This window comes from Leopardus geoffroyi, chromosome C2 (genome assembly GCF_018350155.1).
Source record: "Leopardus geoffroyi isolate Oge1 chromosome C2, O.geoffroyi_Oge1_pat1.0, whole genome shotgun sequence".
NCBI lineage: Eukaryota > Metazoa > Chordata > Mammalia > Carnivora > Felidae > Leopardus > Leopardus geoffroyi.
Genome location: NC_059333.1, coordinates 19,366,704 through 19,438,792, shown reverse-complemented (window position 1 = coordinate 19,438,792; position 72,089 = coordinate 19,366,704). Strand labels below are relative to the sequence as shown.

Here is a 72,089-nt window from a genome sequence, read left to right as displayed (position 1 = left end):
ACTGACTTACTCTGCTCAGCATAATATTCTCTAGCTCCATCCATGTTGTTGCAAATGACAAGATTTCATTCTTTTTCGTGGCTGAGTAATATTCCATTCTAGAGAGGCATAGATATAGATGATACAGATTACATAGATATAGATATAGATATACCCTCTCTTCTTTATCCATTCATCAGTTAACACAGATTTAGATTCAAGGACAACATATTTATAATTGGGTTTTGGGGTTTCCTCCTCCAACACATACTTACATGTATATCATGCAGAACTTGGAAAGTTGTGTGAAACTCAGGAAAGTTCTTCACTCCTCAGATTTTTAAAGATATCTAGTTTGCCTTACCCACCCCCTCTTAATTAATCTAGTAACCCAATACCTCAAACACTGTAACTAAGAATGCAGAACCTCCAGAATATTCCGTAGGGAGATAACCCATCACTGATTTAGGAATAAAAATAAATAGAAAAATAGAGATTTCTAGGGAAACTGGAAACAAATTTTTAGAGAGATAGGAGGAAAAGAATCCCGAAATTCAGTAAACCATCTCTTATCTTATTTGACCTTTAAGGAGCATTTGAAACTAAATTTGACAGCATCAGGACATGGAGAATTCTTGAGAACTGCATGAGAGGAGCTTCTATGGGTGTACAGGACTGATTCCTGAGTGTTGAAGAATGATGATGTACACAGAAAAGATCTGCCTGGTCCAGAAATGTATTTATTAATTCAAATTTTATATTTATATAAAAAATTTTATATTTTATATTAAATTTGTATTTATTAATTCAAATTTTATATGTTAATTCAAATTACATTTACATTTATGTTTTTATATAATTCAAATTTATAAATTCAAAATTTATATTTATATATATAAATTTTATATATTACTCATTTTGTTTCATTCCTTTGATGAAAAAGGCTTCAACACCTATAAATGCTTAAATGAAGGAAGGTGTCCCTGAGCAGGTGAAGGGTAATTTTTTTCTTTTACCTCAAATGTGGCAAATGATAGATGGAGGAATCCAGAGCCCAGGGGAAGGGATTCACTTTGCACAGCCCGAGGGGACGGCTGGATTACATACAGCTGCAAGTGAGGTCCCAAGTTTGTTGCCAGGAGGCTGAGAGGCTCTCTTCCAATGACTGGTACTTTCTCAGTGAAGTGAGGGAGGCTGGAATCCAAGAGAACAAGACAGGAAGTGGCAGGATCTTAAATGTGAGAAGGGGGAATATTTGACGTGGCTGCTGTGGATAATGGGAAAAGGGGCACAGGGAAATGCATTTTGGAAATGGGGGGAAGCCATCTAAAACGATATTTCGTATTTCTTACACTATTTTTCTGCATGTTTAGTGCTGAAGAAAGTGTCTTGAAAACAGATGGTTCCAGTGAAGTAACATAAAAAGATGTTCCTTGACAACTCTGAGGAAAAGAGTATTTAATTCCCCAGGAATGCAGTGAATGACAAAGGAGAATGTAGGATACAATAGGGTGCCATTTCCTCTGTGGGAAACTTACAAACTGAGCCCATACTTTCAAAGTACAAAGTATGAGGTCAGAATCTGCTTTAAACCTACACCCAGTATATTCAGTCAGGTAATATTTCACTTATAGAAGCTTTGGGTTTTGTATCTATTTATGTCTATCACTGCAGGATGCTTTGAATGCTCACAAAGGGGAAAGCAAATATTTACTCAAAACCACTTTTAAAAATGTCAAGTTTTAGGGGTGCCTGGGTGACTCAGTCACTTAAGCATCCAACTTCAATTCAGGTCACGCTCTTGTGATTCGTGAGTTTGAGCCCCGTGTAGAGCTCTGTGTTGACAGCTCAGTCTGGAGCCTGCTTCAGATTCTGTGTCTCCCTCTCTGCCTTCCCCACTCCCATTCTATCTCTCTTTCTCAAAAATAAACATTTAAATTTTTTTACAAAAATAAAGATGTCAAGTTTTAGACAAATCTGACAACTTCTGCACAAGAATTCACCAATGGACTGCATGATGTTTGCTGGCTTTCCAATATGAATACAATTTAACACCATTCACCTTCCTCCTAAGTAAACATTCCCACTGGAAAAGCATCAGAAACAGAGAGTCTACCTCTCTGCTCTGATGCGTAAATGGGGGAAGGAATCAGATGAGGAAAGGAATTACACCTCAGTGACCCAGAAGGACTATTACTTCAAGACCTCTGAAATAACTCAATAAGTTATGGCCTCTTATTGGAAAGCTAAGCAGCTGAATTTTAAGCCTTCACTCTCTCCTTGATGGAACTGAGGAAGCTGGCACTGTGGCGAATTGGATTCAACAAATTTTTAGACACCTGCTTGGTGCTGGAGAACACCGAGATACCAAGCCACAAGGCAGCTCACCAGTTGACTCTGCAGAAAGACCTGTTTGGATGTAGCTGGGACACCAAACGGGGATCGTAGCCTCATGGTAACAGGCATCAACTCCTGAGTCAGAGCTAAGATTCATCTCTGCTCTCACGACTCACTGTGTACTGTTGCAGAAGTTGCTCATCTAGACTTCAGTCCTCTTTTCTGTGCACATGGGAAACTACACAGGGCATGTGCCTGTCATAAGTGACCCAAGAAACAAATAGAAGAGAGAGGCTCTGGTTAAGTCACTGGAAGGTGAATACGGACTGAGAGAAATGGTCAAGTATAGAGGGAAAACCGCTTGCATTGCCTAACTCCAAAATTCAAAGTCATCGTCAAACCAAAAACTTCCAGAAAAATCTGTTTATAACTCATTTAAGTTGTTGTCGGCATTGAAAAGTTTTCCTTGACAAAGGTCATCCTCTACAGAGAGGCTTTACATTTTGGGAGCCATGTATATTAGATTTTGCTATCAGAAATCCCCCCACCTCCAGACATCTAAATTACATCAGCTGTAATCTGATTACCCTGAATTCACTTCGACAGCAACAAAACTCATGTTCCATCTTTGGGGCTTATATCACTACCATGACAAATACCATTGAACATAATAATAAAGTTCCTGCGGATTTACCAACCCTCTTACAACAGATTTTTCTGGTGGGGAGGGAAGGTGGTTAATGACCCAGCATGAAACTAGGTCAGTCTAAATACACCCATAAAATACACTGACCATGTCAGCAAACTTTTCAGATGAACTGGCCCAGATTAGAAAAACCAACATGGAGAGGAAAGTTTAGTTTCATGAAACCTCTTCCTAAACAAGCCTGAGTGTATAATGAGTAAGTCTTGAACGGCATCTAATTTTATTGCTACTTATGTAAAACCTAAGCCGGGTATAACAAATTCTCTCAAAGTCAGGAAAAATCGGGAACCACCAGTACCAACACGTCTTTGATGGAATTTAAAGGTTTAGATCACTATGAAAAGCAGGAAGCCTCAGAATATAAAACTCACTTCAATCTCAACTTGCCCCCGTTCGATGCCTTCTCATCTAACATTTGCATGTGGCCATCGCCAGAATGAGAGAACAAAGTAGTGTCTTTGCAACTATTAACAGCAACCAAAACCATCATTGTTTACATATGTGGAAGCAGAAAATGTACTTGTAATAAATTTAGCGGATTGCAGAAGGACGTGTACTGTAAGATCTCAATTTTAAAAAGAAAAATGTACGTGTAGAATGTGTCCACCCATGTGGCCCAGAATCTAAAATATCTTTACCTATAGCATCCACAGAGGGATAAAATTTGGAATTGAGGGAGATCTTTTTTTTTTACTTTATACAATTTAAACGTACATAGTTTTACAAGGAATATATATCGCTTTTAGAATAGTAGAAAATTAATTGAAAGAAGTAATAATGTGAAAGTCAAGACGGTGGCTGTTCCTGGGGAGGATGTTTGAGAAAGGTCACAAAGAGAGCAGGTGTGGATGATGCTAATATTCTAATTTTCGATCTGAGTAATGCTTACCTGACTCTTCATTTTATAATACACCTTTCATTTTCATACTTTTCTTTTGTACCATTTAGGGGTATATTTACTTTCACAATAAAACTGCTTTAAAAGGAGTCCTCAAAACCAATGACCAACATGACCATGTAAGTTATAATTTCTGTTCTTCCCCTGCCCCCTAATAATTATTAATAACTCTGACTTTCATGCTCAAAAGTATCCCACCTTAGGCAATACATTACATTGTCCTCCACAAATAACCTGCTACAATGTGGTATTTTTAAAATGAAAGAAAACTTTGGAAGTAAACTTGGGTCCAGTGGTTCCCCAAATGCCACCCAGTGGTGGTCATTAAGTGTGTGGTAAAGTTTTTCATTGTCCCAATGCCTAGGAGAGCTTCTGATATTTAGCAGACTATAGCCAATGGTGCTGATCTCTCTACAATGTGTGTGATAGAACTGCACAATGAATCTCACTTTTGTGTTGAAGACAAAAAAACCGAGCTCCTAAATGTTAAGTGAACAGTCTAAGAGCCTGCTCTTAGTAAATAGCTGAGCCCATGACTAAAACCTAGGGCTCTTGCCTCACTTACCAGCTTCTTATGTACCCAACAACAAAAGAAATCTGCTTCTGACTTACCTTCCTTCCATCCTTCCTTTTACTTTTCGTTCTTTTCCTTCTTTCTCACTTGACTTTCTATTTTCTTTACCTGCAAAACTTGGCAATGCCATTCAACTTCTACTTTTAAATAGTGGAAAATCCAGTGTGATATCAGAAACTAGGGAATAGTTTATTAGCCAACTGCATTCAGTGATCTGGAGGATAAGTCACTCTGAAATACAGATTAAAGACATAAAATGTCACCTGTTCTACTCTTACCCTTTCCCCCTTCAAGTTTTCCTCCCCTACCACCCTGCCAAGTCCGGTTGCTTATTGCCCAGAAAGCATGATACAACATCTGTAGTGGCTTCTATGGAGATTTATTTATCCAGATTTTCATTAAAATAGCAACTGAATGGACTCAATAAAATGTTGCTTATCCTAATAAAGCTCTTTAGAGCTTTGCAAATTTGCATTTAATACTCTTTAGTGTCATTGTGACATTAATAATCGGTGCCTAGAGAGCAATAAAAAACTTTACACTTTCTATTTAATGGAGGTAGCTTCGTAACCCTCTGTTTTCATGCAACTCAGCTCTTAATGTATCTTAAATGGAATCACTGACTTAGGCTGAATTAATTTGAGACGTCTTAAAATCTACTGGCCTTCCCTGTTTACCCCATCATGGAAACTAATGCAGGTATGTTGGTCCAGGCCTATAGCACGAGTCTTCAGCATTTCCTTAAGAATAAATGACCTCTTGGGGCGCCTGGGTGACTCAGTCGGTTAGGCGTCTGACTTCAGCTCAGGTCATGATCTCACGGTTCATGAGTTCAAGCCCCGCGTCGGGCTCTGTGCTGACAGCTCAGAGCCCGGAGCTTGCTTCGGATTCTGTGTCTCCCTCTCTCTCTGCCCCTCTCCTTCTCATGCTCTGTCTCTCTCTGTCTCAAAAATAAAAACATTAAAAAAAATAAAAAAAATAAAAAAAGAATAAATGACCTCTGGGGCACCTGGGTGGCTCAGTTGTTTAACCATCTGACTTTGGCCCAGGTGATGGTCTCACGGTTTGTGGGTTCAAGCCCCAGGTTAGAGCCAGAAGCCTCCTTCAGATTCTCAGCCTCCCTCTCTCTCTCTCTGCCCCCCCACCCACTTGTGCTCTCTCTCTCTCAAAAGTAAATAAACATTTTTTTTAAAAAAAGAGTAAATGACTTCTGGTTTGCTCAAAGTGTTCTCACTACTAGCGGGACTGAAAAGGAAAGAGAAGAGAGAGAAGTGTGTGCATAAAGGCAATAAGTTAAAGCACAAGGCAGACAGCACGAGCCACCCGTGGGCAGATCCTGCAGCTGAGACTTAGGTCCACAGGAAATCCAGATGCACTGATGAAGAGCCATTGCCTATAAATCATGTGCCTGGGGGCGCCTGGGTGGCACAGTCGGTTAAGCGTCCGACTTCAGCCAGGTCACGATCTCGCGGTCCGTGAGTTCGAGCCCCGCGTCGGGCTCTGGGCTGATGGCTCAGAGCCTGGAGCCTGTTTCCGATTCTGTGTCTCCCTCTCTCTCTGCCCCTCCCCCGTTCATGCTCTGTCTCTCTCTGTCCCAAAAATAAATAAACGTTGAAAAAAAAAAATTAAATCATGTGTCTAGATGAGTTCTTGAAAGAACCCCATCAAGATACATCGCAAAGGCTTTCTGGTCCCCTTCTTCTCTCTCCTTCTTTATTTTCTCTCTTATTCTCTCATTCTCTCTGTCTCTGTCTGTCTTTTTCTTCTACTTAAATAGGAGCAAGTGAAAAGGAAAGAGAAATTAGAAGTTGTGTCGAAGCCCATTTCAAATAACACTAAAGACAACGGTACTGAACACCTTGTACAGTCAGCCAGAATGTTTGAGAATATGCTACTAATAAAGAGGCGACCAGGAGTTGGGATCCAGGGAGCCTACATGTGATGGTTTTTGTGGCTTCCACTATTGTTAGCTTGCTTGCTTGTTTATTTTTTTTAACTCAAGGAATAGCCGAAAATCAAATTCATGAGCAACCTGTGTTGTCAAAAGACAATTGTCAAAAGACAATTTGATGGGAAAGCCTTTTTTTTCTGTCCAGTTGAAGATCCATCTAGAATGAAACCAATGGGGGAAAGGAGGAAGACTGTGAGGTACAAAAGGGGGCTGGGCACCCACATTTTCCAAGAATGTGTCTGCTGTGCTACAACTGTAGTTCTTTTGAACTCTGTCTAGGCTACATTTTAGTTTTTAGAGTCTTAGATTTGCTCTGAGCTAGAGCCAATTACAATAACTTTTAATACCTAGTGAAAACAGACACAAGGCTATAAGGTACCATGCCACCACATCAGGCAAAAGAATTTTGTCATGACAATAGACCCAGAATCATCTATTATTTTTGAAAAAGACAAATTAAAGGAAACTAAAATAAAGAAGACGAATGTATCAAAATCAGAATGACAGTAAAATAGTAATAAAGGCTAGAGGGCAAAAATTCCAGAAGAAAAAAGAAGGAGATGGGCAGTGGAGTTAGACACTGAAAAAAAATCTCTCTGATAAAAAAGAAAGAAAATATTGGGATTAAGCAAAAATGCAAGGGAATACTGCACATAAGAACTGAGTACAAAAGAGCTTAAAATTCTGACAGGTGTAAGGTGATATCTCACTGCAGTTTTGATTTGCATTTTCCTGATGATTAGTGATGTTGAGGTTCTTTTCATGTGTCTGTTAGCCATCTGTATACCTTTGGGAAAATGTTTAGTCAGGTCCTTTGCCCAGCTTTAAATCAGATTGTTTGGGTTTTTCCAATGTTGATTCATATAAATTCTTAAAAATTTTTTAATGTTTTTATTTACTTTTGAGACAGAGAGAGAAAGAGCATGAGCAGGGGAGGGGCAGAGAGAGAGGGAGACACAGAATCCAAAGCAGGCTCCAGGCTCTGAGCTGTCAGCACAGAGCCCAACATGGGGCCAAACTCACGGACTGTGAGATCAAGACCTGAGCCAAAGTCAGACGCCCAACCGACTGAGGCACCCAGGTGCCCCTGATTCATATAAATTCTTTATATATTTTTGATATTAATCCCTTATCAGCTTTATCATTTCAAATATCTTCTCCCATTCAGTAGATTGCCTTTTTGTTTTGTTGATGGCTTCTTACACTGTACTGAAGCTTTTTTATTTTTATGTGGTTCCAATAGTTTATTTTTGCTTTTGCTTCACTTGCCTTGCAAGAAAAAATGCTGCTGTGGCTAACGTCAAAGAAATTACTGCCTTATGTTGTCTTCTAGGAGCTTTATGGTTTCAGGTTTCACATTTAGGTTGTTAATACATTTTGAGTTGATTTTTGTGTATAGTGTAAGGAAGTTTGTGTATAATGTAAGGAAGTTTCATCATTTTGCAGGGAGCTGTCTAGTTTTCCCAGCACCACCTATTGAAGAGACTATCTTTTCTCCATTGTATAGTCTTTTCCTCTTTTGTCATAGATTAACTGACCGTATGATTGTGGGTTTATTTCTGGAGTCTCTATTCAGTTCCATCGATCTATGTGCCTATTTTTCTGCCAGTAGCATACTGTTTTGATTATTACAGCTTTGTAATATATCTAGAAATCTAAAATTGTGTTCCCTCCAACTTTGCTTTTCTTTCTCAAGATTGCTTTGGCTATTCAGAGTCTTTTGTGGTTCCATACAAATTGTAGTATTATTTGTTCCAGTTCTGTGAAAACTGCTGTTGGTGTTTTGATAAGGATTGCGCTGAATCTGTAGATCACTTTGGGTAGTATGGACATTTGAACAATACTGATTTTTCCAATCCATAAGCCTAGAATATCTTCCCACTTTTTGTGTTGTCTTCAGTTTCTTTCATCATTGTTTTATAGTTTTCAGAGTACAGTTCTTTCCCCTCCTTGGTTCAGTTTATTCCCAACTATTGTATTCTTTTTGGTACAATTGTAAGTGAAATTGTTGTCTTAATTGCTCTTTCTGCTACTTTGTCATTAGTGAATAGAAATCAATTTCAGAGTAATAATTTCGTATCCTACAACTTGATTGAATTCATTGATTACTTCTAATAGTTTTTTGGAAAAGTCTTTAAGCTTTTCTATACATAGTATCATATCACCTGCAAATAGTGACAGTTTAACTCCTTTTTTTCCAATATGGGTGCCTTTTATTCCTCTTTTTTGCCTAAATGACTAAATTTTTTAAAAAAGAAAGAATAACAAGTGTTGGTGAGGATGTGGAGAGAAAGAAATTCTTGTTGGTGGGAATGTAAATTGGTACAGCCATTGTGGAAAGCAGTATGGAGGTTTCTCAAAAATATTAAAAACAGAAATGCCACATGATCCAATAATTCCATTACTGAGTACTTTCCCAAAGAAAACAGAATCACTAATTCAAAAAGATATGTGCACCCCTGTGTTTATTGCAGCATTGTTTACAATAGCCAAGATATGGAACCAAGCCCGTGTCCACCAACAGATGAATGGAAAAGATGTGGGGTGGTATGGGTGTGTTTGTGTGTGTGTGTGTGTGTGTGTGTGTGTGTGTGAAACATACAAAATGGAATATTACACAGCCATCAAAAAATGAGTCCTCACCATTTGTGACAACATGGATGAACTTAGAGGATATTATGCTAAGTGAAACAAGTCAGACAGAGAAAGACAAATACCATATGATTTTACTGATATGTGGACTCTAAAAAACAAAATAGAACAAATGAATAAAAAACAATTAACAAGCAAAATCAGGTCTATGAAAACAGAGAACAAACTGATGGTTGCCCGAGGGAAGGGAGGTGGGGGTGATGGAAAAACATGGGCGAAGGGGGGTGAGAAGTACAACCTTCCAGTTATGGAATGAATAAGTCATGAGAATAAAAGGTACATCACAGAAAAAGCAATCAATAGTATTGTAAAGCATTTTTTGGTGACAAAGGTAGCTACACTTGTGGTGAGCATGGCAAAATGTGTAGAGTTGTTGAGTCAATATGGTATATGACTGAAACAATGTAACACTGCATGTGAACGATACTTAAAATTTTTAAAAAGAGCTTAGAATTCCATGTTTCCACTCAGGAAAAAAAGATCTTTGACATAAGGAAGGTAGGGTCATTGGCATATAAGTGGGGTGGAAGGGAATTGAGGCAAAGGAAGGGATTGAGGCAAAAAGCAGAAGCCAGTTTGACAATGGAAGTACAATAAATGTGGAATTTAAAAAAGAAATTTGAAAATGGAGGCATTGGTTTGTCTTCAAAAAAAGGTAGATACGAACAAAATTGCACAATGGCAGAGGAGACTTGAACTCTATGACGATTTAAAAATATAGAATCACTAAACCAATCATTTCTATGTCAAAATACGCAAGCTGAATTACAAATAGTCTTAACCAACTCATGGAATTTTATACGTAGGATAAGTAGAATACCCTCCAACTCATTCTCTAGAGCTGTTGTAAATTTGGTATCTAACCTAGACAGGTGCAGTAGAAGAAAAGGAATCAGAGAGCAACCTCATGTGGATTAGACAAAGGTAAAGAGGTTTTATATACCAGTAAGAAAATAATGGAGTATAATTCAGTAATGTTTCTGGCTCTTTATATAAATGAAGATAAAATTAAATACTTTAATACCACATGTAGAAACACAGGCTCTGAGTGACTTTTAGAATATTTTCTTTGGAGATTTACAAACGCTGATTTTTTTTTTCACCTAATAAACTTTCCTTGTGTATCTTTTTCTTACATTTTTAAATATCAAGAAAGGACAGAGAAAATTATAATTTAAAGTAGCAAACATAAGTCTGTGGGATTTATTTTTATTTATTTTAATTAATTAATTTTTTTAGAGTACATAATTTAATTCAAGTTAGTTAACATACAATGTAGTATTGTTTCAGGAGTAGAACCCATTATTCATCATTTATATACACCCAGTGCTCATCCCAACAAGTGCCTTTATTAATGTCCATCAACTCATTTAGCTCATCCTCCCATCTATCTCCCCTCCAGCAACCCTCAGTTTGTTCTCTGTATTTAAGAGTCTTTTATGTTTTGCTTCCTCTCTGTTTTTATCTTATTTTTCTCTCCCTTTCCCTATGTTCATCTGTTTCTTGAATTCTATATATGAGTGAAATCATATGGTATTTTTTTCTCTGCCTGACTTATTTCCCTTAGCATAATACAATCTAGTTCCATCCATGTTGTTGCAAATGGCAAGATTTCATTCTTTTTGATCACTGAGCAATATCCCATTGTGTGTACGTAGGGGCACCTGGTTGGCTCAGTAGGTTGAATGTCTGACTTCAGCTCAGGTCATGATCTCACAGTTTGTGAGTTCGAGCCCCACGTCAGGCTCTGTGCTTATAGCCTGGAGTCCGCTTTGAGTTCTGTGCCTCCCTCTCTCTGCCCCTTTCTTGCTCATACTCTGTCCCTGTCTCTATCTCTGTCTCTCTGTCTCTCTCTCTCTCTCAAAAATAAATAATAAACTTAAAAAGAATATTCCATTGTGTGTGTATATACATTCATACATACACACACCACACACTGCATCTTCTTTATCCATTCATCAGTTGATGGACATTTGGGCTCTTTCCATAATTTGGCTACTGTTGATAGCTCCACTATAAGCATTGGGGTGCATGTAACCCTTTGAGTCAGCATTTTTCTATCCTTTGGATAAATACTTATGGATTGGAAGAACAAATATTGTTAAAATGTCTATACTACCCAAAACAATCTACACATTCAATGCAATCCCCATCAAAACCCCAACAGAATTTTTCACAGTGCTAGAACAAATAATTCTAAAATTTGTATGGAACCAGAAAAGAGCCCAAATAGCCAAAGCAATCTTGAAAAAGAAAACCAAAGCTGGAGGCATCACAATTCCAGACTTCAAGCTCTATACAGAGCTGTAATCATCAAGAGAGTATTGTATTGGCACAAAAATAGACATATAGATCAATAGAACAGAAGAGAGAACCCAGAAATAGACCCACAAATGCATGGCCAACTAATCTTCTACAAAGCAGGAAAGAGTATCCAATGGAAGAACGACCATCTCTTCAGCAAATGGTGGTGGGAAAACTGGAGAGTGACATGCAGAAGAATGAACCTGGACCACTTTCTTACACTATACACAAAAATAAATTCAAATGGATGAAAGGCTTAACTGTGAGACAGGAAGCCATCAAAATCCTAGAGGGGAAAACAGGCAAAAACCTCTTTGACCTCAACTGCAGCAACTTGTTACTAGACATGTCACTGGAGGCAAGGGAAACAAAAGTAAAAATGAACTATTGGGACGTCAGCAAGATAAAAAGCTTCTGCACAGCAAAGCAAACTAAAAGGCAGACAGAATGGAAGAAGATATTTGCAAATAGCATATCGGATAAAGGGTTAGTATCCAAATCTACAAAGAACTTATCAAACTCAACATTGCCACAAAAAAGAAAGGAAGGAAGGAAGGAAGGAAGGAAGGTCGGAAGGAAGGAAGGACCCAGTAAATAAATGGGGAAAAGACATGAACACTTTTCCAAAGATATCCAAATGGCTAACAGACACATGAAAAGATTCTCACCCAACATCACTCATCATCAGGGAAATGCAAATCAAAACTACAATGAGATACCACCTCACACCTGTCAGAATGGCTAAAATGAATGACTTGGGAAACAACAGATGTTGGCAAGGTTGCAGAGAAAAGGAACACTTTTGCACTGTGAGTGGGAATGCAAATTGGTGCAGCCACTCTGGAAAACAGTATGGGGGTTCCTCAAAAAAATTAAAAATAGAACTATCCTATGACCAAGGAATGATTTATTTTATTTTTAAAGCGACTATAAGAAAATTTGTGGTATCTAATGCACCAATATACCAGTTGTTGAACCTTTTTTTGCCCTCTTATAATTTATTTAAAGAAGTAATCAGTTTTAGAATGAATTTATTTTAAAGAAATGCTTTCAAGTCAGGTTTATAATTGCCTACTAATTAAAGAATAATCTTTACTTCTTGTAAAGTTGAAAGCAGTAAACATTCATTGAGATGAACATCATCACCTAGGGTTCTTAATTCATTTTCACACCAGATACTAGGAATATGCATCAAAGCAGGGGGAAAAAATATTTTCCAGCAAAGCCATCTCAACTCAAATAAATGTTTTGCTGCAGAGCAAGACAACTGCAGTTCCCTAATTAGCTACAAAATGAAGATCAAAGTCAGAAAAAAGAAGAGGAAGATACTAGAAGAGGGGGGAGGAGGAGGAAGAGGAGGAAGGCCATGGCAGAAGTTTGGTTTTTCATATCTGCTTCTGCACTAGGTCTGTTGTTGTGAAACGGCAGAACTTATTTCTATATGTATTTTATTAAAATGGGAATAATACCAACCTACCTTACAAAACATGGGAAGACTATGATAATAGCATATTTGAATACAGTAGTACACAAAACATGTGAAAACATGAAAATAGCTAAATGTGTATCTGATTACATATAAACATGAGAAAAGCTGAATATGTATAAATGGCCCTCATGTACAGCAAATTACCTCACCTGTGATGGAAACAAGATGAACATAAATGTTCATACAAAAGCCAAACCAAGGTCTGAATTTTGAATTTTGCCAAGAGTTACAAATTTTACTGACCAAAGTAGTGTGTGTGTGTGTGTGTGTGTACCCAAAAAAACATCTCAGCAGAGACAAACTTTGGATAAGAATAGCTTCTCTGTGGCTCTCAAAGACGGTAAGGAGCCAAGAGTACTCATTTCCAATGGGCATGTCTGAGAGGGATGGGCAGAGAAGTAACAGAAATCGTGTACATAAAACAAATCAGAGCATTTCAAATAATACAGAGACTTTCTTATTTCACTCATGCAGGATGCATTTATAATTTCTTCTCAGCTCTTTCAGGGATAATCCAGACATATGACTTCTAGAGATAAGGTAAATATTGATATGTAAAACAAGTTAAATTGTTATCATTGTCTTTGGTAGATTATACGTTTATGTCAAATTCATGCACAGCTGTATAGGAAATATTCCTTGATGTTTAAAATTTAAAGAAAAGAAAATCTAGGGAGAAAATGTGTAAATAGTGTGTCAATATAGAACACCATTTTTGTTAATAGTTGCTTATACTTTTACTCTGGAATTTCTCATTTGCTTAATTCTGTCCTTATAGATGGAATTGTTACTACTTCTCCCTTGCCACCAGGAAATCTAAGAGTCATCATTTTCATGTTATTTTCTAAGTTAATTAAGCCCTTTTTACAGACTTGAAAATTGCATCCTGGTTACTCAATATTTTCTATGTGACTAAAAAGTTGCTTTGCCAAAAAGTCCACAAAGTATCTATAAAATAATTTACATGGCCAACTTAATGACAAATTTCTAAAATTACTTTTGTGACTGATAATGGCTTGTATTATATTTCCATTTGGTTTCTTTTTCCTTCCATGCTAACCTCAAACTTCTTTAAGACTGGGAACTGTTTAGTCATTTTAATGCACGTTCTAAATTCTAATAGGAATCTAGACACACAGATGTGATCAAACAATGTTTATTCTATTACTGAACCAAGTAAAAGGCAAATAAAGGGCAACAGCTATGCTTTCTGATAATTTTCATTTTCCACATAATTCAGCAATATTGTAACTGCAATACAAATATAGTAATAAATATTGCTTGAATGAATAATTAAATGCCATCTGATTACATCAAGTCAATGAATGAACATGCAAGCAGGTAAGAACTGTGCAAACCAGCACAATAGTAAATAAAACCCTCTCTAGGAGAAGGCAGCCAAGGCTTCCAATCTCCTCCACTTGGATCTTTACCTCCTTCTCATGTCCCTTCTGATCTTTAGAATAAGCATTAAGATCCTTGGGTTTATTTCCAAGTCTTGAATCTGTTCTCTTAAACTCAGTATTTTTAGTTAATATCCCTTTCAGCTCAATCAACTCCTGACTACTTCAGAAGGACAGCATGTAATAGTTTGGTTATCTTGCAACTCACCTCTCAACAATGATTCTCTAAGTCAGACTATCCCAGTAAGACTATCACAACCAAGATTGTGAGTGACTCTTAAATTAATTTTCCTGCCATAGATTTGATTATCTTTGTCTCTGAGTGCCAAGGGAACTTCCAAGTTCAGTAAATTCTAATCCTCACATGTTGATCTCATCCATGCAACTCAATTTCTGCTTGTTTTCTGCTTAGAATTCCAGGGTTGTCCCTGTGTGGTTGGCTCTCTGCCAAGATTAGCATTTTTCCCTGGACTGTAGCCTGCTTGGCTGGGTCAGGAATGACTCTTTCAGTCACTTCCCCACGGGAGATGAAACATGACCTTTCCTGTGTGTAACCACCAGCACTCCTCCTATAGTGGACACACTGAAGACATCGAATTGAAGCAATGAATTCCGCATCCCTTTTCTAGAACTGCCAAATGTTGTGACCCATCCATGCAACTGACTTTCTGCATGTAAAAATGTCTGCAGGAATCAATGTTTAATCACTAAACATTAGACAATGTGCTACCCTGTGAAAGGCTCATTCCAGAGTTAGATTTTCACAGGCCCCACAATTTCCTTCCCCAGCAGCCTGATGGTCAAGGTCACAACCTTTATTGTAGCCAGACCCATCTTGCCTCTGACAATCTGAAATTTGACCTTTCATATCATTGTTGTCTAAATTAAAGTTTAATGAAAAATTCTGAATGGAGGACAAATAGAATTCTGATTTGAATGAGATTATCTGTCCTTGGACTCTCATTCCATCCTCATATTTTGGCCTTCAGTTTAGCTGTCATGCTTCTCTTTGTACTTATTACTGAACTGATGAGTTCACAGATTCAGAAAACCAAAATAAAGAAAAAATTCTCCAGAAAATATCCAAAGACTTAACATTGTTTTCCCTCCAACTTCCTTTAAAAAAAAAAAAGTTCCCAAAAGTACATACAATCAGATTCTTTGGTTCAACACTTAAATAAATGAAACCCTTTTCATTTCCTGAGGTCTGCTCCAACATTTTACTAAAACAACAGGTAAGCAAAAGATTTTGCCAATGTTAGTGAAAGATTTCCTGCCGAATCAAAAAGAGCTATACAATGCAGCATTGTAGTGATTGTGGAGATCACTGAAACTTCAGGTATTTTCAGCATTCTCCTTTCAAGTCTGTAGGTAGAAATCAGCTCTGGGACCAGTTGTATGAGTTCAACACCCTAGGGTAGTGATGCCTTTTCCAGTGGACTTTATTTCCCCAACAAACTCAGAGAAAGAAGGCAAGAATGACAGACTACAGGGGTTTTTTTCTTTTAAAGATTTTACTTTTAAGTAATCTCTACACCAAACATGGGACTCAAAATGACAACCCCAAGATTAAGAGTTGTACCCTCTACCAGGGCACCTGGGTGGCTCAGTCGGTTAAGCATCCAACTTCGGCTCAGGTCATGATCACATGGTTTGTGGGTTTGAGTCCCACATCAGGCTCTGTGCTGACAGCTTGGAGCCTGGAGCCTGCTTCGGATTCTATGTCTCTCTTTCTGCCTCTCCCCCTGCACACACCACCTTTCCCTCTTTCCCAAAGATAAATAAACATTAAAAAAATTTTTTAAAGAAAATTTCTCATAAACCTCTTTGATTTTCTAGTTTGTCTATCGGAATAGAATATTAATTTGTGTAATTGAATATGACATTGTTAATTTTGGTAAAACTCTTTTCTTGGTGGAATTGTTTCCAAATCCAAATGGTCAACACTAAATAATCCTATGGCACTCAAAGAACCAATTTGTTTACAAAACTTGCAACTAAGTTTGGCAGGCCCATTTCAAGGCACCATTAGCCATGGTCAATGTGTTAAGTAAGCCAAACATCGTGCTTGCCAAAATTATAGCAGCTTGTCCTTAACCACAATTTCCACAAAGGATTACTCCTGGCTTTTCTTTTAGCATCGTTGACCATGGATTTTCCCTGTCCTACCCAGTCAGGAAACGAGCCACTGAAGAGCACCTGGGCTAAGGACATACAAGGTAATAGTTGGATCAAAGGTGGGCCCTCCCCCAAAAGATATGTCCTAACTACTGGAATCTGTGAATGTGACCTTACTTGGAAAAAGGGTATTTACAGGTATAATTAAATTAAGGATCCTAAGAAGGCTTCATCCAGGATTTTCTGGGTGGGCTTTAAATCCTATGACAAGGGTCCTTATATGAGACAAAACAGAAGAAGACACAGACACAGAGGAGAAGTCGAAGTGAAGACAGAGACAAAGACTGGAGTTATGTATCTATAAGCCAAGGAAAGCCTGGAGCCATCAGAAGCTGGAAGAAGCAAGGAAAGATTCCCCTCTAGCCTTTGGAGAGACTGTGGCTCTGATTTCCAAAACTGTGAGAGAAAAAAATTGCTGTTTTAAGTCACCAATTCTGTAATAATTTGTTACAAGAACCTTAGGACACTAACAAATACACACAGATCTTCCTTAATTTACAATGGGGCAATGGCCTGATAAACCCATTAAAAGTTAAAAATATCATTCAACTGAAAATGCATGAAATACACCTAACCTACCAAACATCATAGCTTAGCCTAGCCTACCTTAAACGTGCTCAGAACACTTACATGAACCTACAGCTGGGCAAAATCATCTAACACAAGGCCTATTTTATAATAAAATGTTGAATATCTCATGTAATGCATGTAATGTATTGAATGCTGCACTGAAAGTGACAGACAGAATGGTCGTATGGGTACAGAGTGGTTTTCAGTGTATCCACTGTTCACCCTTGCAGTGGTGTGCCTGACTGGGAGCTGCGGCCACCACCATTGCCCAGCATCACAGAGGAAGATTGTACAGCATATTGCTAGCCCAGGAATAGATCAAAATTAAAAATTCACAGTGCAAGTTCTCCTGAATGAGTATAGTTTTCAAATCACTGTAAGTCAAACCATTGTAAATCAGGGACTGGCTATAATTGAAATGGCTAAAACGGTAGCCCTAGATAAACACTTAGCCCAATAGGGACACTGGTGCTTAGATTATTCCAACAGGTTTTTCTCTGAACATTTGGAAACAAAACAGAAAAGAATCAAAGTGTTCATAAATGAAGGAATACAAAGAGCGCAATGTAGTGTAAGCTTACTAGTAGATACTGTGTATGTTTTCATATCCATGAACTTGAGCTACTCCTGTGCAGTTTTGTGTATGAGAATGGAGTAGTGTTTGTGATTTGTATCTACATCATCATATGGTTGTATATTTATTGATAGAGCCATCACTTTCAAGCCAAAAAAAAAAGAAGAAGAAGAAAAAATACAAAGAGAAGAAAAGACAGAGAGAGAAGGAGAGTCATATTTATGGAAAAACATAAAAGGAAGGTTGGCATGGCGTGAAAACAAATGAGCCCAGCCAGGGACCCTTACTCCTCACCAGTACCATGAGGGACACTTTGTTTTGCAATTCTCATTTCTAAATGTAACCTCCCATGGCCAAAGTAACATTTGATCTTTATAACCAAACAATTCTTATTAACACCATCATTCTAAAAAAGCAATATGGGGTTTTGCTGAGGTCAAAGTTTATGAGTGGCGCTAAATAAACTTTAACAGATCCAATCATAATCAGCCCTGCTTTGTTCTCTAGAGCAGGGCTATCATGTCGCAGACTAGCGTTTGCCAGGTTCAAGAACAAATGCAAAGCTGCTCTTTGGAGAAACCCTTAAGAGTTTCCTATGAATACATGTGTGCAAAGGTGGGATTAGCTGTCATCCTAGTGAGAACACAGGTGAGTTTATCTCAGCTCCACGAAAGCCCATTAACAGAACCTCCTGCAGGTTAAAGGGTTCAAAGAGTATCTACTAATCAAAAAGGATCCCTCGAAAAACCCAAAACTAAATTTTATCAGCTTTGCCCATGAAATTATATTTTAGGAGATAATTACTATTCATCCAATCACTTTGGTTTTTCAAGGTCAATTTTAATTCCAATTTAATGACCAGAAAACTGCACTCATTAACAAAACATCATTGTACTGGATGACATTTTATGTTGTGCTTGTTTTCAGGAGAAGAAAGGTAAGAAAATGGAAAAGAAAAAGCCATATGAAGAATTCTTTAAGATAAGTTAAATTTGTTCAATATCATGTCCCCCATAAAGTCTTAGGTAATTAATATCTTACAGAGTTTAGTAGCAAAATAAATTGTTCCTTTCTTGAAGAATGGTCATGTTTTCTTTTAATTATGAAATCATGTTTTTGTCTGGTTTGCTCATCTTATCTTGGTCATCAAGAAGCCTTGATCTCGATATAATGCTTAATTATACTCCCTATTTTGGTAAACTTCATGAGCACAATGTGTACTAGATAGAAACACAGACTTTAGAATCTGCCATAGCTATGTTTAAATGCTGAGTCTTATATTTGACAGCTGTGTATCCTTGAGCATCTCATAATGAGCCTCAGTTTTCCCATCTGTGAAGTGGAGATAAAAACAGTACTTACTTCATAGGGTTCTTGTGAAGATTTAATGAGATAATACACAGAAAATACTTAAAAATGTATCCATAGCATGTTTTTGTCTCTATTTTTTCCTTTAATTCATTTATTCCAGACAACTTTGTAAACAGGTAAATATGAATATAAATGCTAAATATGGGAAGAGAATACCCAATTAAAAAAGGACCTGAATGGTTTAGAGGAATAGGTTAATAAATGTAACTATAGAGGGGCACCTGGGTGGCTCAGTCAGTCAAGCATCTGACTTTGGCTCAGGTCATGATCTCACAGTTTGTGACTTCAAGCCCCACATCGGGCTCTCTGCTGACAGCTTTGAGTCTGGATGGAGCCTGCTTCAGATTCTGTGTCTCCCTCTCTCTCTACCCCTCACCCACTCACACTCTGTCTCTCTCTCTTTCTCAAAAATAAACGTTAAAAATTAAAAAATAAAAATAAATAAATGTAACTATAGAGTTAAAGTGTCTATGCACTGAATCTCTGGGCTTCCGTTAAATTCTTCCTTTATTCTCCCTTTAAAATACATCTATTAATGGTTAGGTAAGTTAGAACAAAAGCAGACAAAATGTGGCATTTGGGACACCATAAAGTGCTGCCTGGTCAAAAAGGTGAGAACTTTGGCCATTTCCCTTTATTGATAGAAGTGGGAATTAATCTTGCTGGTTGGTCACAGGGTGCTACTTTCACTGTGCCCTGAAGTACTGATCCATTTCCTTCTGCTCCAGCATAAATTTCATTCTTAGAAAAAATAATAGCATGGTTATTCCAAATACAGGAAGCACTGATGCAAAAGATAAAGCAAAATTAGAGTGGTCTAGAGACGAGTTGCTACAGAAGTGGTCATGCGTCAAGCCTTAGCAAATCTAAATGATGATGCATTTTGACTCAAAGATGAGCAGACATCCAGCACGTATGAATATTTGTAAGTAACTGAAGAAAAATCCTAGTGGAAAAAAGAAAATCAAGAGGCAATCAATAAAAATTGTTATGTTGTGAAAACGGTCTTCTATTGTAAAATGCAAACCTACACCAAATTGTGTTGAAACTAAGAAAAAGTTTGGGACATTGTAAAGCGTGATTTTTAGCTCTGTTGTTAATTTCTCTAATTCAACATATGGTCGAGACCCAAAGACCAGGCACTGGCACTGTTATATCAACACTTCTTCTAAGAAGTCTTCCAGTTCAAGAAAAAATACAGTTGAAGATTTTAGAAATGCATCATGTCAAAGTCTTTAAATGCAGAGGCTATAGGCATATGCAAATCTCTGCATACCAAGCAATTATTTCAGTATTAGCTATGTTGTCAATCAACTATACCTGTCAAGCACTCTGCTCCGTTGTCCTATTAAAATCTTTACTTGGGCTTTGAAGCATGGATTGATGCAGAGAGGTTATTAATAGTACTTATAAGTTTACAAAAAAAAAGTTATTTTAACCCACAAAATTATGCCTGTATCCCTAAGTCTCTTAAGAAAGAGCCACAGATTCTGAATTCTATCTTCATTTAATTCTGGAAGGAAAGATTTTCAGCCATGTCTGGTGTCTAAGAGATTAAGATAAAATGGCATAGATTCTATACAGTTGCATTGGTTGCTGCCTTTTTCCATCTGTTAGTCACCTTAACTGAGGTCACAGAGATAAAGAATCTTGCTGGAGGGGTTGTGGGAGGGGGGGATGAGCTAAATGGGGAAGGGGCATCAAGGAACCTACTCCTGAAATCATTGTTTCCCTAGATGCTAACTAATTTGGATGTAAATTTTTAAAAATAAAAAAATTAAATTAAAAAACAAAAAGCTTTTGTTCTCCTTAATGCTACTGCACACCCCCAGCTAGTGCTTTCTCTGGGTGGAACTAAGGTGCGGCACTTAAAAACCAAAAAAAAAAGAATCTTGCCTTGATTTTCTTACTTTTGATTTGAAGTAAAAATCAAAAATTCAACTGAAAACACTCAATTATTAATGCACTGTGTATTTATTAAATGTCTTAGATGTATTAAGTCCTTATGAATTGTATCTCCTAAACAGTGCCTCCTCCATCAACCCCCACATGGGTGGGAATTGGTGTAATAGAACAACAAATTGGGGTGACAAGAGTTTTACTGGTTTTTGTAGCCATCAAGAGTTTCTCTAATTGTAGAAAACATCCTTGAATGCAGGAGGCCGAAAAATCCCCCCCAAGGTATGTTAATCCCCAGAATCCCCGATTCTGTCACCTTACATGGCCAAAAGGACTTTGCAGATGTGGCTAAATCGGATCTTGAGATCAGAGATTGTCTTGGGTTATCTAGATAGGCCAGATATAATCACGAGACGCCATATAATAGGAAGAAAGTAGATGTAGATTCAAAACACATAATGTGATGACAGAAGTAGAGAGAAATTGGAAGATGTTAAATGTCTGACTTTGAAGAGGGAGAGTAAGGCCACAAGCCAAGGAATGCAGGTGGTCTGTAAACTAGAAAAGGAAGGGAAACGAATTCCCACCCCACCCCCCAGAGCTTCCGGAAGGAATGCCGCTTTGACAAATACTTGATTTCAGCCCAGTAAGATCCATTTTAAATGTTTGCCTTCTGGAATCATAAGAGAATATTTTTGTGTTGTTTTATCCACTAATTTTATGGTAATTGGTCACAGCAGACATAGGAATTTAATGTACTGAGTTATTTCCTGTTTACCATGTTTTTACTTGTATTTATGTATGTGGTTCCTGCAGGTGTAGCAAAAGTGATACACAAATAGAAGCCAATCCTAACAGCCCCTTTGGAGTATGATCTGCTCTTTATCTGTTCTTCCCAACCCAAGTAACAAAATCTTGGTTAGCCATCTCTTGCTGGCCCAGCTCTGTAGTTGGCTTATAGTAGTTGGCTCTGTAGTATCTTCAAGTACCTTAAAAATTATTTTATAGAGACTTTATGAAGCAATTAGTTGAGAATTATTGAAACCGTGATATAGAAATGTGTATTAAATAAGTGAGTTATTAAAATAAAATTATAGGTAAGTTGATTATATTTTATTCTACAATTTCTATGCCTTTCTCACTAGGAAATTTGTGAAATCGTTAGTCAAATAATATAAGGGAAGTGTGTAGGTGCTCCCTGAGTGAATCGACTTCATTTTTGTCACTTGATTCAGTATTAGCCCCAGTCATCTTGAATTTTCAGTTTTCTTGTACTAGAATTGAATGTCAATCCAGGGATGATCCTGTCTGGGTTTTGTTCAAGATTCAGAATCTTAAAACTAGGATTTCTTTTATTAGCAGCTAAGTTTCTTCTGATTTTCTATTAACTACTATTTCATCCAACAAGTATTTGCTGAGTGCCTCTGAGTGCCATCTTTTGTTCAGAGTACAAAAATGACAAAAATTCCTGTTTTATGGAGTTTACATCTAGTGGGTTTGGGAAAATATGTAAAGAAATAAATGTTCCTTCAATGTCAGACTAGTAAATATACCTACTGGAATCACCTCCAAACATCAGACAATGGCTTCTTCTCTTTCACTGATGAAGAGAGAAGAAATATGGGTGGTGCAAGGGGAGAGAAGTGAGATCAAAACAGGCCTTAGAAAAGTGATATTTAGTGGGCTACTGATAAGGAACACACACACACACACACACATTCCATGTGAGGTACTTTTTCACAAAGTTTTCACCTACAAGTACAAATTTTCATGATGATTTTTTTTTTGGTGCCCAGGTAAGCATTGCCTCTGGTCCAGAGTTCTGGTTTTGCTCTTGGGCAATACCGTGCCTATATAGGCACCGTTCCCTTTGTCTTCACCATGGATGAGGAAAATGAACCAGTAAGGGCAGTCATGGCTTAGACCTTGGGCACTGCAACCTGCAGGTTCTTGGATCAGAAACCAACTTAGTGCCATAATATGGGAAGCCTTAGCTCTAGATAGGAAGCAGTCAGGTGCAACTGCAAGAAGATAACCTGGGCTCCCCAAATACCTTCAGAGAAGACATTCCACCTCTGGGTTTCTCTTTCAATCTATATTTATTCAGAAATTTTAATTAGATGATCTTTAAACTCCCTTAGCTCTAGCATTCTATGATTCTACTGAAAGTAGATATTAAGAACACAGAAAACAAACGTGGTTACCAGAGGGGAGGTGGGGGAGGGGATGAGTAAAATAGGTGAAGGGGATTAAGAGCATACTTATCATGATGAGCACTGAGTGGTGTGTAGAATGTTGAATCACTATATTGGACACCTGAAACGAATATAACACTGTATGCTAATTACACTGGAATTAAAGAAAAAAGACATTAGATATTAAGATATGTAAGTTCAGAATCTTTAACCCTATCCCTATGTGTAACATATGTGATACTGTGTGAATTGTTGCACCAATTCAGGCTCTTACTTCTTATGCACGTGAGCATAAAAACTTTCGAAAACTATTGTTCTCAAGTATTGTTAGCATAAACACATAGACATGACCAACTGTATTTACACTCTGAAATCATATGTCTGTATACACTCCACATGGCTCAACATCTTAAGAAATAGGATTTTTATGTCACATTTGTGAAAGAACAATATAAGAATTTCTTCATTTGACATAGTATGATATTTACATATTTTTGCTTTATAAGTTATAAAGGATTCTTTTTATTTTTGTAGAATAAACCCTCAAATAACTAAAAATCCTCAATGAACCATATCATTTCACTCTATTTATGAGATTTCTCTTTCATACACACACACCACACACACACACACACACACACACACACATGCATACACACACGAATATACCTATCAAAAACTAATTAAAAACTAAGCAAAACACTTCCAGAAAATTCCAGAATCCAACTCACATTTAGCTTTAACTCATTATCCCCATAAAATTAGCAGTGCTTAAACCCATGAAGTCCATAGAAGATCCTCAACCATAAAATTTTAAAAAATCAAATATACAGTTTATGTATTATACCTACTAGTTTAGGAAAATAAACTGAAATTCTTTATAGTTTTTTCAGATGAAGTCAAAACCCCAATAGAGTGTTTTATGACTCATATTTAATCAGAAAACTCAAGTAACATAACATCTAAATTTCTAATATTCTGACATGAAACTTGAAATATACAAACTCATTTAAGTTTGTATATGAATATTACAGTACATGTAACTTAAGATAAAAGTCAGGTATTTATTCAGAAGCACAAAACTTTTGGCAAACAGAGACTACTACTATAAAAACGATTCTAGTCAAATCACCCATTGATATTTTATTAAACCAAGAGCCCTCTTCTACATAATTGAGACCAAGTTACATTTTTTTAAAGTTCATGATTTTGAATAACTTTTAAAGGGCCCTGGTGAAGCACCACAGAATACTCTATGAGTTATTCAGCATTTGGACATGATCATGAATATATTTACTATCACATTTTCATGATCTCTTAAATAATATTTTCAAAACATCTTGAGAGGTCTCAAAGGAGCCATTTGAGCAAAAGGCATATTCCAAACTACAGTTCTGCAGATGTGTATATGGTTACTCTGAGATGAAGTGACCCTCAGCCATTAGAAAGAGAGATTTATCCAAGCAATGCCCAGTCGTAGGGTGGCACATTATTTTCAATCAGCAATTTTTCTTGAAACACTGTCACTGGACAGGCCATGAAGCACAGCCCTTTGATAGATTCTGTCATGAAGATAGAGAACAGTTATTCCTCCAGGCAGAACATGCCAAAGAAGAATTTTGTCTAACTGTAGCAAACCCAGGGTGGGAGGAAGTATTTTTGCAATGGCTCAATGTTAGTGCAAACAAGAAAGATATATTTGTTTCAAATAAATAAATGAGTATGAATTTATATTCTACTATATATAATGAAGTTAAAATGCACACATTTCCAGCATGAAACTATTTAAATAAAATAAATAAAATATTTCTATGTCCAAATTTTTTTCTTGTGGTTGATTTCAAGTTTCATAGCTTTGTGATCTGAAAATATCCAAGATGTGATCTCAGCCTTTTTGTAACTGTTGAGGGCTGACTTGTGACCCAGTGTGTTATCTATTCTGGAGAATGTTCCATGTGCTGAATATGTATCCTGATGCTTTAGGATGCAATGTTCTGAACATATAAGTTAAGGCCATCAGGTCCAGTGTGTCATTCAAAGCCATTGTTTTCTTGTTGATTTTCTGTTTAAATGATCTGTCCGCTGTTGTAAGTGGGGTATCAACGTCTCCTACTATTATGGTATTATTATTGGTAAGTTTCTTTATGTTTGTTATTAACTGATTTATATGTTTGGGTGCTTCCAAGTTGGGTGAATAGCCAAAGTAATATTGAAAAAGAAAACCAAACCTGGAGGCATCATAATACCAGACTTCAAGCTGTATTATAAAGCTATAATCATCAAGACAGCATGGTACTGGCAAAAAAACAGACACATAGATCAATGGAGCAGAAGAGAGAACCCAGAAATGGACCCACAAACGTATGGCCAACTAATCTTCAAAGCAGGAAAGAGTATTCAATGGAAAAAAAGACAGTCTCTTCAACAAATGGTGTTGGGAAAACTGGACAGCAACATGTAGAAGAATGAAACTGGACCACTTTCTTAGACCATACACAAAAATAAACTCAAAATGGATGAAAGACCTAAATGTAAGACAGGAAGCCATCAAAATCTTCGAGGAGAAAGCAGGCAAAAACTTCTTTGACCTAGGCCACAGCAACTTTTTACTCAACACATCTCTGATGGCAAAGGAAACAAAAGCAAAAATGAACTATTGGGACCTCATCAAGATAAAAAGTTTCTGCACAGCAAAGGAGACAATCAACAAAACTAAAAGGCAATTGACAGAATGGGAGAAGATATTTGCAAATGACATATCAGGTAAAGGGTTAGTATCCAAAATCTATAAAGAATTTATCAAATGCAACACCCCCCAAAAGCAAATAATCCAGTGAATAAATGGGCAAGAGACCTAAACAGACACTTTTCCAAAGAAGACATCCAGATGGCTACAGACACATGAGAAGATGCTGAACATCACTCATCATCAGGGAAACACAAATCAAACCCACAATGAGATATCACTTCACACTCCTTAGAATGGCCAAAATTCACAACTCACAAACAGCAGATGTTGGTGAGGATGCAGAGAATGGGGAACACTTTCGCAGTGCTGGTGGGAATGCAAATTGGTGCAGCCACCCTGGAAAACAGTATGGGTTAAAAACTAAAAATAGACCTACCCTACAACCCAGCAATTGCACTAGGAGGTTTTATCCAAGGGATACACTGTTTCAAAGGGGCACATGCACCCCAATGTCTATAGCAACACTATCAACAATAGCCAAATTATGGAAAGAATCCAGATGTCCATTGAATGATGAATGGATAAAGAAAATGTGGTGTATATATACACTGCAATGTTACTCAGCAGACAAAAAGACAAATCTTGCCATTTGCAACAATGCAGATAGAACTAGAGTGGATTATGCTAAGCAAAATGAGTCAGGCAGAGGAAGATACCATCTAATTTCACTCATATGTGGAATGTAAGAATCAAAACAGATGAACATAGGGGAAGGGAAGGAAAAATAAGATAAAAATGGAGATGGGGGACAAACCATAAAAGACCCTGAAATACAGAAAAAATGAGAGTTGCTAGAGAGGAGGTGGTTGGGCGGGATGGACTAAATGCATGATGGTCATTAAAGACAACACTTGTTGGGATGAGCACTGGGTGTTATATGTCACTGGGTTCTACTCCTGAAATCAATACTACACTGTATGTTAACTATTTGTGTTAACTTGAATTTAAATAAATTTTTTTAAAAAAAGAATATTTCTATGTACAAGAAAAACTTAAACATCTTCTATCAAGCACATAATCATATGCCTTTTATCACTGGAGGAAGCAAAGAAAATACCATTTGTTTGTCAAAAAAAGTTGCTACAGGTTATCTATTAGTCAAGTTTTACATTTTCAAAAATGTGAATCAGTCTTATTTTTAAACACAATAAATTTAGGACGTTCAGATCTGTGCATTCAGGTTGTTTAAGGAATACGACCTCATCAGAAAGAATGACCAAAGCATTTTGATAGCAGAGGCTTGTCTCACGTTTAAATAGCATCGCACTTATACCTCCTAGATCACTTCCGGGCCCAGAAGGTAAGTATGCACTAATACATCCTGATTGTTTGGTGGTGTTTCTATGGAAAATTTTCCTTTTTTTAAGATTTATTTTTGTTTTTATTGAGTTTTTTATGTAATTCCAGGACAGTTAACCTACTACGTCATATTTGTTTCAGGCGTACCATGTAGTGATTCAACAATTCTATACATCGTTACTCAGTGTTCATGATGGTAAGTGTACTCTTAATCCCCTGCACCTCCCCCCACCTCCCCTCTCATATGCTCTATTTTAAATGAGTACCTTCAATTGAAGTTCTTTTTTTCCAACAAGAACATTTTTTACTTGAAGCATACTTCAAAATACATGGTTCTAAAAGGTATATAAAAAACATTCTGCCCAAGAAAAAGGGAATACACGTTTTCCTCACGTACCCACAGAAGAATCCCCTGGTTAAATCACATTTAAAAAGACGTAACAAACATGACAGATTTAAGAAAACTGAAGTCATACAAAGAATGTTTTGCGGGGGCGCCTGGGTGGCGCAGTGGGTTAAGCGTCCGACTTCAGCCAGGTCACGATCTCGCGGTCCGTGAGTTCGAGCCCCGCGTCGGGCTCTGGGCTGATGGCTCAGAGCCTGGAGCCTATTTCCGATTCTGTGTCTCCCTCTCTCTCTGCCCCTCCCCTGTTCATGCTCTGTCTCTCTCTGTCCCAAAAATAAATAAACATTGAAAAAAAAAAAAAAAAAAGAATGTTTTCCAGCCACGATGGTACAAAACCACAGATCAACAATAAAACAAAGCTGGAAAATCTGCATGTAAACATTAAATATTTGGTATGTAAATGTAAAACAACACAATTTCATCTAAGGACAATTTTCAAGTAGATTTTAAAAACATCCTTAGACCGCAAAATATTTAGAAATTTACATCCCCCCCCTTCAGTCTCACCCACCGTTACATATTTCTATCATAAAATCAGCTGTTACTTTTAACAGATATCACTAAGATATAAGTTACAATGGCATAAAGCATGAAAAAGCAGATATAAGAGTCCGCTGACTGAGGTCAATGCAAAAGTCGATACGACTCCATATGGATAGATGATGCTACAACAGACTATATACTGAGGAGGCTGCTACCTGACAAAACATCTCAATAGTTTCCAGCAGTGTGTATAGCAGCAACAACCCTTATTTTCAAGTTTCAAGAAGCTTCTGTTTGTTGTAAAAGGTGAATTTGTATCATTAAATTTTGTAGTTGAAAAAGACAATGTTTGGGTCAGAAGCCACTTCTGTGTCTTGGGTGGAAATTGGATGTTGTTTAGGGGGGTAGACTTCCCTTTAACTAGCAGGAGGAGCCACCTGGCTAAGCACAATGAGTCAGCTGGCTGTAACAAACCTAGCCATTTTTCATGGAGACGTCTTGAACCCATGCCAGGTAAAAGCGTCATCAGCTCTAGAGATTGCTACTTCAGGCTCCAGAAAATTCGTGTGGGTTGCATGGATAACAATTGCAGGAATCATTGCTACAAATCAGTAGTTCAGGGACAGAATAAAGGAAGTGATATTTGGGCACAGGAAGGTTTCATTTATTTATTTGAGTCTGCGGATTGGAGCTGGGACTCCAAGGAGTGACAAAATGGTTGAAAGTGGCTCCTTAGAAAGGTAAGCATGGCAACAGCCTGGTAGAGGGTAGAGGAAGAGGAAGGGTAAGGGGGAGCCAGAAGAAATAGGGAACCCATGAAGGAGAATGGCTGCACTCAAAGGAGGGATAACAACAGTGGAAGGGGTTTTTATTTTTCTTTCCTTACTTGTATTTTTAACATGTGGCATTGAGATTCCATTCTGCTCTTTCAGATTTCTTTTTTAATGCTATATGGCAGTTTAAGCTTCCCTGGCCTTTTGCTTTGGAGAATGGTGTGTGTGTGTTTGTGTGTGTGTGTGTGAGTATGTTACCAGAGAGGGTGGAGGGTGTGACCTTGCATGTAACAAACACTGTGCAGAGGATCATTGCCCAGAGAGAAGATTATAAGAGGGCAAAAACTGGTCACCAGAGTGCTCAGAACAGGAATCTCAAGCAAAAGACGACAAGCAGTCATTTAAGATGGATTTGTTGGACATTTAAGGATCCCTAGGCTATTGAAACTGACAAAGGATCTTCCCATGAAAGTCAGGGATTTTCTACCATCAAAATGGGAAGATGACCCAAACTGTGTTATGTGTTAGCGGCATTGAAAAGGGAAAGGTGATCCGTGAAGACATGAGAATTTGGGGGCATTCAGGTTTCATCATAGAACGATGTTAAGATTCAACAAGAAAAGTGAGACTCAGGCAGCCATTTGACCCCAACGCTCTCCCACCACTTGCCAGCATTTCCCAGAAACAGAAGTATCCCTGTCCCCTGTTCTTCACTTAATATATCAGTTCATCTCATTTGCTGAGCAACATGCTAATCTGAAATACCATTTGGGTTAGAAAGATTATGGACGAAGAAAAATTTTTATAGCAAATTATAAATTCAAAGCTTTTGATATGTTCTTGTTTTTTGTTTTGTTTTTTTTTTTTTAACACTTATTTATTTTTGAGACAGAGAGAGACAGAGCATGAAGGGGGGAGGGTCAGAGAGAGAGGGAGACACAGAATCTGAAACAGGCTCCAGGCTCTGAGCTGTCAGCACAGAGCCCAACGCAGGGCTCGAACTCACGAACTGTGAGTTCAGAACCTGAGCCAAAGTCGGATGCTTAACCGACTGAGCCACCCAGGCACCCCATGATATGCACTTGCTTTTGAATTTCCATCTACTATGTTGTGCTTCCCCCCCGCCCTTGTCTCTTCTGTGAGACAGTATCAGAGTCAACAAATTACTTGATTTGGACTCCCATGGAAAGTGCCTGGAAATTCAGAAAACATCCTCAGCCAGTGAGAAGACATTTCCTTTGTCTGATACAGAACTCCCAATAATTCTATGCCGTTTATGTTTTCTATTGCTTCTGATTTCTTTTTTTGTTTAAATTCCATGTTTTACTACATGATCCTGCCTAGCAGTTTTGGCTACAGTTTCCAAAGCCCTTTTTCTTGACATTTACAGTGGTTTCTGGTTCCCTGTGACTGGTAAGGAAGGCGTGGGAACAATAGAAACCTGGGAATAAGTCATTGATACCAAATCATGTTCTTATACATCCATGCAACACTAAAGAGGTATGTTTCCAGGAAAACCGGTTGCTACTTATATTTATTTTAGTGTTAAATTAACTGAGAGAGGAACTTATATGTAATGAATTAGAAAACCACAAAGCACAACGCTTTTGTTTTGTGTTATTTTAGTTTAGAAAAGTCGTCCTTTATATTTTTCCCTTCCAAATTTCTATTCAAATTCTAGTTACAAAATTTCTCCTTTAGTTAGTCATTGTTTAGATTTTAATAAAATGTTTAAAAATTTGCAATATCACTTGCTAATTAAGAGGACAATCATCACTATATATATATATATATATATATATATATATATATACACACACACACCTATATGCATATAAATATATATACCATGTAATAGTGCACTTTAATCTGATTTCATTAAATATCTTGAAATGTATAGGGCTTAATAGCTGACCAAGGTACAATTTGAAAATCTCTTCCATATCACTGTTTAATTCTTCCATCTCTGCTTCAGGTAGTAAGGAAATAACACCCTTATTCACATGACAAGGAAATACAAGCATAAATCCATTTTAAATATCTATATTTGTAATAATTTGGAATCGACTTTGGTTTCCTTTTGCTTCAAAATGCTTCTGTTTTAATTATTTTATGATCCTTTCCTAGGATAGGAAAGATGCAATTTTACATCAATAGACTCCCTACATTATTCGTCTAAAATTGATTTAGAAATTCAAAGCAAAAGTAAAAAACACTAAAAGTGTTAGCACATGTGGATGACAGAAAGTTGGAATTTGTACCAGATGTGCTTTGCTATTTTTCTGTGAGTCTTTCCCCTCCCCACATCTTCCTGGGTAGAGCTGCAGTATAGATCAAATAACAACCTCGATTCTTTACTTGGCCATGCCCTGAAGGTTACCCCACCCTCAGCCCCATCAAATTAATCTTGGTAACTCCATTGTGGCGGAAAATAATTTATCTAAAAATTGACACGTGATTTCTATTTTCTACAAAAAGAAGTCATTTGTGGGAGCCTTTTTATTAAAACAAATATTTTTCTAAATGTTTATTTATATTGAGAGAGAGTGAAAGCGAGTGGGGAAGGGCAGAGGGAGAAGGAGAGAGACGATCTCAAGCAGGCTCCACACTGTCGGCACAGAGCCCAACATGAGGCTTGATCTCACCAACTATGAAATCATGACCTGAGCAGAAATCAAGAGTTGGACAGTCAATCAACTGAGCCACCCAGGCACCCCTAAAACAAATATTTTTTATAAGAATACATTTCTTGCCTCTGTATAAGGAAGGCACTGAGATGCAGTAAAGGCTGGAGCTGTGGCAGCTAAATTATAGCCATGAGGGAATGAACTTGATGCTAAAGCCAAAGTTCTGAGGACAGCTGAGCCTTCAGTAATATTGCTAAGCAGATGACCTCACCAGCCCTGCGAGTGTTCTCTCCCAGACTTCATATTCTGTAAGACAGTAAGTTCCAGTAAAACTTTCTAAGACTTTTTTCTGTTATTTGAAATGATAGCATCTTTATGGAAACTTATATACATCTACATGCACAGATACACACATAAATATAAATAAATGGGAAGGTATACAGTATTTATATATATAAAATATACATAAACACATATTGTATGTATTTTTCATGATTTCAAGGAAACAATATCTAGTTATATATTGTATCGTTCCACTTCAACCTGTGTTTGGAACAATTTATCAATTTTTGAAGAAAAGGCATTAAACTCAAATGAACAGATAAATTTGCTTTCTAACTTAAAGTTTACAGAAAGACATGTTTGTCGGCAAAATCTCTCTTAGAGAACTAGAATATGCTGCAAACTATATTGAACTTCAAGTAATACAGCTTAGAATAAAAGTTTGACTACACTGAAGTACAGACTATTCAACTCCTCTAAAATCTGTACTGCTCTTTTGTTTCCGTTAATGTAGCTTGGCGGAGGGAGGTGGTGTTTGTTTGTTTAGTAGAATATGTTTCAAAATTGTCTTCATCTTCCTGGACTGTGCTCATTGCAGTTCCATCATGGCTACTGAAAACCAGGTGTCAAGTGCAGAGTTAAAAAAAAGATCTCATTCAAATTTTCTCTAAAGATATACCGTCAACGATTAAGTTAAAACTACATTTACTAGACGCAATTACACGTTTGAATGTTTTCATAGCTTAGCATCATCTTTTTTTTTTTTTTCCTAGCACCATCTTTTTAATTTTTTGTCTTGGCAAAAATTACAGAAGATAGAATATAAGGTGATTTCAGACTGCAATGAAAACTTCAAACAGGTTATTGATCTTTTCTCATCACATCACAATCACATGATTCGTGGAGAAAAACTACTGGCAATCAAGAGCAAGTTCAGGACAATCTAAGAGAAAAAAAAGTTGGTCTAACTCTGCAAATGGAGAGAGTCAGAATTCCCAAAGAGGACTCAGGTGTAACATCCTCCCAAATGCAGTTCCAAAAGCCATCACACCCTCAGATGTGGCCTGACCCAAATGAACACTCTTTGGTCAGCTCATTGATTCATCGACCACCGCACTACCGTCCTTGCTTTCGATGAAGAGAGCTTTGCCATTCCCTCACAGGCTAAATCTAAGTTTCCTCCAAGAACCTGAGAAAAACAATATGTATCAAATATGCCAAACTGTTCCATTTTTGTAGATTAATAAATAAACCCTAGGGCGTCCTGGGTGGCTCAGTCAGTTAAGCATCTGACTTTGGCTCAGGTCATGATCTCATGATTCATGAGTTCCAGCCCCTCGTCGGGCTCTGGGCTGACAACTTGGAGTCTGCTTCCGATTGTGTCTCACTCTCTCCCTGCCATTCTCTCTCTCTCTCTCTCTCTCTCTCTCTCTCTCTCTCTCTCAAAAATAAATAAACATTAATTTTAAAAAATAAAATAAAATAATAAAATAAAATAAAATAAAATAAAATAAAATAAATCTTATGAGTCTCCTAATTCCCCAAAGAACCAAATGTTTTCGTTTCCCAAGGTGAACTTTATAAGATCTGTCTCACCAGCTACTGAAGCTCCCAAATCTCAACTTTCACATCATGTTCAGAGGTCAATGATAGTTGGCCAGCAAGAGCCCAGAGTTTAAAAAACAGACATACAAAGCAAACTCCTATGATTATCTGACTACATGTGACATACTTACTTCGATTAATACCACCACTGCATGTCCACGGGTCTATCATACTTGCAGTGTTTGACTTCCTGTATCATTTATTCATTCACTCACTCATTAAATCAACATTTATTGACCTTTCCATGGGCCAGAAGCCAGGAAATTATAGTATCAAGAAAGATATGATCTCTGTCCTCAAAGTTTAGAGTCCAGAAAGTGACAAGAACTCATATTCATGTAATTTATTATTGATCTGTAAATGCACTGGTCTAAGTTCTTCACACATATCTTCAGCTTTATCTTTCAGTCAACCTCTGTACTGCTATTGTTATTATCATTTACGTTTTTATTTAAATTCCAGTTAGTTCACATACAGTGTAATGTTAGTTTCCGGTGTGCAATTCACTGATCCGGCACTTCCATACACAACCTGGTGCTCATCACAGCAAGCACACTCCTCAATCCACATCACCTATTTAACCCATCCCCCAACCTACCTCCCCTCTAGTAACCATCAGTTTGTTCTCTAGAGTTCAGAGTCTCTTTCATGGTTCGCCTCTTTCTCTCTTTTTCTTATTTTCCTTATGTTCATCTGTTTTATTTCTTAAATTTAACATACGAGTGAAATCATGTGATATTTCTCTTTCTTTGACTAACTTATTTCACTTAGCATAATACTCTCTAGCTCCAGCCATGTCACTACAAATGGCAAAATTTCATTATTTTGATGGCTGAGTAATATTCTATTGTATACATACACCACATCATCTTTTTTCCATTCATCAGTCAATGGACACTTGGGCTGTTCCATAATTTGGTTATTGTAGATAATGCTGCCATAAACATTGAGGTGATTGTATCCCTTCGAATCAGTATTTTTGTATTCTTTGGTTAAAAACCTAGCAGTGCAGTTGCTGAATTATAGGGCAGTTCTGTTTGCAACTTTTTGAGGAACCTCCATACTGTTTTCCAGAGTGGCTGCACTAGTTTGCATTCCCACCAACAGTGCAAGAGGGTTTTCCTTTCTCTACATCCTCGCCAACATCCTGCATTGTTAATTTTAGCCATTTGGACAGGTGTGAGCATGATATCTCATGCTGTTATTATTAAACATATGTTATAAATGAAAAAACTGACCTTTATAGACCTTAGATAACCCAGACATATTTGCCAGGCCAACAAAAATAGCTCTGATTATATATCCATTCAACAAATATTAATCGAGCCAACTATGAAGCAATCATTACAATGGGAGCTTGGAAAAGAGTAGAGGAAAAGACAAGATCCTTGTCTACAGAGAGCCAATCTTTCATAGGAAAGACAGACCATTAAACAAGTATACCAGTAAATCACTTAACTCAAAGTAGAGATAATTTCTAGAAAATACGTAAGTAGTGTGAGTGCATTGAGAGGGAAGAGAATGGTTGTCAGAAAAGTACTCTCTGAGGAAATGACATAGGACCAGAGACATGGATGATTTGAAAAAACAATCATGCAAAGATCTGAGAGAAGTATCCAGAAGTTCAGAAGATGAAAGCAAATGAGAGGGCCCTGAGATGAGACTAAGCTTATCATATGTAAGGATCATCAAGGACAGGGATTGGCAAACTGTCCTGTGGGCCAAATCTGGCCCATTGCCTGCGTTTGCACAGCTCATGCCTTAAGAATGGATTTTTATTTTAATGGAGTGTCTGGGTGGCTCAGTCATTTAAGCATCCAATTCTTGACCTCAGCTCAGGTTGTGATCTCATGATTTGTGAGATCAAGCCCTGCATCAGGCTGTGCGCTGACAGCATGAAGCCTGCTTGGCATTCTCTCTCTCCCTTTCTCTCCCCCTCCCCAGCTGGCACTCTCTCGCTCTCTCAAAAAATAAATTAAAAAACTTTAGAAAAATAATGAATTTTACATTTTAAATGGTTGAAGAAAATGCAAATACATATATTTTGTGATATGTAAAAATTATGTAAGATTCCATTTCAATACCTAAATACAAACTTTTATTGGAACACTACCACATTCATTTGTTTGCATATTGCCTATAGCTCTTCATGGGCTATAATGGCAGAATGGAGAAGTTGTGGCAAAGACCATATGGCTTTAAAAGCCTAATATATTTATTATCTGTTTCTTGCAGAACAAAATTCTGATGAAGAGAACTAATGTGAATGAAGGCAATTGCATAATGAGGAAAGAAAGGCAAAGGAAATGTATGAAGGAGGTAGACATAAGGTAGCTCATGTGGGGTCTTGCAGACCACAACAAAGGGCTTTCGATTTGACTGTGAAAGAAGAGATTTTGGAAGGTTTTGAATAGGATATTTGACTTAAATTTTAAAAGTATGCCCTTATATGTTTTCTTAGGGGTTGGAGCACTGGGGAAAGAGTAAGAATGAAAGCAGAGAAAGCCATCTGTGGTATTGCACCATTTAGGGGAGATGTGATGGAATCTTAAACTGGGAGCAGTAGCAGAGCAGTTGGAGAGAAGCGTCCATTTATAGTAAACAGGATTTTCGATGGACCAGAAGTCAAATGTCAGGAACAGAGAGGAAGCGGGGAGGGCTCTGAAGTTTCTAGCCTTATCAGTGGGACAACCTTTGGAGATTTTTACCAAGTCTCTTTTAAACATAATAAACCTGGCATAGCTGTTAAACTCCCAACAGTTAATGCCAATTAGTCTAAAGAACCTAAGAGTCTGAAATTCAGCAATGAGATCAGAATTGCAAAGGTACAGTTTTATATCACTCTGTTGATAGGATTAAAGCCATGGGGCTGGATAGGATCATTTGGCAATGTGTTATGTAGGGAGAGTAGAGAAGACAGCAGGGAACTGAGCCCAAAAGCTGCTCCCTTTTTCAGAGTTCCAAAGGTCAGGAACATAACATAGCTAAGTGACTAGTGAGATAGGAAGAAAACCATGAAAGTATTTCTTGGAGGAGGAAGTGTAAAATACTTTTTAGAAAATAAGGAATATAGTAGTTCTTAAACTTTAAAACATTATCTTTTTAAAAACTAAATAAAACAAAACATCATTTTCTTATTACTTATTATTTTTTCTTCATGGTGACCTGGTTTTCTTCTTCCTAACAAAGAAGATCCTAAAACATTTTCTTAATTATTATATTTTAGTAAACACAAAACTATCAGCAAAGCCAGAAAATTATCATTCCATGAGTTCAGAAGATTCAGAAATTTTCCATTTGACTTCTTTTACAATGACAAGAAGAAAGAAGAAGAAAGAAAGAAAGAAAGAAAGAAAGAAAGAAAGAAAGAAAGAAAAGAAAGAGAAAAGAAAAGAAAAGGAAGAGGGAAGAAGGAAGGAAGGAAGGAAGTAAGGAAGGAAGGAAGGAAGGAAGAAGGAAGGAAGCTTAAGTTCCATCCAATAACAAAATCTCCTCTTGATTAAATGACATTGTTTAAATGTCTGCCATCTACAGCCTCTAGTAGTGAATAACCTAAGTGTATGTCAGTATTGCTCCTATGGGGTCCCAGTAAGTGTTCTGCTCTTGGGTAAGGAACTAAAAGACAGCAAGATAAATGATCCATGCTCTTATGTAATATGAAGAAGAATTTAGCAACTCTGTATTTTGTAGCTAAGCAAAAGAATAATAATAATAATAATAATGTTTTTTTCATTGCAATTTTGTTTGATTTTTATAGACAAAAACACGTTGATTTGTGGGGCTTTGTCACTTTCAGTTCTAAAAGTTTATTCAATTTTCAAGATCATTTAAATTACTAATCAACTTTTGACTGGCTTGCAGTGTTAATTAGCATTTTAACCACAGTAGTCTCTATCATTTATCAATATTTAAAGGGCAAAAGATAGCTAGCTTTCATGGTTGCCTTGCTATAGCCAGGAGAATGAACTATGCAATATTTAATGATTCAATGTACTAAAAATAATGCCTGAAAGAAACTCCTCTGTCAGTGTATTTCGCTCAATGCCAACCAATCATATGATTATACCTGATAAACATTAGATTAGTTAAAAATAAACTGTCTGGGCGCCAGCTGGCTCAGTCACTAAGCATACCACTCTTGATGTTAGGGTCGTGAGTTCGAGCTGACTGAAAAATTAGGTTCAGTGTAGTGATTACTTTAAAAAATTACAAAAATAGACAAAAATCTTCTGCCAAATAACCATTATGCAAGCAATTTGCCAGGAAAAAAAATCAAAGGTATACTGTTATTAAGTAAAATAGAAAAATGTTTGTTAGGTCAAGATAAATTTCCTTTATTGTTTCTGCCCATCACAGAAAAGGAACTGTATTTGTTAGAAATTTCTGTTCTCTTCAGAACTACATTTATTATTATCTACAAACCTCTGTGATCACCAAAGTTGTTAAGCAGAGTAGAACTCAGCATTCAAAATTGATTAAATGACTTCTAAGAGGCAGACTCTGTACTCGATGTTGAATAATTAGAGGCAAAGGCTCAGCTCCTGCCCTGAAAGAATTTACATTCCAGTGGGGAAAACACTCAAGCCTAAGCCAGCTTCCCAAAGAAAATAGGATTGAGTTTCCCTAGTCCAGTGTTAGATACGCTCATGTTAGTGGTTTAAGTAAACAGAAATAACCATTCTTCATCAAGACTCTATTGAAATGCCAGGTACACAGACACCTTGCCAAGTGCCTTTTACACATTTTAGTAGTAATCCTCAAACCAGTTTTTGGTTTATGCATGTGAGGTCCTAGAGAAATAAAATATTCGTTATGTCACCCAGGGTTACAGATATAGAATCACAGGTCAGGATTCAACATCCTATCATATCACCCCACCTCCCCATCCATGTCTGCCTGACATAAAACCTGCCCTCTTTCTCCTAAAAAGCACAGTGTCCACCCTCCCCCAATGCTGATTCAATTTACGTCAACCAGCAAAGCAATGGAAAAAGATCTAGCATAGTTTACACATTTGTCCAATTATCTTCCTAAGTGTTTAAATCTCTATCTTTTTAGGGTAGCTGCTAATCTTTTGTTAATGGACAACTCCAGCTATCTTCTGATTATCATGTATATTCACACACCCCATGTCAGTGAAATTTATCAAATGAGGAGGATTAATTTCAAAATCAGGGTGTATTATAACTAGTCCTTAGAGTAAAATGTCTCCCTCTGATTTTAATTCTCCATATTTCTATCATGATATCACTTTCCCTGGTGAGTTGAGTATCTTCATCTTTAAGCCAATTTGTGAACTTAGGTCATTCATAAACAGGCCTAAATCTTGGGTTGATCGGGGGCAATTGCGTGGCCCTCCAGCAGATTACCTCAGACCCCAAGCTTGCAGGGTGTTGAGAGCATAGGGCATTGCAACTTCTGTCTCCTCCCTGAACATCACCAAAATTCAATGATGAAATTTCTGTCTTTAATGATACTCTATGGAGCCTCTGAAAGATGTGACCATAGATCTTCCCAGTTCACATTGATAATCTTGACTAGGCCCTACACTTAGTCAGTTACCCAGGCCCCTAAATATACTTCTACAATCAAGGCAAATTGCAGATGCTCAAATGTTTGATAACCTATTTTACTGAGATTTAAAAAAGAGATGCCATGTTATTTGTCTCTGCATTCATAAAGTGTAATACAAAGTGTGACACGTGGTAGATATTCAATAACTGTTTAGTTAGTGGAAATTGATAAAATATCTCAACTTGCATTACCTAATTATAGTTGCTTTCATAGAAAGATTCAGAAAGAAGAATAAGCCTTCTGGAATTCTAATATGTTGCCAACACCCACTCTCACATAGAAATTCGCAGATTTGAAACATAATTCTTTAGGCTAGGGTTATCAAGAATAATAAAAAGTAATAAGAATAACTTGTTATGTGCTAGGTATCTAATAAGTCATGTGATCTTCATAATAGTATAAGAGGTAATATGATTCCAGCTATAGAGAAGAAATGGGGCACAGAGCAATTATGTAAACTTGTTCAGGACCAACAGTAATGAAATGTAGACTCAGAATTTGAATTCAACAGTCTGGATTCAAAGTCCAAAGGAAGTTTAGTGTGGAAATTTAAAATAACTTTCCCAAACATAAAGGGGTCACAAATAGAAAGCATGTCCCTCCATTTCTCTAGGAGTTTTTGGACAAACCAGAACTGGAGTACGAATGTTATTATACAGTTGCAGAAATAGTTAAACCTTCACTAATAAACTGCTGATACTATAGTTAAATAACATCGGGTGTTTTAAAAGATTAATGTGATTTTTCAGAAACATAAACCTTCTATTGTAATTTGACGTGTTGTGAAATTTAGGTATTAGATGTATAAAATATATCAAAATGAAGAAGCCAAAATACAGCTTTGAAGTCCCAACACCGAATGATCCATAGCCTCTTATAAACTACAAAAGAAATACCAACAGCTGAATTCATTCACAAAATACACAGCATGGTCTTTTTATTGTAGACACCTTCACAAGCAATTCAGCCCAATGAGGGAAGGGCCATCAATCAATCAACCAGACAGTTAATCAAAACACACCCCGAAAGGTCTATCAAGTCAGGGTTCTGCAAGGCATTAATTTTGATTATTTGAAAACTAAAAATGCCTGATTTAAGAGTTGAATTTCTTTCAAATAGAAGATGGAGCTATCTCTTTTTTTCCCCCTATGAAATAGATGGTTCTACATTATTCAAAATGGGTCAGCCAATCAATCAAATTTCTGAAAAGCAATTCATTCTAAATGTTCACAAATAACCAAGTTTAAAAGAGAGATGGTGCAAATAACAGTGTTTGTTTTGTTCTCTTTAAAAATGCTGCAGAAATGTGTCACATATAGAAAAATGAGACCTTTAAATGAGTCTAAATCACTAAAACCGATTATACATCAAGGAAGAAATAAGATGAGGTAAAACTGTACCAGCCAACTTGACTTCTCCTCTTGTCACTTACCATAAATTCAGACAGCAAAATTTGTGCTTCTATCTGAAGTCTCAAACTTTTGTGTCTCTTTCCTAAAGCAATCTCTAAAGCTTAACTACAAGTTATATAGCTGGGAAGGAAAAAAAAACATCTTCAGTTTCATCACTTCTTACAAGCTAACATCATATTATGAAACTTTTTGGATAACAAACTTTTTGTTTGAAAGTCATTAAGACCACAGACATTTATAAATATCCATTTCAGTAAGTTCTAAACTCTGTCCCACCTCACCTCTGATAGGGACAATATACATTCCTAAAATCAACTGAAGGCATGTCCCCAAACGAGGGGATACTTAGAAATTAGAAGTAAATAGCATATAAAATTTTAAAAGATAATTAATGTGGAAAATGAATATATTCGTCACTAAAAATTTCATTCTTCTTTTTTTTAAAAAATGTCTGAATAAATTAATTTTTGTAGCTTAACTATATTAACCTGTGAGAGGTTTCGATTTGATTCTCAAAATAACTTACAAAACTAGCCTCAAGAATTAACAAAAGAGCTCGTTTCCCTGACACCTCAGAGGCAGTAGGCTGCTTTAGGACAAAGCTGAACATCTCTTTCCCAGCTGCTGGCTGCCAGAAACTCATTGAAGGAGACAAACTTCATGTCTTTTATGAGAAGCACATGGCCACAGAAGTTGCTGCTGAAGGTTCAGGTGAAGAATGGAAGGGTTACATGGTCCAAATCCGTGGTGGCAATGACAAACAAGGCTTCCTCATGAAGCAAAATATCTTGACCCGTGGCTATGTCCAACTGCTGCTGAGTAGGGGGCATTCCTGCCACAGACCAAGAAGACTGGAGAAAGAAAGTGCAAATTTGTTCAGGGTTGCATTGTGGATACCAGTCTGTGTTCTCAGCTTGGTCACCGTAGAGAAAATTGGGGGCGCGGGGAGAAGGATATTCTTGGACTCACTGATACTAGTGTGCCTCATCACCTGGGCCCCAAAAGAACCAAAAGAATGGCAAACTACACGGATGGAACTAGAGGGTCTCATGCTAAGCAAAATTAGTCAGTCAGAGAAAGACAAATATCATATGACTTCACTCACATGAGGACTTTAAGATACAAAACAGATGAACATAAGGAAAGGGAAGCAAAAATAATATAAAAACAGGGAGGGAGACAAAACATAAGAAAGAGACTCTTAAATATGGAGAACAAACAGAAGGTTACTGGAGGGTTTGTGGGAGGGGGGATGGGCTAAATGGGTAAGGGGCATTAAGGAATCTACTCCTGAAATCACTGTTGCAATATATGCTAACTAACTTGGATGTAAATTCAAAAAATAAATTAAATAGAATAAAAAAAAAGAATCGAAAACTTTTTAATTTCTCTAAAGAAGATTATGTCCACCAGCATGTTGTTACAAAGCCCTTAAACAAAGAAGTTAAGAAACCTAGAAACAAAGCACCCAAGATTCAGCATCTTGTTACTGCATGTATCTTCCAGCAAAAACTCCGGCGTGATGCTCTGAAGAAACAGCATATAAGAAAAATAAGGAAGAGGCTGCAGAATATGCTAAACTTTTGGCCAAGAGAATGTAGGAGACCAAAGAAAAATGCCAGGATCAGATTGCCAATAAACGGAGGCAGTCCTCTCTCAGAGCTTCTACCTCTAAGCCTGAGTCCTGTCAAAAATGAGATTTTCTAAGGGTTATAAAGAAATAAGAGCAGACATCCAAAAAAGAAAATGAACAAAAGAAAGGAGGAAGGGAGGGAGGGGAAAGAGAGGAAGGAAGGAAGGAAGGAAGGAAGGAAGGAAGGAAGGAAGGAAGGAAGGGGCTGAAACTTTGGCTATACATGAATAAATCCTTAAACCCCACATTCTTCATGCGGAAGGTAAGAATAAAGTTATATTTCTAAATCTATGCCTCTCATTAAAGCTCACTTTACCACCACTGCACTTCATGGGACTCCATTCACTGCACTTCACCAAGAAGGGATGTATTGTCCTTTCTTTGCATATTGTTTTATAAGAAACATCTCTGTCCTCCAAATGGAGGGCAGTGGACAATAAGCACTGACATGACCCTTTGCCCCTAAAAACAATTGTATCTTCTTCAGCCTAAGGTCGTATTTAGTGGGTTTCATGCTCATCCCGGTATTTGAGAGATGGCCCCAAAAATATCCATCTAGATTCCAGGGGTGCCCTTGAACATGAGAATGTTCACACGACATCAATGGCTGCATTCTCCCACTGTTAAAAGGTCAGCCAAGAACAATGTGTCTGCTAGAAATGAGCAAATGCAGAGAACCTTGTCCTTTTTCTATTCATTTTGGTAGGCACTTTCCTGCGCCCTTATTAATCCAGGCCACAGGACCAGATGGAAAAGTTGGAAGCCTCCTGCCTTCCCTTGGAAACTCCCAGACCATTGTCCCTCCACCAGTGTTCTCAAAATCTAGATTCCTTCAGGCCACCGACTTGTTTGTAGACCACATCTAAAAGGAGATACAACACCAGGAGTCCTTGTCTTTAAGGGAGCCATTCTCGAAAAGGCATACCCGGCGACAAAGAAAGAGGCACAGACAAAAGCTATACCAGAGTCTGCTTTGGTTTTTGCCCTAAAAACCCAACACACATATATCTTGACCAATTCACTCGTGGGACTGTTCCCATTGATTTTCATTTTTGTGAGCTGGCACATCTCTGTTTACTGGAACCCTGTCATGGTGAGATTCTGGCTTGTATATTCTAGTAGTCCTTGATGGCTGACTTCTTTATCTGGACATGTGGGAAAGTGGCCCAGCTCTTTCTCTACCCCAGCTTATGTACAGGCATTCCCTCTTGGGACTTCCTTGGCAACATGGCACCAGCCAGGAAGCTCTCCAACTTCTCTGGCTTCCCACTAAAGAGATGGTCTCCTATGAGCTAGTCAATCCTTTGGTTTTGGAAATCTTATTCATCTGACAGTCTCACTTTCAGGAATTCCTTTAAGGTTTGCGACCAACTCTTGCTCTCCTTTGCAGTAAAACAGTGGTTCCTTAAAGTGGACACTTAAGAAATGTTTGCTAAATAATGAATGATTAGTATCTCATCTTTCACCAGCGAGTTTATTTTCAACCCAAGTTATAAGCATTTGACTATATTAGGAAGAGTCAAGGCCATAGTCTAATTTATGGGTATTTTGGGGATAATAAATGTACAAATTTTAAGAAGGTAGTATTTTTTCTTGGGGTACCTGGGTGGCTCAGTCAGTTAAGCATCAGACTTCTGCTCAGGTCATGATCTTACGATTCATGGGTTCAAGCCCCGCGTCGGACTCTGTGCTGACAGCTCAGAGCCTGGAGCCTGCTTCCGATTCTGTGTCTCTCTCTTTCTCTGTCCTTCCCCTGCTCACACTGTCTCTTTCTGTCTCTCAAAAAATGAATAAGTGTTTAAAAAAAAAAAAGAAAGTAGTATTTTTTTTCTAAACCAAGCCACCTGTGCAGCTAGGTACATATACTTGGAAGGTGAGGGGGTTTTTACCTGAATTTTCACCATTGGATTTTATTACTGCATTAATGTTATGCATGGAATTATTTGCATTCTTCAAAGTTCTAGGAACCATGATTATCTGTAAAGAGAGCGGGAAATTGCCTAAATGTTCAGCTACAGCCTCTGATTCAGACCTTGGAGGACGAGCATCTGGGGCTCGGGCTCTCCCGAAGGTTATCATTCTTACATTTTATCTTCTTTCCTGTTTCAGAGAATGACAAGTGGGATGAAAGAAACAATATGATATGAATTCCAGCATGATAAACAAAATCACTGAGGACCAAGCCAGTTTCTCTGCTTGAAACCAAAGAGACTAAAACCCCCTTGTCAAGAGCCCTGAGCTCCTGGAGGAAGAAGTTGGGTTTCAGCCTTCGGGGTGGAATTCCCAAAGGGCTAGTTACAGGCACCTTAAAAGAAAGCCGGAGGGAAATAACCTTCCCCTGCCACATGCAATGCTTCAGAGAGAAGAGGAGCCTATAAGCAAGTAAGGCTGCTCTCAGCTACTCCCTATCAGCCTGGGACAGGCACCCCCTTCCCAGCCTCCCCCTCGAGATGCCATCATTCTGTGCCCTCACAGTGGCACCTGGAGGTGGAACACAGGGTTCCCTGGATCCCTCCCGGTTGGGAGTGAGCACCTCCCTCTGGCTTCTCACTCTGTCATTTATGAGCTGCCCGGCTTTGGACAAATGACTGGCCCTCTCTGTGCTTCGGTCTCCAAAAGTAAAGTGGGGTCAATCACAGCCGTGGCCTCGTAGATGACTGAACATGTGCAAAGCTTTTCAAACAGGACCATGGTAGGAAAGACTGCCATAGATACTGAGTATTCTGGTTTGGCACCTTACACTTTTTAGAGTACCCGACACATACCAGCAATCTGATTATCGCAACCACGTTGTAACAAGCTAGTGAGGTGAGCACCCATCTCCCTAAGTTAAGAAACTGATGCGCAGAGAATACAAGTGATGATGATTTACCAGAATTAGCACAGCCATCAAGTGGTGGAACCAGACTCAGTGTCCAGTCTTCTCATATTTGGTCCAAGTTGTTTCTACAATACCATGCTGGCTGAGTTCATTAAAACATTCCGGAACTTACCCGGAAATCCCAGCCTGTGAGATTTCCCACAGTTTCACACTCCTGACGCAAGGGTGTGGGGGTTCTAGGAAGGGAAGAGGTATAGCTTCTCCAATACCTGGTTTGTGGGTCATTTATACCATGTTGCTGCTGATAATGATGACAAGTATGAGTAACTAATATTACCTACCACTTAAGGAAAGGCAATCATTTCCAAATTTGCATAAGCATAAGAAATAATAAATGGTCGTCCTTGCACAACACTAACTTTTGAGGTGATCTTTTGCACAGCAATAGATAATAGGAACAATGTCCTTTATCTTCAATGACCTTTCTAAGCTTATAGTATACTGGGAAGACATTGGATGTGTATTTAAAAATGAAAATGAGGGGTGTCTGGGTGGCTCAGTCAGTTGAGCATCAGACTTTTGGTTTCAGTTCAGGTCATGATCTCTCAGTTCGTGAGTTCAAGCCCCACAATGAGCTCTGCACTGACATCACAGATGCTGTTTGGGATTCTCTCTCTCTCTCTCTCCCTCTCTCCCTTTCCCTCTCTCTAAATATAAATAAATAAACTAAAAAATGTAAAAATAAATAAAATAGGGGCGCCTGAGTGGCTCAGTTGGTTAAGTGTGCGACTTTGGCTCAGGTCATGATCGCAGTTTGTGAGTTCGAGCCCCGCATCGGGCTCTGTGCTGACCACTCAGAGCCTGGAGCCTGTTTCAGATTCTGTGTCACCCTTGGTCTCTGCCCCTCCCCCACTCATGCTCTGTGTCTCTCTGTCAAATAAAATAAACATTAAAAAAACAACTAAATGATAGATAGATAGATAGATAAAATAAAAATGAAAATGAGTGGGGCTGACCCCAGCCCAGGCTAACAGGAGGCAGGAAATGCAAACATGGGCACACGGAAGCAGAATGGAGCATGCGTGGGTGCCATTACCTTACGAAAGTGGAGGGTTGCTCCCGAGGATGAAAGGGCAATGGCCAAGTTCATCCAGACCTGAGAGACATGTGCTCTCTCCCAAGCCTGAAACTTCCCTTGAAGAGCTGCCTAAGAAAAAGTAGAATTCTATCCCTTGCCACTCATTTAATTCATTAATATGGGAGGTGGAATAGTGATGGGGTTGAAAGCATGACCTCTAGAATCAGAAGTCTGGGTTCTATGCTTGGCTTCGCCATTTACAAGCTCTGAAATCTCGGCCAAGTTACTTAGATTCTCTGTGCCTCTGACAAAATGGAGATATTAATAGCCCTTATCTCGTATGAATAATAAATAAGTTAAGCCATGCAGTTCACTCAGAAGAGTGCCTGCCACTTAGTAATGCTCAAGAAGTGTCGGCTATTAATATTAATGTATATTTTCCAGCAGCCGTTCTGTTACTCGCTTGCTTTACCCTTTAGCCATCGACTCAGCCTTATAGCATCAAGCTAACAGTCCCACGAGGACTTCGGACTTTGTTAAAGGCCGATAATCCTATAGTTACAACACTCAGCCTACTCATTAGTGCCACATGTTTATTGGGTCCTCATTATCACCCAGCCTCCTGCCTCCTTTATTCCTAGCTTCCAAACCTACTAGGGCAGATATGTACATGTAAACTTATATCCCACCCTCCATCCTTTCTTCCCAACTTCAAATCTCTGGTGACCCCATTCTATAAATTAACAAACATGTACCACACTTCCTTAAGCCAATACCCAATCTCGATACTTGCCCTGTTTAAAATGTCCTCTGGACTGCCACATGATATGGCAGATCAACCTCTATCCTCCATTTTTCCTTTAACATTTCCTTGCTTTCCTGAATGATAGCTTCACACCCATTCCTCATCCTCAGTCTTCTCTGTCTGCTGTTTTCTTCAAGCAGATTATGAAACTGCTCAAGTCTGTGCACACGGAAAACATTTCCTTACGTCTGTTACCCTCTCTAATAATATGGCACCATCATATTTCTCAAAAGTGTGATCTAAACTCCCTGCCTTCACTTCTTCACCTACAAATACCTTTACAGCTGACTTATGGTTCAATAGTATTTTGGATGCTTTCTTTCAAACAAAAAGTATAAGGTTTTTGGAGGGGCAATAGGTGTTTGTGGGGTGTGTGTGTGTGTGTGTGTGTGTGTGTATCGGTGTGTGTGTCTGTGTTTATATTCCTCATCCTCCCAGGTCTCTGTAACATTTGATGCTGGGCCTTCTGCTTTATTGTTGAGTCGCTCTTTGCATTCTGTGGCACAGTATTTCTCTCTCTCTTTCTGCCTCTCTTACTCAGACTCAAAGTGAATAGATTGCCTTCAATTGGCTCCTTTTCTTGCTTACGTGATTTTTTCTTTTGCTGAGACTTCCATTATCATTTTTGGTCATCATTTGTAACTGGTTTGATTTACCTATAGCTTTTGCTGCCAATTGTTAAAAAAAAAAAAAGTATTTAATTTGATTTTGAGAAGCATTTCCGTTTGTCACTCTCTTCGGCCTCCTCCGAATGAAGGATGACCTACATGTGGTAATGAGCCGCCTTGTTCTTCTCGACTTGGTCTGGGTGTCCTGTGGGAGATGCAACCTAGAGGTGTTCCAGCTCCCATCCTGAACCTCTCTTTTTCCAGCTTTGTTGAAGTATAATCGAAAACATAATTGTATATATTTAAAGTATATACTGTGATGACTTAACATATGTCTGCGTTGTAAAATATTTACCATAATCAAGTTAATTAACATATATAACACTTCACATAGTGACCTTTGTGTGTGTGTATGGTGAGAGCTCTTAAGCTACACTTGGCAGGGGCGCCTGGGTGGCGCAGTCGGTTAAGCGTCCGACTTCAGCCAGGTCGCGACTTCAGCCAGGTCACGATCTCGCGGTCCGTGAGTTCGAGTCCCGCGTCAGGCTCTGGGCTGATGGCTCAGAGCCTGGAGCCTGTTTCCGATTCTGTGTCTCCCTCTCTCTCTGCGCCTCCCCCATTCATGCTCTGTCTCTCTCTGTCCCAAAAATAAATAAACGTTGAAAAAATAAAATAAAATAAAAATTTAAGCTACACTTGGCAAATTTCAGGATTCTGTCAGCTAAAAACCAGAATCCTGGGGTGGGTTCGAGCCTTGCGTCGGGCTGTGTGCTGACAGCTCGGAGCCTGGAGCCTGCTTCAGATTCTGTGTCTTCCTCTCTCTCTGCCCCTCCCTGCTCACGCTCTCTCTCTCTCTTTCTCAAAATAAATAAATGAACTTTTTTTAAAAAATGCAGAATCCCTCCTCTAGCTTCTCGCCTTAGACCCCAAAAAATGTTTCTTACAGGTTTTTGATAACATACCTGGAGAACTGGCATAGCAGCTGTGGCTGCTAAAATCTCTATGTCCTATGTTCTATGAAATCATGGCTACTGATTTTAATGCATGTGGATTTGTAAAAGACTGTGAGATTATGTAAAGTGTTGATTTTACCTTTTGGTAATCCGGTAGAAAAATGCATATATAAACGTGTGTCTACCATGCATTGACTATAGGATTCTTACTGAAACACAAAATTTTATTGCAATCTTAATGAGAAGTTATTGAGTCCAATCTTACAAAAAGAGGAAGCATTTCCCAAAGTCCTACTTTTAGTTACTTTTCTATCTGAGGCTTACCTCTCTTTCATATGACTCAGTGTCTTTTGCTTACTAGTAAACAGAGTGACTTTCTTTGTTTTTTTTTTTTTTTTTTAGTCTATTTATTTATTTTGAGAGAGAGCGCTGGCAGGGGAGGGCAGAGAGAGGGGGGAGAGAGAGAGAGAAGCACAAGCAGGCTCTGAGCTGTGAGCACAGAGCCCGACATGGGGCTCAAACCCACAAACCGTGAGATCATGACCTGAGCCAAAGTCAGACACTTAACAACTGAGCCACCCAGAGTGACGCCCCCAGAGTGAATATCTATCTTTAAAATAAACACTGTAAGGTTTCTCAAGGAAACCTTTAATTATATTTTGAAATAATATGCTTCCTATATGTAAAGATTGACGCTGATGTTCTAGCATGCAAAGGGAAACTACAGTCAGTACATGAAATTCTATTCTGTACCCTCCTTTTTTTAAAAAAAATTACCTTTTCTGAGTGTAGTTCAGATACCATAAACAGCACCTGTTCCTAAGCGGTACAGCTTGATGAATTTTGACAAATGTATACACCCCCGGAACCACCACATCAAGATACAGACCATTTCCATCCCACTGAAAAGTTCCCAGATGCCCCTGCCACATTTTAATTTAATCAACAAGATTGTCAAGACCAGAGCAAGGAAAGTGTGGGAGAAAATGTATTCATTGCAAAAGAAAGTCGAGTCAGCGTGCAATAGAAAATCAGATACAAACGTTTACTTGAGCTGCATGTTGTAGACAAAGAAAATAATAGCGACTGAGAAAAAAGCTTCCCGGAGTAACCTAGCACTGGAGGGAAAGAGGAAAGTATGCCATTGCCTAACAACAGACAGCATAGCAACGTCTTGTAAGAAACAACTATGTTTACCCCTCACCCCTTGGCGAGTGGCATTAATCCCTGGAAACAGAGCAATAAATGATATCGTCAGTAGCAATTTTAATTGAAATGCAGGCATTTCACTTTTTCATAAATTGTTTTTTTTTTTAATTTTTTTTTTAACGTTTATTTATTTTTGAGACAGAGAGAGACAGAGCATGAACGGGGGAGGGGCAGAGAGAGGGAGACACAGAATCGGAAACAGGCTCCAGGCTCTGAGCCATCAGCCCAGAGCCCGACGCGGGGCTCGAACTCACGGACGGCGAGATCGTGACCTGGCTGAAGTCGGACGCTTAACCGACTGCGCCACCCAGGCGCCCCCATAAATTGTTTTTTAGTAAAATACTAGGGCCTAGAGTTGGGAAATATGCAGCAGGGGTACAAAGGGACTGTCCAGTTGTGTGGTTAGTTATCAAGCTAACATGGGGTTATGAATTCAGATAAGGAGGAAGTATCCTCTTTAGGTTGTTGTTGTTTTAATGCTTATTTATTTTTGGCGGAGACGGAGACAGAGCGCAGTCAGGGGAGGAGCAGAGAGAGAGAAGGAGACACAGAATCCGAAGCAGGCTCCCGGCTCTGAGCTGTCAGCACAGAGCCTGATGCGGGGCTCGAACCCACGAGCCGTGAGATCATGACCTGAGCCGAAGTCGGACGCTTAACCAACTGAGCCACCCAGGCGTCCTATGCGTTTTTTATTTTTAAATAAAGCATTGCCTCGATTGGCTGTATAACAGAGGTGGGTCCCACACTTAGTATGCAGGTAGCCAGGTAGATGGGCGGGATTCTCCCCCACCTCCATGGAGGTGGGCAGGCAGTGGGAATACCTGAAAGGAGATACTTTTCTCAGACACCACTTCTGCATGTGCCCAAACTCTTACCTGCTTCCTGGGGGCAGACACAAAATGCTGCCCCATAAAACACGGAAGAGGTTCTTTTGACCCGCATGTGACTTGTGGCATTTTGGAGAGAAGCGAATGTAGCTCAGGCAGCACGGGAGCTGAAGCCTGTCAGTCAGTGGCAGATGTTTGGTTCTTTAAAACAGGGGGGACACCTCTTGGTCAAATCCAGTTGTCTTGGCTGCCTGGGCACCTGCACCATGAGAAGTAACCACAGCAGACACAGACTGACACATGGCCATTGGGTCCAGAGTATCGTGAGTCAACTGCTTTTTATCTAAGAGTATCAGTTACTTTATGTTTCTTTATATCCTTGAAAATTATTCCAGCTCACTCTGAGAAATCCTGGTTAGCTGTTAGAAAGATACTATCTGATTAATGATACCATTGAGATATGGCTAATAGAATTTTCATTGAAAATAGCCACTGAAGCCAGGATGTTGAGAGAAGAATTAACACATGGAAGAAAAAAAAAAAAAAAAAGGAACCGCTAGTTTAAAAAAGAAAAAAAAAATCATCTTTGTCCAAATGGATTCAAAATGTCTCTTGCAATCCCAGTTAGCAGGAAAGAAAAGATCAGACAACTTTTTCTTTGATTAGGCAACTCAGTGTTTTCACGTACAATAAATACAAAAAGGAAAAACAGTGGTATAGGTAACTTCTCTAGCGAAGGAATCTTTTTGAACAAAAAATGGTAAAATGGGCAGTAGCACTGACAATAATATTCCTTTCTTTTCCAAGTTAGGATATTCGCAAAAGGAAGAATGTTTTGTGTGTCCGTATTCATGTTCTTAAAGTGGAGCCCTGCTTAGATGAGAAAATTAATCAGATGTGCACATGGTTCTCAGGCGTGTGGTCTGATTGCTTGAAAGGCTCTGAATAAATAAATCTGTGGCTCTACCTAGAACAGTAAATAAACTCTTGACATATTATATTATTAAAACTGCAGTATGGGTATTAAAAATTAATCCTTGAGATTAGAGACTGAAATTCATAATAAGACAATTTTCTCCAGTAGCAATGTTGTCATAATTACAATAGCAGTAATCATGTGTTGTTAACAAAAAACAAAAAACCAAAAAAACCTTGTCCCCTAGTGGTGGCCTCTACCTTGGGTTGGATGAAAATTTTTATGTCGTGAAAAGGAAAACAATTCATTACTCAGATGAAGAACGTCAGAATTCCAGTTGTAGAATGATATTTTCGATGATCCGTTTGTCCAACAACTGGGAATTAGTAATATATGTTACACCCATTTTGAAACATTCATAAAATCATTAAAATTGTTGTTGCAATATACACAAGTGTTGGGTGGCCAACAATGCTTATTCCTTCTTTTTAAGTAAAAATAATCTACGAATCTCATGTTAACCATGACTTACTCTGGGAAATAAGGGATTTTTCTTTTCTTTTTGCCGTCTGTTCAAAGTCTACTAAAATAAGCATGTATTCTTAATATCAAAATTAAACCTATGCAATATAATGTAAACATCAAACACTTTGTGTTTTGTAAATGCAGGTCTATTCCAGTTGCTAATCCATTCATCACCTATTTTCTTTTAGAAATGGTCCCCAAATCTCTTAATCTGAAGACAGTAATTTATAGAAGACTGAACGTCCTGGTCGCTGCAGAAGGGGGGCCTGACTCAGTAGCACCCGTTGCAGAAACCTGGTATGTCTCTCCTTGAAACATTGGGCAACTGCTGGGCTACATCTCCTCAGAGGGGGGTATGTGCATTTGTGCGGGGAGGGGAGAGTTTTAATTTTGCACAAAGAGGCAACACGCATTAGCAGGGGTCTTAACACATGAGTTTTCTACATGGAGTGGTATTTTTCTCTCCGAACAATTTAGATAACAATTTCTGTAATTCAGAAGTGATTTCTGGACTAGAATTCCTAATTCTGGGAGTGAGGAGGAGGGTTACAAATGAAGCAGGTGGCCATCTACGGTGGGTTTCAGGTTATTTGGACTCTGGATATGATGTGAGGTGTATATGACTGAGGGCATCAAATATGTTTTTGAGTGCCTTAGTCAACTTCATGATCAAGACGAACCTGTGTGCTTAACGGGCAGAACCGAACACTGAGAGAGAGATGGGGGGAGCTCCGGAACGGGGCAAGCAAAGGATGGGAGACAATCAACAAAGATGTATCTAAAATGATACAAGTGCACAAAGCCTTAAAAGTTTTAAACTTTGTGTTTACATGGAGATGATGCTACTTAAAAGGAATAAATCTCTTTTTAAAGAATCTTGCCTGCAGTGTTCAAAAACGTTTCTTCATTCTGACTCGCTTAAAATATAGAAAAATAATACATTCCTTTGATAGTGCATTTCGAAGCATTTGTATTTTCCAGATAATGACTGCAAATATTTAAAAAGAACATCACAGGGGCGCCTGGGTGGCGCAGTCGGTTAAGCGTCCGACTTCAGCCAGGTCACGATCTCCCGGTCCGGGAGTTCGAGCCCCGCGTCGGGCTCTGGGCTGATGGCTCAGAGCCTGGAGCCTGTTTCCGATTCTGTGTCTCCCTCTCTCTCTGCCCCTCCCCTGTTCATGCTCTGTCTCTCTCTGTCCCAAAAATAAATAAATGTTTAAAAAAAAAAAAAAAAAAGAACATCACAAAACCCATTAAGATATAAAACATAGAGAAGTTTTACGAAGGAATAAAGTCACCATTTCCTTCTTCCTATAACTCTTTGGCTGGCTTTGAGAAGAACCAGCTTCAAAATTTATGTAAAAATGCAATTATGAAATATCTCCCCTAATTCTCCCATATAAAAATCAGAGGTATTTGCAATGTTTGGCCATTTGTCTAAACATATTTTCTGAGAGGAACAGTGCTTTTAAAAACCATATTTAACGAAATGTTCAGAACGCAAAGAAACTCTCAAACCTATGCCCAGGCACACCCATGGTTTTGATGCAAATTATGTTTATTATAAGAATTAAATGGGTGATGGGAATTAAGGAGGGCACTTTTTGGGATAAGCACCAAGTGTCATATGTAAGAGACGAATCACTGGGCTCTACTCTTGAAGCCAAGACTACACTGTATGTTAACTAAGTTGAATTTAAATAAAAAAAAAATCCTAAGTTCCCCCATAAGGGGGATATTTTACTCTTGCCCTTCTTATCTTTCTTGCTTATTTCCATACTTATCCCAAGAATCCTTTCTTAATGTGTTCAACCACATCTTGAATGAAATTCCGAGGAGGTCATACATACCTGTATGCAACATACTTATTTCCAATTTGTTGACTTTTATCTGGTTTCTTTTGAGAATTTTCAGTTATTATACACAACACACAAAATGTTAGTGCCTAATGGTACACTGTTCCCTTTGCTTGTAAGACACCATTTTACAGTAAGTATAAGTAAAAATTGATTAGAAAGTGTTTTACTTACCTTCTGGAAGTTGGTTTCTGTCTTCAATGAATAACCTTCACGACTTGTAGACTACGACATTCTGGACTTCTACAATAATATTCAAAAGGCAAAATCGAGTTATATTTTTGACCGCATGAAACTCCTGCAGTTTTTTATTTCGATTGAGTTGTAAAGTATATAAAAAACAAAAATGTTGCAATGAGGTTTAACAAGTAAATGGTAAGTTATGCACTCTCTCCTCTATTAGGCAAATTTGCAATGCCTTGGAACAATTAGCACTTTCTCCTGGGTAGCACTTGACATTTCATATGCAGATGAATCAATGGCTTTAGTGAACTTTTGCCTAACCTATGCTTTAATACACAAAACAAACAGTGAAAATTGTCCCGTTGCTTAACCCATCTGTATGCAGGAAAAAAGCCAGTTCACTACTTTATATGGAACGCCATTTCCAGCCCTGTCATTCAGGGTATTCCTACTCAAGAGTGAGCAAAGAAATGCTCATTTTGATTTCAAATTAAAACGTTTAATGCATTCAATTAATTCTTCACATGACAAGTGACTGTAAGATCCCAAGCAAACAAATGAGTATGGTTTTCCTGTCACAATTAATGGATGACGCTTTCTTATCTGGCAACTGTTCCCATTCATCTGCATTAATTCCAGCTGTGTCAAAAGACAAGAATCATTTTCCAATTTTTAAAAAGTCGAAATCAGCCACACCAAAATCATTGTCATTGCAAAATAATTTATTTTTCACCTAAATCTATTTTTCTCCTGGTTTACAGATCTTGATGCTGAATCAGCTGTTATCAGGGCATCAGTTTGAATTTGTATTTCTAATTGCCATAAGGCATGTAACTTCAACATTTTCTGCATTTAGTCACTTGGACTTTAAAGTCAATCTTCTTCTAAGTTGAGCCAAACATCTTGCAAGTATAATAAAATAGTACATGTAGAGGTAAGAGAAACCAAGCTTTCTCTCTTCAAAAATAAATAAATAAATAAATAAATAAATAAATAAATAAATAAATAAATAAGGGATGCCTGGGTGGCTCAGGTGGTTGAGCGTCCAATTCTTCATTTCTCCTCAGGTTATGATTCCAGGGTCATGGGATCAAGCCCTGCATTGGTCTCCATGCTGAGCGTGGAGCCTGCTTGGGATTCTCTCTCCCTCTCTCTCTCTCTCCCTCTGCCACTCTCCCCCATTCATTCTCTCTCTCTCTCTCTCTCTCTCTCTCTCTCTCTCTCTCTCTCTTTCTCAAAATAAAATAAAAATAAAAATAAATTTAAAAAATCTAAAAGGTTAAAAGGAATATAAAGGAAAGCAGAGAAAAGGGGGTGGCAGGCATCAGACTCTTCCAATTCTATCCTCAGCAATGATGTTGTTCCAGTTGGGGGTTCACCTTTCCTAACTTCTTTGAATGCCCAGTTCTTTAATTTGTTTATCATCATTCGTGCTTCACATCACATTTCTTTCTACCCTTCATCACTGAAGCCCCCATGTAGGTCCCAATAACTGTATTTACCACCATTCCTTCTCCTATCCTTACTTTACAGGGGATGAAAGGCCTCCATTTAGCACTTTGGATTTTTTACTGTCTTATCAAACTATATCACCATTTAATTAGGAAAGGGGAGGAGAGGCACAAAATAAGAAGTATTTAGGAGTCCAGGAAAGTCAATGAGAGAAGAACAATTTCCTGTTTTCAGAGCAGACCAAAGCAAACATTATTTCCCCAAAGGTCAGGTTAACACACAAAGCTTAAAAAATAACAATCACAATTTACTGCTAAAATGATGGTATTGTTCATATTTGTTGGGTCATATGGGTTTTGTGAGTACTTCTCTACATATGATTCCTATTTATTTTATTTTCCTCGTCATTAATAGTGATAAAATTTAGGAGTTCATACCAAATAACAACAGGAGACTAAATAAAGAAAAAAATATCATTACTTGGAATTATTAGCTATTATATAATGAGTTCATATATTTAATAAAAAAGTAAGCAGGACTACATCAAACTAAAAAGTTTCTGCACAGTAAAGGAAACTATAACAAACTACAGAATGAGTTTGCAGAGGCAAGCTACAGAATGGGAGAAAATATTTGCAAATCATACACTGATAAGGGATTAATATCCAAAAGATATAAAGAACTCATAAAACTCAATAGCAAAAACACAGTCCCATTTTAAAACGGACAGATCGTCTAAATAGACATTTTTTTCAGAGACATACAAATGGCCAACAGATACATGAAAAGGTGCTCAACATCAATAATTATGGGGGAAATTCAAATCGAAACCACGATGAAATATCACATCATCTCTGTTAGGATTTCTATTGCCAAGAAGACAGGAAATAAGAAGTTATGTTAAGGGATGTGAAGACAAGGGAACCTTTGTATAGTATTGGTAAGAATTGGTAGTAAATTGGTGTAGCCACTATGCAAAATGATATGGAAATTTCTCAAGAAATTAAAAATAGAACTACCATATGGTCCAGCAACTTCATTTCTGGGTATTTATACAAGGGAAATGGAAACACTAACTTGAAAAGATATCTGGATCCCCATGTTCATTGCAGCATTATTTACAATAGCCAAGACATGGAAGCAACCTAAATGTGCATTCATGGATGAATAGATAAAGTAAATGTGGCATACACACACACAATGGAACATCATTCAACCACAAAAAGAAGGAAATCTTGCCATTTGCGACAACATGGATGGACCTTGAGGGCATTACGCAAGGTGAAATAAGTCAGAGAAGGACAAATACTGTATAATCTCATTTACATATAGAATGCAAAAAGCCAGAATGCACAGGTACAGAGAACAAATCAGTGGTTGCCAAAACAGGAACCGGGAGTGCGCAAAATGGGGGACGAAGTCAAATGGTACAAACTTACAATGATAAAGTAAATAAGTCATGAGGATTTAACATACAATATGGTGACTACAGTTAATACTACTGTATTATATTTTTAATTTAAGTTCTAGTTAGTTAACATATGGTATAATATTAGTTTCTGGTGTGCAACACTTACATGCAACACCCTGTGCTCATCATAAGTGCCCTCCTTGATCCCCATGACCTATTTTATCCATCCCCCCACCCACCTCCCTCTGGTAACCATCAGTTTGTTCTCTGTATTTAAGAGTCTGTTTCTTGGTTTGCCTCCTCTCTTTTTTCCCCATGATTGTTTGCTTTCTCATATTCCACATATGAGTGAATTCCTACAGTGTTTGTTTTTCTCTGATTGAATTATTTCGCTTAGCATAATATTCTCTATTTCCATCCACGTTGTTATAAATAGCAAGATTTCATTCATTTTTTATGACTAATATTCCATTGCACAGTGAAGGAAATTATCAACAAAGGCAACCTACAAAATGGGAGAAGATATTTGCAAATGACAATCTGTTAAAGGGTTAGTATCTAAAATCTGTAAAGAACTTATCAAACTCAACACCCAAAAAGCAAATAATCCAGTAAAGAAATGGGCAGAAGACATGAATTGACATTTTTCTAAAGAAGACATCCAGATGGCTAACAGACACATGAAAAGATGCTCAACATCACTTATCATTAGGGGAGATGCAAATCAAAATCACAATGAGATACCACCTCACCCGTGTCAGAATAGCTAAAATTAACAACACAGGAAACAATAGGTGCTGGCAAGGATGTGGAGAAAGGGGAACATTTTTGCACTGTTGGGAATGCAAACTGGTGTGGCCACTCTAGAAAATAGTATGGAGGTTCCTCAAAAAGTTAAAAATAGAACTACCCTACTATTCAGCAGTTGCACTAATAGGTACTTACCCAAAGGATACAAAACTACTAATTCAAAGGCATACATATATCCTGATGTTTATAGCAGCATTATCAACAATAGCCAATCTATGGAGAGAGTCCAAATGTCCATCAACTGATGAATGGATAAAGATGTTGTATTTTAAATTTGAAAGTTCCTAAAAGAGTAGATCTTAAAAATTCTAATCACAAGAAAAAAATTTTATATATGTGGTAATGGACGTTTACCACTTACTGTGGTTTATCATTTCACAATACATGTAACTATTGAATCATTATATCTTATATCTGAAACCAATATTATATGACAATTATATCTCAATGTGCTTTCAAAAGCAAGATCAAAAAAAGTAAACAGAATATTTTTTGAGGTGTCCAATGACCCTACACTTTCCAAATGTTGAAATGATGATTTCAAAAAAAAAAAAAAGTCTTTTTTAAAGCTCATATCTTACAATATTGCACACAATGAAAATACAATCACAACCATCCACTAGCTTTAAAAATGCTTTGCTCTTCCTTTGGGAATCTAGGCAAAGAAAACTGAAAAACAAGGGAAAAGCATTATTATAATCAATCAGAATTCATTATTAATACAGAGTTGGGACGTAAGAGCTGGAAAGGCAGCCACCAAGTGGAAAGTCCCATAGACTGAAGTTTTGGCAGGAAGGACCAGATCCAAGTGTTAGAGCACAAAATGTTTCAAAGGAAAAGGTAGGCTAAGACTCAGCAGCAGCCCAACTAGAAATCAAGTCTCCCCTTGTGCAAATGAAGTTTGGTAACAGAGGAACCAGAGGAGTCTATAATTGGAGCAAAAAGCAAGCAGATATCAAGACTTTGAGATTAATTTATCTCCTGTAAGAAAAGAGAATGATCAAGGCAAAAGCCTAGTACTATGGAGGATCCAGAGAAATGCGTCTATTTAACTAAACGGGGAATTAAATCATCATACCATTGAATGTTGATCCCATTGTACCACAGTCTAATTGGAGAAAGGAGAGACAGAAGATAGAAATGAAGTATTTGAAAGTTTGGCCAAAGTTAGCCTGAGTAATAGTGTCTGCACAGAAGAACCAGGATACATGATCAATACTAATAGGACAGGGGAAAATGCAGAAGTGGGTGTTAAGAGTGAGCTTCCATTTCAGAACCAATACAGGAACATCTTAAATCAGGGATGATCCCTGCTGGAGTCTAATCAGGAAAGGGTGTAATACCAAACTCCCCTCACCATTGAGTCAGGGCCTTGTGATTGCATATGAATTCCCACCTAAAATGATCTAGTTGCTGGGTGGGAAAAACCTAACAGAGATCATTGGGCACTTTTATTCTTTGGCTACAACTATTTTTTTCAGAAGTGAATAAGTCAATATGTAAAAGATTCATGAATCTTTGAATGAATAAGGGCCTGATTATGGTTTACATCACCCATAAGTCAAGATATAGGTGAAATTTTATTTGCTCCTCTTATTATCTTTCTGAGAGTTTTATGGATGCTTCAAGATTATGACTTTCAAATTTTTATTTATCTGCAGGGGAATAAATTAAAGATGAAGACACAAAATGCAACAGTATCCTTGTTTGCAAAAGCATCATTTCTCTTTTAAAATTTTATTTATAAATTCTAGTTAGTTAACATATAATGCAATAATGGATACAGAAATAGAATCTCATGATTCATCACTCACACATAACACCCAATGCTCATCACAAGTGCCCTCCTTAATGCTCATCACCCATTTAGCCCATCCCCCACTTACCGTCCTCCATCAACTCTCAATTTGTTCTCTATCATTGAGATCTCCTATGGTTTGTTTCCTTCTCTCTCTCTTTTTTTTTTTTTTCCAAAGGCATCATTTCTTACTTCCATCTACTTTCGATAATTTGTGAAGCCCTACAAGAAATATGTAAACCACCTTTCATATTGGGAAAAGGGGTAATATTTCTAAGAGAGGGATGACAAGTGAAAAGATGAGTTTTCATAATCTATCATTCAAATAGGATATTTTTAAGAATTAGCCAATTTACATTACATCCAGATCTAAAATAGTACACTTTACTGATAAAGTCAGTTATTCCGTGTAAGAAGAATTTCCCACAATATGTAAAATTGGGTTCATTTTGATACAAATGATAGAAACCCTGACTGAAACTATCCGCAGCAAAAAGCGAATTTATGAGTTTGTGTTACTGGCTGAATATAAATAGTGTATTTCAGATCTGGTTTCTTACCTCTTCTTGGGCCACCTCAATCTCAGAGAGATCCTTCCCTTATGCTTACATGATGGCAGCCAATTGATTTCCAAGCAACAGGTAAGAGGAAGCTTCCTGCTAAGAGTTGCTGTATAGGTCACATGATACATACTTAAAGCTTAGTTTCAGTGATATACTCACGTCTAAACAAAATAGGTTTGGCCTAAGTCACTTTTGCAAACTTTGGAGATGAGAATAGAGCTCCAGCTGGATTGCAGGGAGTGATGAACAGGGTGATCCCTGCAGGTCATGATCTCATAGTTCATGGGTTCAAGCCCCAGGTCCACTCTCTCTCAAAATAAATAAATAAATACTAAAAATCTTTTTTAATAAAAAAATAATAAATAAATAAATAATTCTATTGAAACCACAGTTAGAGGGAAAAGTAAAATATTTAGTTCTAATAACATAAAAAGTGTCAACGACTTAAATATTTATATCTACTTCTTTTACATTAATGTATCAAAGCTATCCCCAAGATCAATTCAAATGAATATGTTTATTTCACTTTGAAATGGTTTTCAATGGGGCGCCTGGGTGGCGCAGTCGGTTAAGCGTCCGACTTCAGCCAGGTCACGATCTCGCGGTCCGTGAGTTCGAGCCCCGCGTCAGGCTCTGGGCTGATGGCTCAGAGCCTGGAGCCTGTTTCCGATTCTGTGTCTCCCTCTCTCTCTGCCCCTCCCCCGTTCATGCTCTGTCTCTCTCTGTCCCAAAAATAAATAAACGTTGAAAAAAAAATTTAAAAAAAAAATGGTTTTCAAAATACTTAAAATTTCAGATTGTAACTGTAAAAAAAAAATGCACAAAGATTGACCAATTTGTCATCATCACAGGAAATTTTGTTGCTCCTATCACCTTTATAAGCTATATGATAATGGACATTTATGCCAGTGTTCTGTATTGAGACATGGCGAGGAAAATAGGAAAGAAAGAAACCAGTATGACCTAGCATTTATTTGAGCATCTAAAACTGAACTTAGCTTGGTTATCTAGGCATGTGGAAACATTCACCTGAATTTCCATCATAGTACAAGAGGCACTGATGTCATTTGGAAATGGACTGAGTTGGATAATTAGGAACATCTACAATCAAGCAACAATGATTCCAGTTAGGATCATTTCAAGCCAGCTACTTAGATTGAACCCTGGCTAATTTTTATATTAGCAATTCATCCATTCTCCACTCTCTTTTTCTTATTAACCTGTTTTGTTCCCTGGTTATATTCCTGGGCTACAGGATCAGGAAGAAAAGATTCCTACTTGCACATGCCTCTGAACACAAATGGCTCTGTCTCTTCTCGGGTGTCATATTCTATAAAGGACGCAAACAATAATTTAAGATTTTTCCAATAGCACAAACCTAACTTACCCTGAGGAGAAGAAATATTGAAGTATAAGATGAAATTGTATCATTTCAGGAGCACTCATTACTGGATATGCCCGGAAGTCCCTGAATCCACTCTACTGCTTTATTTAGATGCTCTGTTCAGAGCTTTAAAATACGAGAGAAAATGACATGCTTGAAAAACATAAGAAATTGAACATTGTTAACTCATTCACTATGTGAAGTAAACTTTATACAGGTAAATATATATGGAGAGAAATGTATGTATGTGATATATATGGAGAGATAGGTATATATGTGACATATACACAGCGAGCACATTGAATCTCACTTTTGCTCCTTTATCACTACAGTATGCAGAAATAGATTTTTTTAAGTAACTGAAATATCCAATGCAAAAATTAAAATTCTTCGGATTAAAAATAATAATATAAATACACATATATGTAGGTAACTATATATATATGTATGCACAGATAATTATATACTGTATATATGCATATAAAGTATTTATGTGTGTGCATATATATATGTGTGTGTGTATATATATATATGTGTGTGTGCATATATATATGCATATATGCATATATATATGTGTGCATATATATATATACACACACACATATATATAATTTATTTTCTGCATATATGCATATATATATATGTGTGCATATATATATATATATATATACACACACACATATATATAATTTATTTTCTGTTGTGTGAGTGGCAATACACAAGGTTTCTAATAAATCAGTTATGGGTTAGCTCAACTCTCTGCTCTACTTTTCTTTGTTTTAGATCAAATAGCTATTCCAGCCAAAGAGAAAATCTCCAAACCGAACTGCTCTGGGCACCCACGTGAATTCGGTTATTCATTTTCTCCAACAAGATACATCTTGAATACTTGAATAAGTATGCTTGCGTCTTATAGGGAAAGTAAGTTGTGATGTAAAATGTTTTCAGGGTGCCTGGATGTCTCAGTCGGGTAACTGTTGGCCTTTGGCTTGGTTGGTGAGTTCGAGTCCCATATTGGGCTCTGCTCTGAGAGCTTGGGGCCGCTTGGATCTTCCATGTTCCTTTCTTTCTCCGCCTCCCCCACTCGTACGTCGTTCACTCTCTCTGTCTGAAAAACATTTCAAAATAAATAAATAATAAATAAATAAATAAATAAATAAAATGTTTTCATGCCACATAAGCTAAAGACCACTTACTTTCATTAAATCTACTTTTAACAGCTTTATTGAGATATAATTTACATACCGCACAATTCACCTATTAAAAATGTACCCCTTAATGGTTTTTACCCACCACCATGACCTATTTACTCCTCATTTCCTCACTCCTTGTTAGCCCTGAGCAACTTCTAACCTACAACGTTCTAATAGAAAGTTGTCTCTATAAATATGCCCATTCTGAATATTTAATATAAATGGAATCGTACAATATGTGGTCTTTTGTGACTTTTTTTTTCACTTAGGCATGTTTTCAACGTCCACCCATACTGGAGCATGTGTTAGTAGTTTATTCCTCTTTCTTCCTCCTTAAAGTTTATTTATTTATAGTTGAGAGGGAGAGGGAGAGAAAGAAAGAAAGAGAGAGAAAGGGAGGAGCAGAGAGAGAGAGAGAATTAAGCAGGCTCCACACCACCAGTGCAGAGCCCGATGCAGGGCTCGAACCCACAAACTGTGAGATTACGACCTGAGACGAAGAGTCAGATGCTTAACTGACTGAGCCACCGAGGTGCCCCAGTACTTTATTCCTTTTTATTGTCAAATAATACTCCATCATATAAAGACACCACGTATTTTTAAGTGTATCCATTAGAGGCATTGGGGTTATTTCTTGCTTTAAGCTATTATGTATATGCTGCTGTGAACATTCATGTACAAGTTTTTGCATGTGCAAGATTTATCTTGGTATATACTTAGGAGTGGAGTTGCTGGTTCATGTGGTCTCTCTCATTCTGAGGGACATTAGAACTGCTTTCCAAAGAGGCTGCACCACTTTACCTTCCTACTAGCAGTATATGAGGGTTGTGATTTCTCCACATCCTCAGCGACACTAATATATCTTTTCAATTAAGGTCGTCTTCATTGGTGTGAAATAGTATCTTATGGTGGTTTTTTTATGTTTTTTTTTTAAATTCCAGTTAGTTAACACACAGGTAATATTAGTTTCAGGTGTACAAGTCAGTGATTCACCACTTTCGTATGACACCCGATGTTCATTCATCACAAGTGCCCTCCTTAATCCCCATCCCCTATTTCGCCCGTCCCCCCACCCACCTCCCCTCTGGTAACCGTCAGTTTGTTCTCTATATTTAAGAGTCTGTTTCTTGGTTTACCTCTCCATCTCTGTTTTTTTCCCTGTGCTCATCTGTTTTATTTATTAAACACTACTAGGTGTTTACCCAAAGAATACAAAAATACTAATTCAAAAGGACACATGCATTGTGATGTTTATAGCAGCATTATCTATAATAGCCAAGTTATGGAAACAGCCCAAGTGCCCATCAACTGATGAGTGAGTAAAGAAGGTGTGGTGTATATCTACAATGGAATATTACTCAGTGACCAAAAAAATGAAATCTTGCCATTGGCAATGACGTGGATGGAGCTAGAGAGTATTATGCTAGATGAAGTAATTCAGTCAGAGAAAGACAAATACCATATGATTCTTATTCTTCTGTTTTATATTTGTACTTTCCTGATGGCTAAAGATGTTAAGCATCTTTCCATTTGTTTATTGATGATCTGTATGTGTGTGTGTGTGTTCTTTTGAGAAATATTTATTCAGATACTTTGTCCATTTTTTGCCAGTAGTAAAGCAATTTTTATTTTACTTTATTTTATTTTCAATATGAAATTTATTGTCAAATTGGTTTCCATACAACACCCAGTGCTCATCCCAACAGGTGCCTTCCTCAATGCCCATCACCAAACTCCCCCCTCCCTCCCACCCCCCATCAACACTCAATCTGTTCTCAGTTTTTAAGAGTCTCTTATGTTTTGGCTCCCTCCCTCTCTAACCTTTTTTTTTCCTTCCCCCCCCCCCCCATGGTCTTCTGTTAAGTTTCTCAGGATCCACATAAGAGTGAAAACATATGGTATCTGTCTTTCTCTGTATGGCTTATTTCACTTAGCATAACACTCTCCAGTTCCATCCACGTTGCTACAAAAGGCCATATTTCATTCTTTCTCATTGCCACATAGTATTCCATTGTGTATATAAACCACTTTGTCCATTTTTTAATTGAGTTACTTGTCTTTTTATTGTTGCTTTTTAAAAGTTCTTCATATATTCTAGACACAAGTTGTCTATCAAATATATGATTGCAAATATTTTCTCCCACTCTGTCTTATTTTTTTTTTATTTTCTTGATGGTATCCTTTGAAGCACAAAAGTTTTTAATTTTGATGAAATCCAATTTATTTCTTTTTTATTTTGTTGTTTGTACTTTTGATGCCATACCTAAGAAATCATTGCTTAACTTAAAATCACAAAGATTTATGCCTTATTTTCTTCTAAGAGTTTTAAAGTTTTAGCTTTTACATTTGTCTTCAATCCATTTTTAGTTTTTGTATATGGTATCAGACATTCAACTTAATTCTTTTTCAAATGGATACCTCATTGTCCTAAGACTACTTGTTGAAAAGACAATTTTTCCCCAAATGAATGATCTTGACATAATTGTGAAAAATTAATTGGCTATAAATGTGAGAGTTTATTCTGGACTCCCAACTCTATCCCACTGGTTTATAGGTATGTCTTAACGTCAGCATCACACTGTCTTGCTTACTATAACTTTGTAATAAGTTGTAAAGTCCGATGGTGTGAGACTCTATTCTTTGTACTTCAAGATACAAGTTTAACTTACACTCCTATTATGGTAAAGATACGTCAGTATTATATATGCATATGCTTATTTAATCATCTCCTTCAGCTCTTTCTATCCAAACATGCAATGATATTCAGTTGTGCATTTAATGGAAAAAATTGTATGTTTTCTACAAACAAGTTGTTGACTTTTAATGGTGTACTCTTTCACAGTTTTATCATATCCAATTAAAGATAGAATTAATCTTAGGCATTCTGGAAACTTCTGGGCATTGTTGAAACACACATACATACACGCAAACATACATCTAGTTATTTAACAACGGTCTTATTGCATTCAGATACAATGCTTCTGGACAGAAGACAGCGCTGAAAATCATTTTGGAAAAATTGAGTTTCTTCCTATTAAAAGGATGATTTTAAGGATACACTACTATGTGTATCCTTAAAAAGTGGTAGAATGTAATTTGAGGCCCGAGCTGATAAATCAGAGTCGTCTGTCTGATATTGCAAATGGAATTTGTTCAAATGGTATTTGGAAAAGGAGCAAAATATTTGGAATTCAGCACCGTCCAAAGGTAAAGAATATTCTCCCAAGGAGAAATTGCAAATAGAAGGAAGGAAAGGCCACCTGCACGTGCTCCTTTCTCTCCTTTTCATGTTGTGTGAAAAAAATAGCATGCAGATTTCAACCTAGCTTATACACTCACTCTGTATTTGGCAGCATGTCTCCTGCCAAAAGTTTTCTGAACAGAATTCTGATGTGATGAGGCTTTCTTTTTACTCTTTAAAATAAATAGTAGGGGCACCTGGGTGGCTCAGTAGGTTAAGCGTCTGACTCTTGATTTCTGCTCAAGTCATGATCTCGCACAGTGCAGAGCCTGCTTGGGATTCTCTCTCCCTTTCTCCCTGCCCCTCCCCCACTTGTGCACTCACTCTCATTCTCTCTCTATCTCTCAAAATAAATCAATAAATGTTAAAAAGTAGACAGATGACAGACAGATGATAGATAGATAGATGATAGATAATAGATAGATATAGATACATAGATAATATTTTACTATGACCAGATAGCACTAAAATAAATGACAATAAATATTGGGCACCCCAATATCTGGTAAGACCACAACTGTACCTCAGAATTTATCTCTTCATATTTTCAATTCTATTGAATAAGTGGCAGGACATCCAGATTCATTTAAAACACACATTTCAGGAAACCAATAAATTTTGATTTATGTTCTTGAAATTACATTTCATTTCTATTTCTTAAATCCAGTTTTGAGTTTCTTTCTTAAATTTACTGAACATTCGTCATAGTCTCATGGCGCTATATCCAGAATCTTTAATGGTGATTCAAAGTAACTGGCAAAAACATCACACATCCTGACTCTGTTTAACCAGTATTAAAGACCTATTGGAGAAATTAGTCAATTTCCAGTTGTTATGCACTGAGAAAATATGAAATATTTTCTTTTCATAGTTTTTAAAGTTTGTATTTAAATTCCAGTTAGTTAACACATAGTGTAATGTCAGTTTCAGATGTACAATATAGTGATTCCACACTTCATACAACACCCAGTGCTCACCACAAATGCACTCCTTAATCCGAATCACCTTTTCTCCCATCGCCGCCCCCCCCCCCACCGCCCCGACCTTCCCTCTAGTAACCAACAGTTTGTTCTCTATAGTTAAGAAACTGTTTCTTGGTTTGCCTCTCTCTCTCTCTTTTCCTTTGCTCATTTGTTTTCACTTTTTGGAATCAAATGCTACACTATAGCTTTTGTGAAAAATACGTAAATCCATGATTATGGAAAGAGTAGCACAGGGCACCGTATGGGACATACTCCTGAGTTGGGAATTATCTGCTAGCTATGAAGAAATTCCATAGATGGATGCAATGCCCCAAGATGAACAACCCTCTTATGACACAGTTACAGGATCTGCATCTCACATGAAATCAAAATATGTCACGAAGGGCTCCCGGGTGGCTCAGTCGGTTAAGCATCCGACTTCAGCTCAGGTCATGATCTTGTGATTCGTAGCCCATGTAGGGCTCTGTGCTGACGGCTCAGAGCCTGGAGCCTGCTTCAGATTCTGTGTCTCGCTCTCTCTGTCCCTCTCCCTCGCCCACGCTCTGTCTCTCTTTCCTTCAAAAATAAGTAAACATTAAAAAAAATTTTAGGGGCGCCTGGGTGGCGCAGTCGGTTAAGCGTCCGACTTCAGCCAGGTCACGATCTCGCGGTCCGTGAGTTCGAGCCCCGCGTCGGGCTCTGGGCTGATGGCTCAGAGCCTGGAGCCTGTTTCCGATTCTGTGTCTCCCTCTCTCTCTGCCCCTCCCCCGTTCATGCTCTGTCTCTCTCTGTCCCAAAAATAAATAAGCGTTGAAAAAAAAATTAAAAAAAAAATTTTAAACAAAGTATGTCGTGGGTGATAAATAAATGTTTGTGGAACTGAGCTGAAGAAGCAGAGGTTTTTCTCTGATGATCGATCCCCTCTGCTAAAAACAGTCCCTGGAGCACTGAAACTGGCACATCCACTGGCCTCAGGATGCTGCACAGCTCATTGCTGTTTTTCATGAACACAGTTGAAATCTTTCCCTATAAAAACTGGCTCTGGACGGGGCGCCTGGGTGGCTCAGCCGGTTAAGCGTCGGACTTCGGCTAAGGTCTTGATCTCGCGGTTTGTGAGCTTGAGCCCTGCATCGAGCTCTGTGCTGACAGCTCAGAGCCTGGAGCCTGCTTCAGATTCAGGGTATCCTCCTCTCTGTGCCCCTCCCATGCTCATGCTCTGTCTCTCTCTGTCTCTCAATAATAAATAAACGTTAAAAAATTTTTTTAAATAAAAACTGGCTCTGGAAATGCAATAACCAAAGGACAGAAAAGCCAAATTTGAATACCTGCCGAGGATTTGTCATTCTAAGAAACAATCTGCACTCTACAGCTTGATTTATCTATCACCATAATCCTCTTAGCTAAAGAAACAAGATGAATGAATAACGTTTGAGAAAATGTTGCTTTTTGCCCAGTCAGTACAAGAACAAATATCAGAGTGAAAATGAAAATGAAAATTGTCACAAATCTAAGAACCTAACTGAACAGCTTTAAAATAGATTTTAAGATGGATTGCTCTTGCAAAGTATACAATCTGTTTAAAAATATTACCAAAAATTTAAAAAATATCCCAGTGATTGTACTCAGCAACACTATTTATAGGAATTTATTCTAAAAATATCATCTGTGTCACCCAAAGATATTTTAGAAATACTTTCCTAATAGCAAGAAATCAAAAGGAACCAGAACACTCAGTAAAGGAGATTGTTTATCTCTGTGTACTCCATGAAGTGAAAAGTAGTATTTTAATATGTAAATATGATTAGAAAGCTAAAACAATGTTCACAGCGGTTTAGGTTGTAGAATTATGAGAACTTTCATAAACTCTGTTTATTATGAGGAAATGCATGAAAAAGTGTTCATTGTTTTACAGTGTAAACCAAACTGCACAAGAAATACACCATCTGAAAGGATATGTAATGTTTTACTTTTGAAGTATGTCCTCCACAAGAGCAAGGACTTTCATTTTGTTCATGTATGCATCCCAAGTGCATACTTGGGTTAAGTGCATAGACAGAGTTAAATATAATTTGCATGAACGTAATCTATTGATCAGTTAGGGATAAAATAGGCCTCTCAGTTTTCCCCTCGTGGAATTATGCTGGATTTCAGTAATTAGCTTGACTTCTCACAAAGATCCTACCCTGTCACGCATCACTTCTTTCTAGTGGGAGGAGAACACCATGTGCCTCTAATTCTAACTTATGTAAATTTTTATCCTTCCAAAATATGAAAGAAATTCATTTCATCGTAGTCTAATCTCATTTCAGAAATGATACATCTAGAGACGCATGGACAGCCAGTCAGTGAAGTGTCCAACTCTTGATTTCAGCTCAGGTCATGATCTTGTGGTTCGTGAGTTCTAGCCTTGCGTTGGGCTCTGTGCTGACAGGGTGGAGCCTGCTTGGGATTCTCTCTCCCCTCTCTTTCTGCCCCTCCCCCACTCTCTGTCTTTCTCAAAATAAATACATAAGCTTAAAAAAAGGAAATGACATATCTTGTGAAAGAGCATATCACAGTCAAGTATAAGCGAACACATTTGAACTATATTGAATTCACCATTATGGCTTTGCCTCCTTATCTGCCCTTACTGAAAATAACTATCATAGCCTTTCCATATTTGTATGACCTTAGATAGTAATTTGAAAAATCTATCCCATGGCCACCTATCTCTAAATATAAAAGTAATTCTCCTTAAGCTAACATTGTGTAATGAAATAAGATTTTTAAAGCATAGCATAGACACACACACACACACACACACACACACACACACACACAATTTTTCCTGAGTGGTTTGGAAGAAAAATATAAATGGTCCTTATTATTCCAATGAAATAACATAAGCTGTATAATGTTATTATAATACCCAGTATATGTTCAGCAAAATTAACTTGTGCTCTAAGGATTTCCCTTCAAGAAATATTTTTTAATAACATTTCTTTCATTGTAATACCCTCCTTTCCAAAGCACAAGAGACTGCTGAATTTATTCATTACTTCTACAATTTGAAACACTGTCTCCAAGAACAGAAAGGAAACATGAATACAATTTATGGAAAAATGAAAAGCTAAAACAAGGTGACCTAGTTATGTCTGAACTATTATGCCAGCTGCTCTCCCCGCAATATTTGACATCATTGTGAAAACCAAACTCTCAGCTGTAGGCACAGAGGGATGACCACCAAAGCATAACATAAGCCAAGAAGCTTTGTGTGATAAGCAAAAGCCTACATATGAAACACACACAGTGCTCCAAGTTGTTTCAGAAAACTAAATGTCAGTGTCAACCAAAAGAAGAAAAGAAGAAAAAGGCATCCTTGAACTGTAGTCTAGCGTAGTCACTACAAGTGCAGAAAAACACCTTTCTTCAGAGCCTACTTCTGTAAGTTCCATATCACCCACAAGGTTCCAAGAAAGGAGGAAGAAAACCACAACTCTTTTAAGAAAAGGAACGTCCTCTTTTTCTTAACAAGCAAAGGAGAAAATAAAAAAAGATGTTATTGTGAGATAATAACTCTCTGTCAGACTTCTGTTGTCTTTTTCATTTATTCTTAAAAACAAGAATTAGAAACCTACCAGTTCTAAGCTCGGACTCTTCAAATTAAAGATTTATAGTTTTGAAAACTTTATTTTTTGCAAGAGCAATGAGCCCCTCTCTTCCACATTTATATTCACCAGAGAACAGATGTAGTTAAAATTCACGAAGTCAGTATTACTGTACCCTATTCCGTAACTTCCTAATTTAGTTATCTCTTCATTTATTCACTCCACAAATATTTACAAAGTGTCTGTAGGCTAACACTGACCTGAACTGCCCTGAACTGGGGATACAGTAGTCAAAAACAAACAAACAAAATGCCTGCTCTTCTGGACTACACATGGTCAAATGAAACAAAAACAATAATAATAAATAGGTTAACGACATAGTTGTTACAAGGGAGTAAGCATTACTTAAAAAGTAAATAAGAAACAGAATAAAGAGTCCAGAAATAGATCCACATAGATAAAGTCAACTGATCATTGACACAGGGGGCAAAGATATAGTCTTTTCAGCAAATGGTGCTGGGACAACTGGACATCCATATAAAAAATGAACTAGGTACAGACACCACATTCTTCAAAAAAAATAATAACTCAAAGTGAATTATTAACCAAAATGTAAAACACAAAACTATGAAACTCCCGGAAGATAACATCGGAAGAAACCTAGATGAACTTTGATATGATGATCTTCAAATACGCCAAAGGCACAACCCATGAAAAACATATTATTGATAAGCTGGGCCGCATTAAAATTAAAAACTACTGCTCAGTGAAAGACAATGTCAAAAGAACAAGAACACAAACTACAGACTAGGGGAAAATATTTGCAAAAGACACATCTGATAAAGGGCTGTTATCCAAAGTATGTGAAAAAGTTTTAAAACTCAACAATAGGGAAATAAACCTGATATTAAAATGGGCCAAAGACTTTAACAGACACTTCACTAAAGAAATACAGATGGCAAAAAGGTAATTTGAAAAGATGCTCCACGTCATGTGTCATCAGGGAAATTGAAATTCAAACCACAATGAGGTAACACTATACACTTGTAAGAATGGCCAAAATGCAGAACGCTAACGGCGCCGAATGCTGGCAAGGATGTGAAGGAACATATACCCTCATTTATTTGCTTTAATGCAGCATGGTACGGTCACTTTGGAAGACAGTTTGGCAGTTTCTTACAAAACTAAACATTCTCTTACCTTATGATCCAGCAATCACACTCCTTGGTATTTATCCAAATGACGTGAAAACTTATACCTCATGCAAAAACCTGCATGTGGCTTTTTATAGTAGCTTTTTCCTTCCATAATTGCCAAAACTTGGGACGAACCAAGAGGTCCTTCAATAGGGGAATGGATAAACTGTGTTACATCCAGACAATGGACTATTATTTAACATCAAAAAGAAATGAGCTATCTAACCATGAAAAGATACGGAGAAACCTTAAATGAACATTACTAAGTTAAAGAAGTCAATCTGAAAAGGTTACAAACGGGACGATTCCAACTATATGATATTCTGGAAAAAGCAAAACAATGGAGACAGTATAAAGATCAGGGTTAGGGAGGAATATGATGAGTAGGGGAGCACAGAGGATATTTAGGGCAGTGAAAGTCTTCATGATACCATAATGATAGATACATGTCATTGTATGAATGTCCAAAACCACTGAAAGTACAACAAGAAGAGTGAACCATAATGTTGTAATGTAAACTATGGACTTTGGGTGATAAGGATGTGTCCGTGTAAGTTCATGTGTTGTAACAAATGTATTACTCTGATGCGGGATATTGATAATAAGGGAGGCTAGGCATGGGTGGGGATGAACTACTGCATATGGGAAATCTCCGTACCTTTCCCTTAATTTTGCTGTGAACCTTAAACCGCTTTTAAAAAGGAAGTTTTGATTTAAAAAATAGTAATAACTACAAAAGCAGATCAGAGGGGAGTGCTTGGAATTTTAAAAAGGAATAACTGCGGTAA

The 72,089-nt window shown here is 37.7% G+C and overlaps 1 pseudogene; it reads left to right on the top strand.

Moving 5' to 3' along the window:
- Window positions 1-18,134: 18,134 nt before the first annotated feature.
- LOC123610299 lies at window positions 18,135-41,987 on the top strand (annotated as a pseudogene).
- The last annotated feature ends 30,102 nt before the right edge of the window (window positions 41,988-72,089 follow it).